The sequence below is a fragment of the Kogia breviceps genome, chromosome 2 (genome assembly GCF_026419965.1).
Source record: "Kogia breviceps isolate mKogBre1 chromosome 2, mKogBre1 haplotype 1, whole genome shotgun sequence".
NCBI lineage: Eukaryota > Metazoa > Chordata > Mammalia > Artiodactyla > Physeteridae > Kogia > Kogia breviceps.
Genome location: NC_081311.1, coordinates 5,377,869 through 5,449,957, shown reverse-complemented (window position 1 = coordinate 5,449,957; position 72,089 = coordinate 5,377,869).

Here is a 72,089-nt window from a genome sequence, read left to right as displayed (position 1 = left end):
GGCCTCCATAAGCCCTCTCAGTCTCTCCCGCTTTCTCCTTGACTCTACCTGGAAGCCCAGGTACCTTCTGTGACTTGCCTCCTCCACGAAGTCTCCCCTGACTGTAGGCTTAGCCCACTGGAAAGCAGATGGTGTCTGACCAGCTTGGCTCCAGATCGCTGCATTGTTATGATGGGCACATGACTTCAACAAGTTCCTTCATCTCTTAGAGCCAAGTCTGCTCCTCTGCATAATGCCGTTAAAGACACTTTCCTCGCAGGAGGAATAAATCGGGGTGTGGGAGATAGGGGGTGGGAGGCACACGTAAAGCACTCAAGTCTCCAGAAGCCACAGCAGCAAACACAGAGCACGCGTGCCAAGAGCGCTCCAGCCCCCAAGACAAACATCACCAGCCGGACACAGCCCTCTTGCCCTGCCAAGGAGAGGACAGATGCAGAACCACCTGGGATAGCCCAGGAACCGATACAGAAAGGAAACCGGCCAGGGCAGCTCCGGGAAGCTGAGTTTCTAACATCGGAACACACTGCAGACCCCTTCAGGTATCTCAATGCTTCCTTCCCACCTAGTGGTTCCCACACAGCTGGAATCCAAAAAAGGTTATAATGGGGCTTTATTGTCTCTGTTTCCTATGCGCTTATCTGAGTTGAGGCTGCAGAAGCTCATTAAAATATCCATTTTCAAAATTGCTCTTGGCTGGCATCATTACAGTTCATTGTGGTAGCACTGGCTATGAACGGCTATATAAGAAACGCCTTTGAAATGATGCAACTGACAAGGGCTTAATTTCCAAAATATACAAACAGCTCATACAACTCAATAACAAAAAAACAAACAACCCAATCAAAAAATGGGCAGAAGCCCTAAATAGACATTTTTCCAAGGAAGGCATACAGATGGCCAATAGGTATCTGAAAACATGCTCAATGTCGCTAATTATTAGAGAAATGCAAATCAAAACTACAATGAGGTAACATCTCCCAGTGGTCAGAATAACCATCGTTAAAAAGTCTACAAATAGTAAATGCTGGAGAGGGTATGGAGAAAAGGGAACCCTCCTACACTGTTGGTGGGAATGTAAGCTGGTATAGCCACTATGGAAAAAGTGTGGAGCTCCCTCAGAAAACTAAAAATAGAGTTGATATATGACCCAGCAATACCACTCCTGGGCATATATCCAGAGAAAACCATAATTCAAAAAGATCAATGCACCCTAGTGTTCATTGCAGCACTATTTACAATAGCCAAGATGTGGAAACAACCTAAATATCAACAGCTGAATGGAAAAAGAAGATGTGTTATGTATATATTGGGTGGGCCAAAAAGTGCCTTCTGTTTTTTTAAGTAAAAATAAAAAACACATTTTTCATTTTCACCAAGGACTTTATTGAACTACATATTCACCCTTTGGTTCCACTACCTTCTGCCATTTTTCAGGGAACTTCATAATTCCATCTTCCCCAAACTTTTTATCTTTTTGAGCAAAGAACTGTTCCAGGTGCCTTTTACAGTCTTCCAGGGAATTGAAATTTTTTCCATTAAGAGAATTTTATAAAGACCAAAATAAATGAAAATCCATAGGTGCAATACCTGGCAAATATGGCAGATGAATCAGAACTTCCCAGCCAAGCTGTAGCAGTTTTTGCCTGGTCATCAAAGAAACATGGGGTCTTGCGTTATACTGGTGGAAGATTATGTGTTTTCTGTTGACTAATTCTGCATGCTTTTCGTCGAGTGCCACTTTCAGTTGGTCTAATTGAGAGCAGTACTTGTTGGAATTAATCATTTTGTTTTCCGGAAGGAGCTCATAATAGAGGACTCCCTTCTAAACCCACCATATACACAACATCACCTTCTTTGGATGAAGACCAGTCTTCGGAGTGGTTGGTGGTGGTTCATTTCGCTTGCCCCACGATCTCTTCCATTCCACATTATTGTACAGTATCCACTTCTCATCACCCGTCCCAATTTGTTTTAAACATGGAACATTTTCATTACATTTCAGTAGAGAATCACATGTGGAAATATGGCCAAGAAGGTTTTTCTTGCTTAACTTATGTGGAACCTAAATATCAAAGCGATTCACGTTAACAAAGCTGGTGCAAATGATTTTCAGCACTCGATTTGGATATTTTGAGTATGTTAGCTATCTCCCGCGTTGTGTAATATTGATTGTTCTCAATTATCATTTCGATTTGATCGCTATCAACTTCAACTGGTCTACCCAACCGTGGAGCATGGTCCAGCGAGAAATCTCCAGCACGAAACTTCACAAACCGCTTTTGACACGTTCGATGAGTCACAGCACTTTCTCCATACACTGCACAAACCTATTTTGCTTTTCAGTTGTCTTTTTACCTTTCTTGAAATAATAAAGCATAGCACGCCTAAAATGTTGCTTTTTTACCTTCCATCTTCAATATTAAAATGGCTACACAAAAATTCACCAATTTTGATGTCTTTTTTATTTTATTTTATTTATTTATTTTTTTTTTTTGCGGTATGCGGGCCTCTCACTGTTGTGGCCTCTCCCGTTGCGGAGCACAGGCTCCGGACGCACAGGCCCAGCGGCCATGGCTCACAGGCTTAGTTGCTCCGCGGCATGTGGGATCTTCCCGGACCAGGGCACGAACCCGTGTCTCCTGCATCGGCAGGCGGACTCTCAACCACTGCGCCACCAGGGAAGCCCTGATGTCTTTTTTAAATGCACGCTGATATAATGGCTGTCACATACAATCTAACAAAATTGATTAGAATGAAGTTAAAGACAACTAAGAGCTACTAAAGCCATCTTGTGGAAAAAACTGAACGAACTTTTTGCCCCACCCAATATATATTAAAATATATATATATATAATGAAATATATATATATTTATATAATATATAAATGAAATACTACTCAGATTTTATATATATATAAAAGCTGAGTAGTATGTATATATATACATATATATGTATGTATATATGTGTGTATATATATATATAATGGAATATTACTCAGCCATAAAAAGGAATGAAATAATGCCATTTGCAACACCATGGATGGACCTAGTGATTACCATACTAAGTGAAGCAAGTCAGACAGAGGAGGGCAAATACCATATGATATTGCTTATATGTGGAATCTAAAATATGATACAAATGAACTTATTTACAAAACAGAAACAGACTCATGGAGGTAGAAAACAAACTTATGGTTACCAATGGGGGAAGGGGTGGGGGAAGAATAAATTAGAAGTTTGGGATTAGCAGATGCTAACTGTTATATATAGAATAGAGAAAGAACAAGGTCCTACTGTATAGCACAGGGAACTATATTCAATATCCTGTAATAAATCATATCGAAAAGTATATGAAAAAGAACACACACACACATATATATATAATTGGATCACTTTGCTGTATACCAGAAATTAACACAACATTGTAAATCAACTATACTTCAATACAATTTTTTAAAAAAAAATAAGACATACACTTTGTATGCAAGGTCTTTCCCAAAGTGAGCTCCATGGAGAGGAAAAGTGCTATAAAATATCCCGTGACATAAAAGGTGACCCCCTCATCCTACAGCTAAAGCCCTGAGAAGCTGGGAGTGCCAAATTTAGGTTACAATAGGCAGGTTTGCTTCTAAAGTAAGTTTTACTTGGCCAGCACATGAATCTTGGTTTTCTTTTGTTTGTTTTCCTTGGTTTTCTTTTGTTTGTTTTCTTATACATTTGAATATTTTCAGTTCCATACTGCTGACCATTCAAATGTGCACTTTCCATTTTCCCACTGTCGCCCTCACCGCTCAGTGACCCATTCCCACCAGATGCCACCGTTGTCACCTCTGCTGGGATCCGATGGACATTTGGCTCTGACTTCAGTCAGGTGTCCTGCCTCCTTGACCAGTGACTTTTCTATAGTGTCCTGTGGCCAGCTGTGAACTTCAGCCTCTTCTCAAGGAGTCTTAACCCCAAGTCAGCCTCAAAGACCAAGAGAGTCCTTTAGGTTCTCAAGGGACACATGCAAAAGTCCAAGACTCAAAAATCTCATTGATTTAACTTAGAAAGCACAATTTTTCTTTCTGACCTAGCTTTTCTACTTCTAGAAACATATCCCTAGGAAGTATGATCAAAAAAATATATGTGTAATTATAATTTATCAGAGCACTGATTGAATACTAAAAAATTGGCAATCATTTAAATGTCTAGCAATGTAGCACTAATCCACAATTTATACCCACTGAGAGATTATACAGCCATTTCAGATATACATGCTATAATCAGATATTTGTTTAATAACATATTAATGGCAGAGAGTTAAGTGGGAAAATTATGCCTTCTCTTGTAGTGAACCCAGTTTGCTTGGTGCCCTGATCCCGCCACCCCTACAGCTTTGGCTGTTTGCTCAGTGAGAATCCCACTGCTGCCACCAAGACCTATTTAGTCTCCTGACCCTGCCTGGTGTCTCAGTCTCCCCCGACAAGGGCTGGGCTCAGGTTCAAGCCCATGGCTCCAACAGGCAGGTCTAAATCAAAAACCCCATGTATGGCAGCTCCCACCACTTCCAGATCCAAATGAAGCACTTGAGCTGCTGGGTAGGACCTGCTTTCTCCAATGGCTGCCTGGAGAGGCTGGCAACAAAGTACAGAAATGCCAGGTATTTGATGTCCATGGGGCAAAATTTGACCAATGAGAGGCAAGAAATTAGAAGGAGCCCTCAGGTAAGAACCTCTCCCTTCCAGCCCCTAAGAGTGTTCTGAGACATGGGGGTCCCACACAGGCTGTTGGAAGACAGCCCACTGTGTCTTCTTGTGAGGCTCTCGCTAGCCCAATAATGTACCACATTATATTTGCTTTTTTTTAACCTCTTCTGCCTCCTGCCCCTTTTCCCTCACTGTTGCTGCCGTGGGATTGCACCTCCCAGGAGAGCCTTAGCAAATAAGCTAGGTACCTGGGCTAAAACAAGAAAATATCTAAAAGATACTCTGTGTGTGTGCGTGTGTGTGTGTGTGTGTTCACACACATGCATATGAGCCTGTGTATGAGAGAGAGAGAGAATTGTGGTTTCAGGTGATTTTCACTTTTAAATTGTAAATTTTGGTATCATTTTAATTATGATTATTATTACATTTATAATCTTTAAAGTTTATTGTTTTGAGAGTGTCAACCACTGAATATTTTAACCGTCCCTGTAAAGGTTAGAAAACTGCAAAATTAGAGGAAGAACAGTCCACAAGATCACCCTCACTGCTGACACTAATTGCTAGTCTGGAGGATTCCCGAAATCCCCTGTAGGTTTGATAACTGGCTAGAAGGACGCACAGAACTCACTGAAAACTGTTATGCTTGTGGTTATGGCTTATTACAGGGAAAGGATGAAATTAAAATCAGCCAAGCGTGGGTGGGGGGATAAATTAGGAGTTGGGGGATTAACACACACACAATATACTGTATATAAAATACTATATATAAAATACTGTATATAAAATACTATATATAAAATACTGCATATAAAATACTGTATATAAAATACTGTATATAAAATACTGCATAGAAAATACTGCATATAAAATACTGTATATAAAATACTGCATATAAAATACTGTATATAAAATACTGTATATAAAATACTATATATAAAATACTATATATAAAATACTGTATATAAAATAATATATATAAAATACTATATATAAAATACTGCATATAAAATACTGCATATAAAATACTGTATATAAAATACTGTATATAAAATACTATATATAAAATACTGTATATAAAATACTGTATATAAAATACAGTATATAAAATACTGCATATAAAATACTGCATATAAAATACTGCATATAAAATACTGTATATAAAATACTGTATATAAAATACTGTATATAAAATACTGTATATAAAATACTGTATATAAAATACTGTAATAAAATACTGTATATAAAATACTATATATAAAATACTGTATATAAAATACTGCATATAAAATACTGTATATAAAATACTGTATATAAAATACTGTATATAAAATAGATAACCCACAAAGACTTACTGTATGGCACAGGGAACTCTACTCAATGTCTTGTAATAACCTATAAGAGAAAAGAATCTGAAAAAGCATATAGATAGATAGATAGATACAGAAATAGATACAGAGATGGAGATGAGATATATATGTATGTAGGTATAACTAAATCACTTTGCTGTACACCTGAAACTAACACAACATTGTAAATCCACGATACTTCAGTTAAAATCAGCCACGGAAGGGGCTCATGGGCAGAGTCCAGGAAAAGCCCCTAGTGCAGCGCGTCCATTTTTGTCTCCCTGTGGAGTCAGGAGCAGCACTTCTTTCCCAACATCAACGTGTGACAATATGCACAGAGTATTGCCAACCAGGGGTGCTCACCCAAGTCTTGGTGTCCAGATTTGTACTGGGCCTCCATCACATAGGCATCACTGATTGCCCGTGGAGCTGGTCCGTCTCCGGCCCCTCTGCACCCCCGACCCAAAGCCCCCACCCTACGTCACATTGTTGCTATCCTGCTTGACCCAAGGCCCCAGGAAAACGAAGATGCTCCTATCAGTCAGAACACTCCACGGGCTTAGAGGTCACCTCCCAGAAGCTGAGGGCAAAGGCCAGATCTCGTTCAGGGCAGGGATAAATTCTCTGGTGCTCATTCCCTGTAAAATTTTAGCGCAGCGGTCCTCCAGTGCCTCCATGGTAAAGTCAGATCTCTGCAGACCCTTTAAGATCCAGCCACTGCCTATCTCTCCACTCGGGTGCATCCCTCCCAACCACACATGCTCTCCTGCCTTCCGGGTCTGTTGCAAGCGCTGCTCTCTCCCGCCTCCAGGCCCTTGCGTGGTCTATTTCCTCTGCCCGGAACATCTGGCTAACGCAACCTCACGCTCGGACACACTGAGGTTCTGCTTCCGAAGCCTCAGATTCTTATACCCACAAAGCCTTCTTCTTCCTTGGAGGCCATGTCTCAGGCCGTAACTCTCATGAAGGAATTCTTTCTGAAACATTATTTCTTTGGGGAAAATAATGCCAGAAAGAAAATCGGTTCCAGTGATGGAAGTCAAGCATCTAAGAGACGATGGTTCTTTTTTTTTTTTTTTGCGGTACGCGGGCCTCTCACTGCTGTGGCCTCTCCCGTTGCGGAGCACAGGATCTGGATGCGCAGACTCAGTGGCCACGGTTCACAGGCCCAGCTGCTCCGCGGCATGTGGGATCCTCCCGGACCGGGGCACGAACCTGCGTCCCCTGCATTGGCAGGCGGACTCTCAACCACTGCGCCACCAGGGAAGCCCGAAACGATGGTTCTTAACCAGAAAATGCAAGTGTAGGAGAGATTACAGAGTGAAATATCAAATGTGGCAGCCTTTCGTATCTATGCCTGTTACGTATTAGTCTCTCTCTGGAAAAGCAGTTCAGGAGTCAACTCGACAAGCAGTCCTATTGCTGCAAAAATTACACATTGAGTTAAAGATAAAACTTCAGTGATATGTAGAAGGACAGTTAACTATGGTGTGTCAATATGCAGAGAAAACATGTAACTATCAATTGATTTAAATAATTTATTTACTTAATCTCTTCTTAGAACGCACTGTGTGTCATATATTGTTCCAAACCCTTTACAGATAACTTTTAAAACAGCTTATTTAATCCTTTTAACAATCCTATGAGGTTAGTACTAATATTAACCTCCATTTACATAGGAGGAAGCTGACACACAGAGAGGTTAGGTAACTTGCCCAGGGTCACAGAGCTCATAAGTGGTAGAACCAGGATGGGTATCTGCATTCTGATTCTATGGTAATAATGTGATTCACTAGAGTATAAACTCCCAGACACCAAGAACTGAGATTAATTTGCTCACTTCTATATTCCCTGTTATTAGCACAGTTCCTGATACCAAATAGATACTCAACAAAGGTTTATTGTTAATTAATTAATTAATAGGACTAAATATTTTTAATGTCCATTAATTAATTAATCACGCTAAGGGTTTAATACATGAAACATTTAATGGACGTTTGAAGACACTGAATTATCTGCCCAGTCAAACTCACTCTATAATCTAGGGAATGTTTTGTGGCTGCACGGGAAACAAATGAGTTAGGGATTCAGGGAAGGATCCATGGAAAGGAAAAGTCTGAGAGCCCTCTCCTAGAAAATAAGAGCTGGCAGATGACTTTCTGGGGTGAATATAGCTAAGATACAGTTAAATAAATTTCTTGTTAAATTCTTTTTTGTGTGTGTGGTACGTGGGCCTCTCACTGTTGTGACCTCTCCCGTTGCGGAGCGCAGGCTCCGGACGCGCAGGCTCAGCGGCCATGGCTCACGGGCCCAGCCGCTCCGCGGCACGTGGGATCTTCCGGGACCGGGGCACGAACCCGCGTCCCCTGCATCGGCAGGCGGACTCTCAACCACTGCGCCACCAGGGAAACCCTCTTGTTAAATTCTTGAGTATGCTGTCAGGTTCATTACTCAATGCCCATAAGGCTTAGATTGAGAGAAACACAGAATTTCAAAGGTGGAAGTGACCTTAGAGGTCATCAAATTTAACTTTCTCATTTTGCCGTGTTTTCATAAAAAGAAACCAAGACGCAGAGTGTTCCGATGGCTGGCTTATGATTATCTCTCCCTCTATGTCGAAAGCCCCTCGTTCCCCTCTTCAGAACATCCTGGTGCAATGCATCCTACAAGGCTCTTCTCAACCCACGCCCCCCCATGTGGTCTTTCTTGCACCCTCAAAGCCACTGGAAGCCGTTTATCTCCTTTTAACTCCCGTAACATCCCGTTTTTATTGCTCTTTAATGCTTAGCTTTCTTCAGCAACTGAGTGTGTGTTTAATTTCCCCAGATGGGCACAGAGGTCAGCAAGCATTTGTTGAATGAATAAATCCAAGCTCCGTGTTGGCTGGCACAGCAGGACACGTCTGGCTTCACGTTCCATGATGCAATGTGCCAGCTCACTTGGGGCTGGAGCCCAGAGAACACTGGTGTGTGAACTTACACCTGTGCTCTAGGAAGTCAGTGATCATAGGGGTGAGGATCGTAAGCCTCAGAGCCTGGGCTCACGTCCTTTCTCCATCACTCACTAGCTGAGTTATTTAGGCATTTACTTATCTGCCCTCCTTGGCTGTCAAATGAGGATGAAAATAAACTATATCTGCGCAAACGCACTGTATGAGGATAAAATGGATGACGTTATGTAAAGCACTTAGAACAGTGTTTAGCACATAGCGAGTGTTCAATAGATGATACCAAAAATAGAATTATTCGTTTCTTATTATTGTGCCTTGAATAAAGCCTGACATACAGTAAGTGTCTAATAAATGGTAACTGCTATTACTTCCTTTGGCATCTAGAATCTTTGTCACTGTCTGCAACTACACTTCAGAATAGAACATTTCAAATGGTCAGAAGAACAAAGAATACAGAATAGACTAAGGAAACTGCACCCCTCGAGGGGAAGTGGTAGGAAAGCCTATCTGTGCAGGAAGAAATGTACATAACTATTACAGACTCTTAAAAATTCCATAAAGTTGCATGAGCAATTAAAACACCTTAGGGACCAATTCCAGATGTGCTCCCAGGACCAAAGAGTGTAATTATGTCACTGAACTAATATCATAATTTCCATTTAGCTGAAAGAGTTCTCAGGTCATAAACACAATGGTTTGCATTCTACCACAGCCGATTGCTATGAGTGTAATGGAGACCTAATGACCCAGCCAGTTTAATCAAAGCAAGAAATCTTCTTTCCACAAGCTTCTGTCACTTACACTGTATGATCTAAACTTAAAATTATGGCACAGCTCAAACACAAGGCAGTATTCATTCACCTTTATGAAGCTCTTAGCTCTGAAGATTTAAAATATACTGAACCAAGTACTTTGAATTCAGGGAAAAAATGTTTCATCAAGTTAAGTCACGGAAGTGATAAGAGTTATGAGGCATTATTAACCTTTCCTGCCCTAGAACCACATTTCAGAGATGATGAAAGAGGATTTTGCGTTCTACCCTCCACATAAGCTTTCTTTCCTCTGATTTTAAATATTAGTCTCAGATTCTTTTTTTTTCTTTAAGTAGAGCTGCTGTCTTTAATTTATTTATTTATTTTATTTTTGGCTGTGTTGGGTCTTCATTGCTGTGCACGGGCTTTTCTCTACCTGCGGCGAAAGGGAGCTCCTCTTCATTGCGGTGCACGGGCTTCTCATTGCGGTGACTTCTCTTGTTGTGGAGCACCGGCTCTAGGGGCACGGGCTTCAGTAGTTGTGTCTCTCGGGCTCAGTAGTTGTGACTCATGGGCTCAGTAGTTGTGGGGCATGGATTTTGTTACTCCGTGGCATATGGGATCTTCCCGGACCAGGGCTCGAACCCGTGTCCCCTGCATTAGCAGACGGATTCTTAACCACTGTGCCACCAGGGGAGTCCTAGTCTCAGATTCCTGTGGCCTGTGGGATAATGACAAGGTGCCCACATTTTATCACATTTTCTCATCTTTATTGTATTTCCTACATTTGGGCAAATAGTCTAACTACCCAGCCTTGTTCAGAGCAGCAGGGGTCTCAGCACTCAGGGGGACCTCACAGACCACCACCATCCTGCCCTTCCCTGTTCTTTGCATCAGCTTTGACAGAACAGGTAAATCCATGGCTGTAAGAAGGTCTTTGCATCCAGGATTTTAGGTGTGCTTGACACGTGAGCAGCACTTACAGTCAGAAGACAGAAACAGAAGTCCTTCTCAGACATAGCTTCTTTAGCAGGGCATTTTGTGAAAAGAAATGAGACCATTTGGGGCTTCCCTAGTGGTGCAGTGGTTAAGAATCCGCCTGCCAATGCAGGGAACACGGGTTTGAGCCCTGGTCCAGGAAGATCCCACGTGCCGTGGAGCTACTAAGCCCATGCGCCAAAACTACTGAGCCTGCACTCGAGAGCCCATGAGCCACAACTACTGAGCCCATGTGCCTAGAGCCCATGGTCCCCAACAAGAGAAGCCACCACAATGAGAAGCCCACGCACTGCAACGAAGACCCAATACAGCCAAAAATCAAAACAAATAAATTTATTTTTTAAAAAAAGAAATGAGACTGTTTGACTCCATTGTTAAGCAGCACTATAAGTGCCTATAAGAATCCCTGCCTTCTTGTTTTTGAAGAGGGAAGTTTCATTGTGAGAGACATTCTTGATGCATTTCTGTCTAAATTTTATTTGAAGATAATTCTTTTGCACTTGTAGAAAGTTTCTTTTACCTTTGTTGAAGGGAAATCAGCCTATTGCTTGGACTTTCATAGGAACCTGATATTCCTATGAATAAGATAATTAGAAGGATATAACTGAATAGCAAGTGAATTGGAACATCCTAAGGGTGCATCAGCGTGAGCTGGTTTAGTGAATGATGGCATTCACACAATGGAATATTATAAAGCAATTTCAAAGAATGAGGCAGTTCTTGTATTAATATGGGATATTCTCCAATACAACATATTATGAAAAAATCAAGGCAATGAACAGTGGGAAGAGTAGGCTAAAATGGGTGGGGCTATTTTCAAAGGAGAGATAGATCCTTATATTTACCTATACACACAACTTCACTGCAAAAATCCACTAGAAATTTATAAGTTTCTGTCTCTGGGGAGGTAACCAGAGAACTAGTGCACTGTGGAGAAAAAGAGATATACTTTTTTACTGTATATTTCATTTATTTTTACTGAGCTCTAGTATTCAATTGAGAGAGAGAGAGAGATACATTTTTTGGTATCATTTTTTTTTAGATTCCACATATAAGTGACGTCCTATGACATTTGTCTTTCTCTGTCTGGCTTATTTCACCTAGTGTGATAATCTCTAGGTCCATGTGCTGAAACTGTCAAGAAAGAGATACAATTTTAAAAAAGATTATTTCTACAAGTGATGTTAGAACAGTTGTCAGCCATACACAAAAAATAAAACTTGACCTAAAGACTAATTCAAAGTGACTCAGAGATCTAAATATAAAATATAAATGATAAAACTTTTTAGAGGAGGGGACTTCCCTGGTGGTCTAATGGTTAAGATTCCATGCTTCCAATGGAGGGGGCGCGGGTTTGACCCCTGGTCAGGGAATAAGATCCCACATGCCATGCAGGGTGGCCAAAAGATTAAAAAAGAAAAAAATTTTTAGAGGGAAACCATCAAAACCTGGTGAGATGAAGAGTCCACAGAAATGACACCAAAATCATTATGTTAAAAATAGATAGAACTTCAGCAGGTGTTGGAAGAGGAGGTATTTGGCTCTTATTCCCACTCAGCAATAATAATTTGACAGGCATCCACAGACAAAACATTTAAAAAATTGATAAATTGAATTTTACCAAGATCTAAGATTTGTCCTTATTCAAAGCTACTGTCAAGAGAATAAAGAGACAAGCTATAGACTGGAAGAAAATATGTACAAATCACATGCTCAACAAAGTACTTATATCCAGAATATAAAAGAACTCTCAAAACTCAACAATTAGAAAGCAAACGACCCAATTTTTAAAACGGGAAAAGGACTTGAACAGACACTTTACCAGGGACTATTTGTAGATGGTAAATAAGCACATAAAAGATGTTTACCATCATTAGCCATTAGAGAAATGCAAATTAAAACCATAGTGAAATACCTATACGCCTACTAGAAGGACTAAACTGTTTAAAAATAATGACAATAAGAACTGCTGGCAAGGATGTGGAGCAATGACAACGCTTATACATCGATGATAGGAATACAGAATGGTACAGTCACTCTGGAAGAGAGCTTGGCCGACAAATGAAGTTAAATATTCAAATGAAGTTAAATTTTATCATTTCACCCAACAATCCCATTCCTGAGTATTTGCCCTAGAACAAAAAGAAAACTTATGCTCACACAAAAACCTGTATTCATAGTTGCTTTATTCATGAAAGCCAGAAGCTAGAAATATTCCAAATATTGTTCACTAGGCGAATTGATAAAGTGTGGCACATCTGTACTATGGACTATCACTCAGCAGTAAAAAAGAAAAAAGAGACAAACTATTGATACATGGGACAACTTGGATGAATTGCAAAGACATATATACTGCATGAGAGCAGCAGTCTCAAAGGTCTACATATTGTACAAGCCCATTTATTTGACATCCTCAAAAAGACAAAATTATAGTTATGGAAACAGATCAGTGGTTGCCAGGAATGACAGGTAAGTGGAAAGTATTACTATAGAAGGAAAACATAAGGACATTTTGGGGGGGGGTAACGGAACTGTTCTATATCCTGATTATGGTAGCGGTTACATGAAGATATACATGTGTCAAAACTCATAGAACTGTACCAAAAGAAAACAATTTTTAATTTACTGTATATTTTTAAATTATTTTTTAATAATTTTTTTTAAAGAAAGGTGAGTTCCAGCTTCCAGTACTAGTGAAGTAGTTTGGTAAAAATAAGATACTGTTATACAATATTCCTATATTATATATAAAGTAGTGAATTGTTAAATCTAAGTTGACTGTGATAAATTAATGTAACCCCTATAGGAACTACTAAAAAAAAAAAATTAAAACAGCAAAAACGCCTAAAGAAGAAACAAAAGAAATATTGTATTAACTCACAAGATGTCAAGAAAGGAGAAACAGAGAAACAAAAAGCAAATGAGACAAATAGAGAACAAATTGAAAAATAACTCACCTATATCCAACTGTATCAATAAGTATATTAAAGGTAAATGAACTAAAAACTCTAATCATAAAATAGAGATTCTCCAGCTGGATAAAAAACTAAGACCCAAGTATATGCGGTCTACAAAGGAGTTATTTAATAGTTTTTTTAAAGACACAAATAAGTTGAAAGTAAAAACATGAAGAAAGCATATACCATGCAAACACTAATCATAACAAAACTAGAGTGGCTACATTAGTATCCAACAAAACAGATTTCACGACAAGAAGCATTACCAGAGATAAAGCAGAGCATTTTATAATGATAAAAAATGTCAACATAGCAGGGAGGCATAACTGTATTCCTAATAATGGAGCTTCAAAATACATGAAGCAAAAGCTGATAATAAAAAAAGGAGATGTCTGTCCACAGATGAATGGATAAAGAAGATATGGGAGATAGATAGATAGATAGATGTTGGAATATTACTCAGCCATAAAAAATAATGAAATTCTGCCATTTGCAGCAACATGGATAGACCTAAAGAATATTATGCTTAGTGAAATAAGTAAGTCAGACAGAGAAAGACAAATAATGCATGATATCACTTACATGTGGAATCTAAAGAAATAATATAAACAAATGTATATAGCAAAATAGAAACAGATTCACAGGTGTAGAAAACAAACTAGTGGTTACCAAAAGGGAGAGGGAAGGAGGAAAGGGCAAGTTAGGGGTATGGGATTAAGAGATACAAACTACTGTGTATAAATTACATAAGCAACAAGAATATACTGTATAGCACAAGGAATTAATTATAGCCATAATCTTATAATAGCTTTTAATGGAGTATAATAAAAGTACTGAATCACCATGCTGTGTACCTGAAACTAATATAATATTGTAAATCAACTATAGTTTAATTTAAAAAAATAAGTTAACATACATTTTTTTAAAAAAGGAGAAATAGGCAAAGCTATAATCAGAGATAGAGATTCTAATACCTCTAAGTAATTGATAGAACAATTAGAAAAATCAGCAATGATACAGAAGATCTGAATGGCACTCTAAAACCTCTGACCTAATAGACATTTACAGAAAACATATTTAAGAAGTGTGTGCTGCAAAGTTTGTACATTTTACCAAAAAAATAAAGTAAGTGTGGAGGAGAATGGGTATAATTACTAATGAAAAAAATTATGGATGAATGTTCATAATTGTTGAAATTAGGTGATGGATACATTGGTGCATATGTATGTATGGTGTGTATGTATGATTGGTACATTGGTGCATATGTATGATTCTGTTTACTCTGTGTATGACTGAAATTTTGTGTAGTATAAGCTAAAAATTACGTTTAGGTCAGAATACATGGCCTTTAGCAGATGATTTTTTTCTTTTCCATTATGGTTTATCATAGGATATTGAATATAGTTCTCTGTGCTATACCCTAGAGCCTTGTTGTTTATCCATTCTGTATATAATAGTTTGCATCTTAGCAGAAGACTTTTAAACTTTGTACACACATAAAGGCATGCTGACTCTGATGGTAGAATCTCAGGGGCCAAATGTGGCATGAACAGTGCCACAAGCCTGCTCCCTTGCCTGTTCCCTTTATCTCCTTAGGTCTCCCCACCCTCCAGGCACACCACATGCTCTCAGCATCCATAAGATTATTCATACCATTCCCCCAAACTCCTCCTCCTCCTCTCCACAGGGCTAAAGTCCGCCTCATCACACTCAACCCCACTTCCCCTGAGGACTTCTCTACCCACTCATCCTACTTCACCATGTGAAGATGTTGCCCAGAACTTTCCATGACACTCACCTGGCATTCAACACTTATCGTCCAGTATGGCGAACTTTCCTTCATTAAACCTCATAGTTCCAAAAATGGACACAAACTATAAAAATTGTCAGAATCTCCACATTCTGGGTAGAGAGCAGCCATTTTGTTTTGGCAAACACATTGGTGAACTCTTCCCTTAGACAAAGATGGTTCCCTAAACCTAGGCCGGAGAGAGTAGGTCATGAAATAGGAAGTTAACTAGGAACAGAAATCTCCTGTCTACCCCTAGGTTAGCCTTAACACTGTAGTAAAAAACTTCCACCCCAGCTAGGGAGTGGAGGAGCCAGGTCTGTGTCCACCCTCATGGCACAGGTTTGGGGGAGAGAAGAGCAGGAAAAGGGACCCACATGGCAAGAGGCGAGCAAGACGCATCTCTGAACTCTGCTCCTTCTTGCCTTCCCATCTCAGAGTTTCTCCCTTTTTCTTTTCTGTTGCAACGAAGCTTTGGTTAAAGCAGTTTAAAGTCTCCATTTCTATTTTGATAATATGAAATCTTCCACATTGGACCATAAAATATTGATCATGCTCTCTTCTGAAACAGACTCACACATCAACCCTTTCCAAACAAGCTTGGAGAACACCCTGACCTCACGGGTCATCTTCAGCCTATGCTTAGCTTTAGGAAACAACAAAAATCATACCAAGAGAAAGAAAGAAACATTTGTATCGTGCACCCCTTCAAACCTCAAAAAAGATGGTTATACACATTTATGAAAATATGAAGGAAAAATATGAAATACATGACCATTTCATTTTTTAAAACTTCCTGGAACAGTACGAGTGTAGATGGTCCTCACCTTGCATGGTGGTGCACGTTGGGACCATGCAAAATCAAGGACTGCCTGTACCCTTACTTAGTAATTTATGACCCCTTAAAATTGGGAGCAAAGGGAACTTTTTGATTAAAGACAGGCGAGTAAACCTACTTCTCCCACCCCTTTCAAGGTCACCCCAAACAACCTGAAAATGAAGGGAAAGCCTCATCCTAAAATGGACAGGGAAAGAGCCACAACTCCAAATCACAAAAGGATGCATGCCTGCAGGGTACTGTAAAACACGGTCAAAAATCGGGAAGACGCCAAGAGATAAGGCACATCTTCAGATTTTAAGCTACTCACCAATGCCCATAAAAGTTCATCACAGTCCTGAAAGGCTACTCTCTTCATCAGCCTTTGATTAGATCTGTGAATAGGGTAAATCATGCTAGAAGCAAACCAATTAACTGATAGTCAGAAGGGGTCAATGTAAAGGAGAAACCACAAAGAGACACCACTTTCATTTATGAGGAACACGGCATCTGACCCGAGGGAGAGACTGCCTGAGAAAAAGAGGAAGGTGAGGCAGTCTGACCAGATTATGAAACAGAGAGGCTATGGCTAAGGACTTTATAAAAGTCCACTGACTTTATGGTTGCTGCAAATCGAGAGTATTTCTCTTTCATCTCAAAGATCACAGGTGCAATGGACTGAATGTTTATGGGCCCCCAAAATTCATGTGCTGAAATCTCATCCCCAGGATGATGGTATTAGGTGATGGAGTCTTTGGCAACTGCTTAGGTCATGAGGGTGAGGCCCTCATGAATGGGATTAGTGTCCTTATGAAAGATCCCCTGCCTCTTCCACCCTGTGAGGACACAGGGAGAAGCACCATCTCTGAGCCAGAAGGTGGGCTGTCACCAGACGTCGCATCTGCAGGCACTGTGACCTTGGATTCCCAGCCTCCAGAATTGTGAGAGATCAATGTTTGTTGTTTATAAGCCACCCCGTTTATGGTATTTTTATTGCAGCAGCCAAAGTGGACTAAGACAAAGGCAACCTGATTCTCTGGTAAGAGATCAAAGAAGAGAGAAAGAGTCAAACAGATGTTATAAAGCACCAGAAGAAGATAAGCAGGTTGGAAGATCTAAGAAAAATAAAAACATTTACAAATTCAAATCACTGCATTAACTATACTTTAATTTTTAAAAATCTTAAAAATAAGTAGTTTGGGGGGAGGGATAAATTAGGAGTTTGGGATTAACATATGCATATGACTATTTATAAAATAGATAATCAACAAGGACCTACTGTATAGCATAGGGAACTCTACTCAATCCTCTGTAATAACCTATATAGGAAAAGAATCTGAAAAAGAATGGATATACGTATATGTCCATATATATATGTATATGGATATACGTATATATCAAAGTGAATTGATTCGCTTTGCTGTACACCTGAAACTAACACAGCATTTGTAAATCAATTCTACCCCAATATAAAATAAAAGCTAAATTTAAAAAGAAGGCACTACTTCTTTCACAATTCATAAAATGCTCACAAAACCTCATAACATAAATAAAACATCTAAAAAGTTTCCAATGTAAAAAAGTTTTTAAGTAGTTTGGGAGCCCAGTGTTATAGAGTCGGAAGTTATTCAGCCCCCCACATGGGGAAAAAGAAGAATTTAAATCATATTAGAAACAACCAAAATTAGTGTTCAGAAATATAGCTGGGGCAAACCAAATGTGAAAAATAAAGCTATAAACTTATCAGAGTTCTGCCTTCTGGTCATACAGACTAAGCCTCATGTTGGTTATAATAATTATAAACTCTGGACAAAAATCTTTAAACTATAATTTTTGGAGGCACTGGAGAGCAACCAAAATTAGGCAGAAACTGGAGGTCGTTCAACCCGTGAAAGAAAGGAGTCACGGGGGGTGTGATCCGCGTTTAATTGCTTTTCCTTCCAGAACACTCTGCCCGGCATGGTGGGGGTCCCTTAGCTCTCAAAGAAAGTCACAACCTGTTGGCGAGAGAAATAGGGAGAAATTCGGGGCTGCCAGGATGTAAGAAATTAAGGAGGAAATCCAATAAAGGAGGGAGGCAGAGAAAGGGGAGCTCCATGACTGAATCATCTCACCTCCAAATCACTGGGTGGCCCTGAACTGTATATGTGACCAATGGGACTCCAAGTAGAGGGGGTACAGCAGGAAAGCTGAGTGCTGAGCAGGGATTTCTGTTCCCACCAGGAAACAGCTTGGAATTTCAGTGACCAAGTTAAAGGCACTGGGTAATCACCCAGGTTTCTAGTGAAGCCCCAGAAAGGCCAACCCAAAGTCAAGTCCACATCCCAGCCAATGGCACTGGGCGGCTGGACCAGAGGGGCTCATGGTCCAGGTCATTGTATTCCAGCTGCCAGGGTCAAAGGACAAAGCCGAGACCAGGCCAGAAGATGGACATACAGCCAGGGTCCCTGTGAGTGTCCACCTGCCGAGGCTTGTGTCACAGGAGGGTCCAGGTGCACTGGGGAGCCCCCCCTCATTCCAGAACCTTCTTTCCCCTGATGTTTTTCCTGGGCTCTGCTTCTCTTGGATGCTGTCTTGCTCTCCATTCTCTGTAACTCAGCCCCTTGGCTTATCCTCCTTCCAGGATTTATTGAGTAGCCCTGGTGCCGGGCCCTGTGTTGGCTGCTGGGTTTCTTCCAGCTGGCTCTCTTCAGCCCCAAGCTTTCATCTGGATCTTCCCTTCTGACAAGACACCACCCCCCTTTGGCACCTCAGTGCCAGATCCTTAGATGCAGCCTGAATCCTTGGCAAGGCCAGAGCCAGAGATGACTTTACACGCGTTTAAGGTGCACGAGACATCGTTTCCTGCTGACATGTGTGAACCCCAGTCATGACAAATGCGTTGCATAATGGCTGGGTCCACTCCTCCGCGGGAGGTTTGCCAAGATTCTTTTTTTCTTCCACACATACATCCTTCCCATCACATACCAATCAACTGGGGGTCTTTCCACGAATTGTAACACTCTATCTTAAAGGCCTTTTTCCACGATGAGTGTACAAACTGGAGAAAGGCGTTTTCGAGCTTTTCTGAAATCCAGCATCTCTGATGACTTTTCAATGTGTCTACATGGCTTCACTCTTAAGAATCAGAAAAATACATTTTTCTGGGACAAACTTCACTCATTCATTAATTCAAATGTCTGTGCTCTGTTCACAGGAGATTGATTCAAAATGCTACAAGACAAATGTTAATTATGAACTTAGCTCTGTGACCCTGGACCAGCAATATACATACCTGCTGTAAGTATCTATTTCTCCTATAAAATGGGAATAATAATGTCACATACTTGATAGAGGTGTTTGACAAATAAAGAATGTATGGGAGTATTTAGCCCATGGCTGGCTTAAAGGAATCAGTAAAAGCTAGCTGTCGTTTCAGGTTTATCTCTATTCACAGGATTAGTGCAGGAGAGAGCAGGGATTTGAACCTGCGACCAGTGCTCAGAACCTTGTTACACTTTCTGTAGACGTAAAGCCCTCTGCCCTACACCTAGCACTTGGGAAACACAATAAATCAGAGTAACTGTGGTTCTGAACCAGGTTCTACACTAGTAGAGGTTTACAACTGTACCTAAATAAATATACAGATGCACAAAGACTGCAAAATGAAAAAAAAAAAAAGTTTTAGAATGATGAATTATGGCTCTTTCCTTCTCTTTTCCCTTAATTTTATGAAACTAGGACTTCCCTGGTGGCGCAGCGGTTGAGAGTCCGCCTGCCGATGCAGGGAACACAGGTTCGTGCCCAGGTCCGGGAAGATCGCACGTGCCGCGGAGCGGCTGGGCCTGTGAGCCGTGGCCGCTGCGCCTGCGCGTCCGGAGCCTGTGCTCCGCAACGGGAGAGGCCCCAACAGTGAGAGGCCCGCGTACCACAAAAAAAAAAAAAAAAAAAAAAAAAAAAAAAATTTATGAAACTAAACAAATGAACATTTTGGAGGAAAAAAAACCTTTGTGGTTACAGGTTATAAACAGTGTAAGTGGAATGAGACGCAGGGATTGTGGGAGGAGCCAGGAGCATCCCCCGAGACAGTGACAGAACCATGACACCCAATATATCTGGACAGAACTAAAACTCAAACTGATACCTGCACCCCTATGTTCATAGCAGCCTAAATATCCATTGATAGAGGAATGGATAAAGATGTGGTACATATATACCAAGGAATGAAATACTGCCATTTGCAGCAACATGGGTGGACCTAGAGATTATCATATTAAGTGAAGTAAGTCAGGCAGAGAAAGACAGATACCATACAATATGACTTATATGTGGAATCTAAAATATGACACAACTGAATTTATCTACGAAACAGAAACAGCCTCACAGACATAGAGCACAGACTTGTGGTTGTGTGGGGTGGGGGGAGGGAGGGATGGATTAGGAGTTTGGGATTAGCAGGTGCAAACTATTATATAGAGAATGGATAAACAACAAGGTCCTACTGTAGAGCACAGGGAACTATATTCAATATCCTGTGATAAACCATCATGGAAAAGAAGATGAAAAAGAATATATATATATATATGTATAATGGAGTCATTTTGCTGTACAGCAGAAATTAATACAACATTGTAAATCAAGTATACTTCAATAAAATTAAAAAAAAAAAAAAGCAAGCACTGTGATGCCTAAAAGAAAGCTAAGGGGAAGTACAGGTATTTGGTTCAAGTCCACAATCATCACGATTCTAACAGGTGACCCCACTCTAGGTAAGTTAACATACAAAGCATTTAAAACAACAACAATCTCTGCCCACTTTTTTTTTTTGAAAGTTTGAGAAATGTGCCAGTTTGGAGACAGGCAACAATAATAAAGAATTAAACATCGTTTCCCATTTTTTCACTGAGTTGCTATGGCCAGCTCTCATTAGCGGCAAACAAGAATGAAGCCTTGTGAGAAAAAAAAAAAATGGATTAATAATTTAAAAAAAAAAGTTTAGCTCTCTTAAGGGTCAGAACCGATAGATCCTGAGACCTAGGAACCCAACGGCACAGACCACATCCTTTTGTGTCCCCAAGACCCTGAAATGCTTCCCATTTCTTGACAAGCGTGTGGCACCACAGTCCCCTGCTCACGAAGCATCTCCTCTGCGCTGGGCAGGCACTGCGCTAAGTTCTGCTCTGACAGGTTTCTTATCACACAGTCGCAGTGATAACGAATGTTGGGGCCAGTACTCAGACTCACGCTGGTCTGATTCCAACACGGGTGTCCTTCCCTGCCCCCCAGAGCTACACCTGCCCTTTAGCCTCACTTCTGTCCTTACAACAGATCAGTCCCCAGCAGCATCTGTGCCTGCCTTCCTCTTTTGTTTTGCTTCTCTTGTTCTCTCTGCAAAAATGCCCCCCGCCCGGTGGGATGATAGATGTTTACTCAACTTACCGTGATGATCATTTCATGATGTGTAAAAGTCAAATCGTTATGCCTATACAGTGCTGTATGTCAGCTGTAGCTCAATAAACTGGAAGAAAATCAACGCTACCCCACCAAGTCTGCTGAAAGCCATTCTTCCTTCAAACTAACCCTCACAGGCTACTTATCCCCTCCGGACAGAGATTTCTGCACTCCCATCCCACCTCCCCCGACCTGTTCTCCCTGACCCTGCCCGCATCTGTTTTTCTACACCTGGTACACCTGCCACCTCTCTTAAGGAAACCAGAAGGGTATATGGGGGTTTCATGGGGTCCTGGAAAATGCTTGGGCTTTCCCACCAGAGCTGGAAGCCAGTTCTGCTTCTCGTTCACTATGGGATGTTGAGTAAACTCTTCAGAATCCCGTCTGTAAAATAGATGCAGACACTCCCGCTCAGAAGGGCTCCCATGAGGGCTCAGTGGGATAAACCAATCAGCCTAGAGGCTCCAGGAGCCCTACTTCCTTCCGCCTTCCCACGGACAGCCCTCCTACATCTGCCTCGTCTGGTGGTGAGCTGGTATCTCTCTTGCTACCTGGTTAAGGTGCATGACACACGTGGACACATCATAGGTTACTCACCATGCCTTTCCTGCTGAGCCCAATACATATTAGGGCCTCTATAGCTACCTGTCAAACTGGATGAGATGCACATCTCCCCCAGGACATGGAAAACCAGTCACATCACCCTCGTTTATTCAGTCTGGATGTCATAACATACATTTTTAATACAATACGAATTATTCGGAGTTGTTAACATTTAGAAACAGTCTTTGCAATGAACTTCTAAATCTTTAGTAAGAGCTATGTTTACATAAATATTTATTGAGTTTAAGGCTTTCAGTGTATCTTGTAAACAACACTGCCAGGCATAGTTCTTATTATTGCTCAGGAGAGACCGAATTTAATCTTTCATATGCTCTTCTTAGTTATTAAGGGTACATCACCCTGAAAGGATATCTCTGGAGCCACCAGCAAATAGAAGCAAGTTAAGAAAGAAGAAGAGCATGATTCCAGGATCCTTGGTCAACATTATCACTCACCAGCCATGGACAAGTCCATCAATCCATCTAAGCATTTATTTCCCATCTGTAAAATGGGGATGATTTGGGCATTGCCCTCAAGCAATGTTGTAAGAATCCAATTAAAAACCATATGCAAACGTGTTTGCCAACAGGTAAGAAATGCAATGTTACTAAGAATTACTGACAATGCGCTACTGGGGCTGTTCACCAAACATAGCTCTGAGCTTCCTGGCTATCAAGTCTCAAGGGATGACCATAGTTTACATGGTTTTTCGATGTTTAGTAAAAGGAAGCTTAACAGTTCTTTCAAAAAGAAACTCTAAGGCTCTGCTGAGGGGAATTTGGCATCTTGACACACACAGGAGACCAGCAATTTCCTAATGAATAATGTGTTTGGAGCTGTTTTGGAATGAACAGAGACCTTCTTCCTGGCAATATTTATCCCAGGAAGATCTGATGACAGCTTAGAACATCAGGCTGGATTGTCACTCAGGGGAGGGGTTCCCAGGCAGCCAGATTTACTGCTCCTTCTGAAGCCTTATTTTGGGAGCTTGAGAATGTCTCAAAATGATAAAATGACTTCATTTTCTATAGACCCTCCACAAGGCAGGAAAGAGAGAGAGAGAGAGAGAGAGAAAGCAAGAGAGGAAGAGAGAAAGAGAAAGGACCATTAAGATATCAGCTTCACCTACTCAAAGATCAAAGAATCCCAGATCCTTGATTTCCCAAAACTGTCTCATCTTACAAGCTAGAAAGAGATGAAAATCTTTACTAGAGTACAGTAGCTCACCAAGAGAAAAATGCTGAACTGAAAATATTGGGGTGGCCAAAAAGTTCGTTCGGGTTTTGTAAGCTGTTATGGAAAAACCTGAATGAACTTTTTGGCTAACCCAATACTTCCTTGTTCCAAAGTTAATTATTAAGCCACAATTTTTTATCAGTTAGAACAACCCTCATTTATCTGATGCTCAATATTCAGCGAATATTTATTGGGCATCTACTGTAGGCCTAAGGATATTATTACTGATAAAAGCATATAATAAAAACAATAGCAGGCATTTACTTAGTGCTTTCTATGAACCAAGGGAAAATTCTGGATAGTCATGGTCAAAACAATACAGTCTCGGCCACCGCCCTGGAGAAGCGAAGCTTTTCCTCTTCCCCCTACCAGGATTTAGGGAGCAGGGGTCCTGGTGTCCCCCCTGGGGAGAGAGCCAGGAGAGCACTGAAGGCTAGGAAGATATGAAAGTGCATCTCTTATCAAAGGGTAGTATGGCCCCGTCTGCAAGATCAAAAATCACCCCAGGAGAGGTGAAGACATTCGAGAAGGGAAGGTGAGGATGGCTTGCCCTGGGAAAGTGGAGATTCCAGTACCGACCCCACATGTTTGCAAAGAGCAGGTCCACAGCTGAGTGTTTCTCATTCAAGTCAACTGTTGCAAACATGCACCTGCATGTCTGGAATCTTCTACCTGACCTGCCGCTACTGGGTCCAAATCGTCATGTGCTTCCTAAATGCCCCTCCCCTTGTGCTCCGCAAGCAGCCAGAGAGGGTCCTGGATTGCAGGTCTGACTGTCACTGCCCCCACTTGAAATAAACCCATGGTGTGTCCCCAGTGCCCTCAGGATAGAGATGGACTCTTCACAAGTCTGTTCCCACCAACCTCCCCAGGTTCTGCTTCCTTCATCACCCTCAGACCCACTCAGTCCTCAGAGGTTCCCTCTGGACCCTCACCTCCTGGCCCGGCATGAGCCTCACCCAGTCCCCTCCTCCCGCTTCACCCGGCTCACCTCTCATCCCTTTAGCCTCTGGGTCACATTCATGGAGGAGCTCCATCCCTATGGGGTTCCCCCACCAGGAACTGGCCACACTAACTATCGTTACTCAACTGCTGTCTCACGCCCGGCCCGGCTGATGCTGACATCAACAGCCCCATGGTGGGCTCCTAATGGATGCTCGGGGCTGTTGGCAGGAAGATGAGAGGTAGAGGGCCACCTAAGAAGCCGCTCCTGACCCAGTCTAGACCCAACACCAGAGCAGGTGGAGAGCCAGCCCAGGTCCACCAGTTCGTCACCTCTGCCTGGGGGCCAGCCAACTACAGACACGGCTCCAGTGAACGTGCAAGATGGGAAAGCCCTGGCCAGTTCTCTTGGGGCCACTCACCGTGATGTTCCTCTCTGATCGAGTCAACAAGAAACAAACATCAGTCTCCTCTGTGGTACCATCGCTTTCTTCGAGTTGAGTACTGTCACCGTATTTCAATTGTCAGTGGACTATTTCAAAGTATCTTCCCTCGTGAGCTCTGAGATAATCATCCGCAGAATAACAGAATATAAATTCTAGGTCCACAGGGTTTGAGGGGGGTTTGGGGGCCACATTTCTGAAATCAAGTGATTTTTCCTTCAGTGACATATAGCTCAGTACAATCTTTCACTTACATTGCAAAATACTGCGAATTTTGACGTTGTGGGTGCACACGTGAAAATCATGGAACTGAAAGGCCTTAGCTTGACATGCAATCACCGGAATCCACCTCTCCCTCACACACGCCCACCACACACTCCAGGGATCTGAAGCCTCCAGCACAAGACTTGATGCCCGATTTGGTGAACCTGGCAAGTTTCACTGGAGATCTCAAGGAAAATGGATAGACTCACTCTCTGAATGGGATCAAAACATCTAAGCAGAAAATACCAACAATGCTTTGTTTCCACCAAACTTAGCCCCTGGGGAAATTACACTTGGATGATTTACGGAATGTGGGTCTTTAGCTGCCGTGCTCTTTGCGGTGCCAACAAAGACAACAATAACGTATAATTGATTCCACTTGGATCTCAGCAGTCAATAAAGAACTTTGTTTATACATAATTTTGTTGGGCAAATCTCCCAGATGGTACTGAAATGTTGCATTTTTAAGATGTTGAGTTTGTTCCAGGAGGATCATAAATTATGAAGATAATGTGTCTTTTGTATCGTTACAGTCCTCTAATTGTAATCACAATTATAGTCACTGTGAAATCTAGCTTCCTTCTATTTTAGTATTACGCCCGACATTTTTTTAAAGCTTCATTTATTTAAGAGCCAAAAGTCAAAATAAGGGCTCCAGAATCCCAGAGCCCCACCTGCTAACACAAGGGCAATTTTATAGCTTAAAACCTATCATGAAAATAAAAATTTTAAATTTTCATAATAGGAGTTAACAGCAGTACAAACATAAACTCTCCAATAGGTTTTAGGTTAATTTTCTCACTCTCTAGAAAGGCTTTAGCTAGGTTCCTAGGAAACTAACTCTTCATCTCTGCAATAATTTTCTACTCTCTGAAACATGTAATTTATGCTTTTATTAAAGATAAAATTATGGTTCTCTGTCTTATTGCAGCACCACACAAAAATGCTTGAACTGATTAACACAACACTGGGAGGGTAGGTTTGGGATGTCGTGATTTACAATATAAGGTGTCAGCTTAGGAAATGCCTGGGCGGGGGGCGGGGGGGCGGCCCTGGTGGGTGCATTTCACAGAGCCTGGCAGGCGTCCCAGAACAGCTGACACTGGCACCCTTGCCCACTCCACGTGACTCCCTTCCAAGAGAGCGACAGTGCCTGCATATACTAAGACACTGTGGACAGAGGAAGCAAGCAGTAGGTTCAGAGACAAGCCCCCAAATGGAAAATTACCCAGGCCGAGGCTAACAGCTGCCGGCATTGGCTTATAATTGAGCTGCTTCTCCCGAGGGCGGCGCTGCATCACCTGCTCCAGGTGACAGGCCTACGGGGTTTAGGTATCAGAGGACGGTTAATGATTCTCTCAGTTCATGGCAGGAAGCCCGGCTGGCTCCAGAACAAATGGTAGGACATTCAGGGCAGAGGAGGGGGACCTGGAATAAGGGACTAGAGAGGCAGTTCTCAGACCTGAGTAAGTGTCCCAATCATGGTAGGACACGTTAATCACAGAGGGCCAGGCTAGACCCCGAAATTCTTATCTGAGGGCTTGGGATAGGGTCTGAGTAACTGTGGTTCTAGCAGGTCTCCAGATCCTGTTGCTTACTGGTCCAGAAACCGCACAGGGAAAACCACAGCACGAGAGCCTCGTGTTCCAGGGCGGTCCTTACCTGGACCCAGAGCAGCACCTGGCACCTGTTACAAACACAGAATCTCAGACCCGCCCTGGACCTATTGATTCAGAGCCCACAGCTTAACGAGATTCTCCACGTGTTTCGTGCACACGTTAAAATTTGAAAAGCGCCACAGTACGTGCTATTTAAGGCCCTTTCGGCCCCTGGGGTTCAACTGCTTCTGTGTCCACATGGTTCCAGTAATGGATGCGTGGTGGGGGCATAGGGGTGCACGAGCACACGTGCGTTTGCGGTGGGAAAAGAGGGTGTGGTTCGCTTTTAACCCTCGACTGACTTACTCTCTCCCACTCCCTCTCCCCTCAAAAACATACTGAGTAAAGTAAGGTTCTGCCTCTACCCTCCTGGATAACCAGCCCGTACGAGCGCAAAGCACATAAATGCGCCCTGAACCGGCTTCGCCCATCATAACACTATAATGACTGCTGCCCAACCTTGAGGGTCACCCTGAGGGCAAGGTGGCACTGTCCTGAGAGCCCCCATTCTCGCCACAGCACGGTCTGGGCCAATAGATGTCTGCGGGCTGACCGAGGGCTGCCGGGTGAGGACACGTGGGGAGACACACAGCACCTGATTGTGCTGTAGCACCCCTGAGGCCCTCCCCAGCCCCCTCCACACCTCGAACCTCCCCTCACCCCCAGGACCCGTGCTGTTCGCAGCACCGCTCACCCGCATTCAACATGCTCACGGCTCCTCTCCAGAAACGTCTGGGTCCTGAGCATCAGCCCCCAGAAGCTGGGTGCTGGGTCTCAGCCTAGAGCGGGAACGGGCAAGCTTTTCCTGCAGAGGTCCAGACGGTTAACACCTTAGACTCTGTGAGTCACACAAGCTCAGTTGGGCAGCCACTCAGCTCAGCTGACGCTGCTTGAAATCAGCCAGAGACAATACCTAAGCCATAGGCTACGTTCAGACAAAACTCTATGGACACTGACATCTGAATTTCATATAATTTTTATGTATTACAAAATATGATTCCTCTATCGCTTTTTTTTTAACCACTTAAAAATGTAAAATTTCTTATCTCAAGAACCACACAAAAAACAGGAAATGGGCAGCGGCTGGATCAGGCCCATGGGCCATAGTCGGACCTCATCTAGAGGTCAGGTGCAAGGTTAAGGTCAAGTCCTGGCAGTGTGTCTGACTAGACGTGTGGCCTTAACCAACGGAGGACTGCTGTCCCAGTGACATGAGATGACACACAGTCTGTGGCCTGCAGGGAGTGAGCAGTAAGTAGTGGCCGCTGTTACTGTTGTCACGGTTGAGCTCTAGAAAAAGCCAGTGGAGGCAGGCGGGAAAGACCAAGACACTTCGGTCAGGGCTAGGCCTTGTTTGATAAACATCCGTGGAAATATGGACTCTTTAGAGGAAAGGGGGCATCTCTCCATGGAGCCCCAACCTGAAAGGGCTCTGTGGACACGGAGGTGCCTAGCCAGTGGTCACCAGGAAGATGCAATTAAGCATCTGGCAGCTACGAGAGCAAAGGCAGTGCCAGGACAGGCAGGGGTGAGGTGAGTGCAGAGAGAGGAGCTATGGTGGCCAGAACAAGCCCCAACCAACCTGGCCCAGAGGTGGGAGGGAGCCGAGGGCTCCCTAAGCACGGTGGGGTCAGGCTCTGGCTCCCCGATCTGTGAGCCCCCAGGGCAAGCTGCTACTGCAGCCTGTGTGAGCCTTGGCTTCATCAACTATAACATATCTGTCAATTTGTTTGGCAGATATTTACCGAATGCCTACTGTGTGCCAGGCACCGCGCTAAGTGCTGCAGATGCACTGGTAATAGAGTCAAAAAAGACAAATGATGGACTTCCGCGGTGGCGCCGTGGTGGGGAATCCGCCTGTCAATGCAGGGGACACGGGTTCGAGCCCTGGTCCGGGAAGATCCCACATGCCGCGGAGCAACTAAGCCGGTGCGCCACAGCTACTGAGCCTGCGCTCTAGAGCCCACGAGCCACAACAAGAGAAGCCACCGCAGTGAGAAGCCCGCGTGCCACAAAGAAGAGCAGCCCCCGCTCGCCGCAACTAGAGAAAGTCTGCGCACAGCAACCAAGACCCAACGTAGCCAAAAATAAATAAATAAGACAAATGATCAATAGATAAATGATAGATGGATAGATGATAGATGGATGAATGGATAGATAGACAGACCAATATTAACAGCTGCCACCCGCACCTGCCTTGGCTTAGGAGACTAATTTGATCGGCCTTTTCTGTTGTGCACAGAGAGACCGAAGGCCACAGGTCAGCCCGCGGGAGGGTCCCCAGCTGCCTGCTGTCGGGTGGCGGGAGTGGCAGGTCTCTGGCCAAATGGACAACACGGACCCCCTTCAAGGGACAGACTGACATCTGAAGGGGTGCTGGTTTTGCCAGATTGTCCAAATTTTCCAAAGAAACTCAAACTTGGGCTGCGCACCCAACATTCAATATTGGTCTCTAGCTCAAAAACTCCCAAAGGCTATGGAACAAACAAAGCACACCCGTGAGCTGACAGTATTGGCCCGTAGGCCACCGGTTTGCGATCTCTGACTTCGAAAAAGAGGCAGCTAAACAAATCGCTAAGTCACACTGCAGGAGAGGAGCGCAAAGCAGAACAGACTGTGGGGGACATGGGGGTGGGAGGCTAACGGGCCGTGTCCGGGGCACTGTGCCCAGTGGGCTCTGAAGGACAAGGATGTCTCATGTCAACATTGCATTGTTGCGACGCCAACTCCCTCATCCCCGGCCAGACTCGGGTCTGTCTGCCTTGAGCGAGTGGTGCAGGAGAGATGAGGAGGCAGACGGGGAGGGGCTGAGCACCACCTCTGGGGCAGGGTGGCAGTGGAAGGGTGGTGGCCAGCCAGGGCAGGACCCCAGAAGCTGCAGGACCTACCGCGAGAAGTAAAGCCCCCCGGGATCACAAAAACAGCCTGGGAGTGAAAGAGGAGCCTGGGGTCCACTGAAGTCTGAAAGGCCAGGGTCCCCCAGCCTATGGCAGGTTAGACAGAGGAGGGCAAAGCCCGGCCCCTCAAGGGGTCTGCTGGGGAAATGGACAAACTGACAGCACTGGGAGCGGGGGACAGAGGACTCTCATTTACCCACAGAGAAAGCAAGGGGCAGACCGTGGGATAATATGTCCAAAATCACACAGAAAAGAGTACATCCAAATCCTGCCCAGCTCTGTCTGATGACCCTGCAGAGTGTGATTTTGTTGTGTTGATGTGTTGTCACAGCCCAACCCTGTCTGGAGAGGAGAGGCCCCATGCCTTGTCCCCCAAGCGACCTAAAGATGGAAAAAGACAGCCCAACCGCTGCTGTATGAAAGAGCACGTCCCACACATTCTCCATCCTTCCTCATCCCACTGTTTGCCGAAGGGATGCTGGGGACACAGGGACGGTGCACCTGGACTCTGACCGTGAGGCTGAAGCCCACTCTCCCACCTTCGTCTGCTGTGTCTTCGGTCTTTTAACCTCTCAGTTTCCTCATCTGTGAAATGGGAATAGTGATAGCAGTTCCTGCCTTGCAAGTTTCCTCATGAAAGGCTGTGTGATTGACGATATGGAAGGCCTCCTTCAAAGACGTTCCGTGTGTCTGCCGGGCTGGGTTTTCCTGTCATTGTTGGGGCGGTAAGCTGTGCAGTTTCCCACCTGCGCCGTCACCGGGGAAGGAAGCCCTGAGCCCCGGCCGCAGTCGTCACCACCTCCCGGGGCCGGGCTCTGAGCCTACGGTGTGAGCCGACATCGCACCGGGGGATGCCCCCTGCCCCTGCGGACTCATCATCAGACCCACCTGGGTTGCCTGGGCTGCAGTGATCCCACGGTGGGGCGGGGCCCTTGGGGTCGAGAGAGCTGGAGCCCGTCGGGGGTTCCGGCACCGACCACCCGGGCCACTCGAGGTTTCTGCTTCTGTGGAGCTCTCCGTCTTGGTCCAGCTCTCCTCCAGGTGCGCCTCCACTCTCTCCGGGCCAAATGACCCGTACCCTCCCCATCACGTCCTTCCTGTCTGTGTGCCAATGCTTCATGGCCTGTTGGAGCCCAAATATGACTATGTGAAGCCCTGCGTTTATTGCGACAGCCTCCCGGGGGCTCATGATCTGGGGGGAGAGGGGGCCTTGGAGTCTTAATTCAAACAGCAGCTATCAGTGGAATTTTATTTTATTTATTTATTTATTTTTGTGGCACGCGGGCCTGTCACTGCTGTGGTCCCTCCCGTTGCGGAGCACAGGCTCCAGACGCACAGGCTCAGCGGCCATGGCTCACTGGCCCAGCCGCTCCGCGGCACGTGGGATCTTCCCGGACCGGGGCCAGAACCCGTGTCTCCTGCATCGGCAGGCGGACTCTCAACCACTGCGCCACCAGGGAAGCCCCATCAGTGGAATTTTAGACCGAGGCATGAGGGTCACCAGGCTTGTTCTTTGCTGGGGGTCTGCTTACAGATGGCGTTCTGCCCATGACCATGGTTTCTCAGTCTGTCTTTGAGCAGGAGTCCCACCTGCATACGTAGACACCATTACAATGGCACATATACTGATGGTAAACCTACCTATTTTTTTAACTTCTCGCTTTGTGTTCGCTTAAGTAGGCTCACTGGTCTACACTGCATGGCACGCTGCAGTCCCGTCCCTACCACGCCATGTCCTGACAGCAGAGGGGTGGTCTGTGCCAAGCCCAGTGACCCTCATCTTGGAAATGTCCCTCAAGTCCAAATCGGTGGATGCAGGAGGCAAAGGAGCATGGTTTCCTGGGCCCCATCCTCACCCGCCCCCGGTCTGCCACACCAGGGCCAGCCAGCTGCGAGCACACACAGGCTGCAGCCACAGACATGAAAATAAAAGGCCTTTGCCTTCACGGCACTGAAAGCAGCACGCTTTTAGTCCATGAAGTACAGGTGCCATGCTTTGGGAATCACTGGCCTATACCAAAGAGTATATAAATAAGTTCATCAAGTATACTTCCTTCTTCCACTAATTTTGTAATTTAATAAAAAAACAACTTTGCTAGGGCTTCCCTGGTGGCGCAGTGGTTGAGAGTTCGCCTGCCGATGCAGGGGATGCGGGTTCGTGCCCCGGTCCAGGAGGATCCCACGTGCCACGGAGCGGCTGGGCCCGTGAGCCATGGCCGCCGAGCCTGCGCGTCCAGAGCCTGTGCTCCGCAACGGGAGAGGCCACAACAGTGAGAGGCCCGCCTCCCACAAAAAAAAAAAAAAAAAAAAAAAAAAAAAAAAAAAAAAAAACAACTTCGCTTGATATGGTGCATCTGTTATACACCGAGGGCATATGGGTATTTTACTGCTTTAGGTTAAATATAATTTTGAAATGTGTCACCTGGATGCCACCATCCCCTGAGCCCTTTAAACTATATTCTCTTGGAAAGAATGTGACATGTAAGGTGAACATGGGGTCTTTTTTTTCCCATTGTAAATGAGCGTTTTCTGTCCTCTAAAAATCGGAAGGATATTTTTACTATTATGATTTTATTATGCTTCTTTATGGTGTCGTTTGCTTTCGTGAAGTTAAAGGAAGCAGTGAAGTGGAAACCAGTAACAAATAGGGCATGTTGAAATCGAGCTCCAGAGTTTAAAGTTTCCATTCATTTAACTGGGGAGAAAAGCATGTGTTTGTTTGGATACCTAATTATTGGGAAAGGAGAGGTTCATCTGTCTAAGTTAATATCCCCTAACCGAGTTGGAAATTAGCATACATCTCTTTAATTACACCTGCTGCTACAGCCTCATGGACCAGACACACACACGATGGGAGGGGGTGTCCTGACCACCTGCCCCCCCGACACTACCTGTTGCTGGAAGGACGTCGGGCCCCCCAGGAAGCTCCAGGCGCCTCTTCCCCATCACCGGCTTGAAACCCACAGGGCCCTAAGTGACCAGCCTCCATCCGGGTGCTCAGCCGGTGTATCCTCAGAGCTGTACGATGCTTGGCGTATGGATGTGCACAATAATTGTTGAATGAGTGAATGAATGACAATTTAGCAAGTGCTTGTGAGCCCCCCTCTGTGGCATCACATGGCATGTGGACTAACATTTGATCTCCAAAGCCAAGCATTAACAGGCCCCATGGAAACCACTGTGGCTCCCGTAACTGCTCCCCCTGGAGGCTGGGAGGGGAAGGGCCCCTCCTGCTGTGGGGTTTATACGTTAATTCCTAAGCCCATCAACTCGAGGTTCCATTTATTCACTTGCTTATCATTGCCGAAAACAAATGATCTGGAGCTTAAATGTCTGACAGTCAAGAAACGGTTGAGGAAATAACAGAATTGCAATGCACTAAGTTTCTATTTTAAATGATGTTTATCCAGCACTTATAATAACGTTAGAAATGCTTCTGATCTAATATCAATGGGAAACAAAATCGTCTGTGCCATGTAAAGTCATATGAAGACTATTATGGTAAAGGCATTTTTTAAAAATCAAAGAATTCGAATACAAGACCAGAAGAAGACAGCAAGAATGTTAACTGTCTTTGGGTGATGAGTTTATGTTACTTGATTCTCCTTTCTGCTTCTCGGTGCTTTGCCAGATTTTCTATAGCTAGCATCTACTACCGGTTCTATATAAAAAAATTATAAAGCTTTTTTTTTTTTCTAAGAGGGGGTGATCTATAGTCACCTCTCTGCCCATAGCCAGCTGAGATTGCTGTTTCTGATTTTCCTGAAGAGGGGGTTCTGGTGATACCTGCGTGTCCAGGAGGTTTTCCCACCCCCGGAGGGCTTTGGGCTGAGCCTTTCTAGTGATCCAGGACTGAGTTAGTTTCCAGATACCAGGGGTCAGTGCAAGAATGGGGCCAGAGCCCCTCCCTCTACGTTTCCTGTTAATGATTCAGGCCCGGACGCTGCACTGCCTCCCCCGTTACGTTTCCAAGGCGTCTTACAATCAAGAACTAGTTTATTCGCGATCCTCTAAGAAAAAGTTAGGTGTCATTTTCCATCTCATCAAAATGCAGCTTGAGCTCCACCCATGACTGACGTGGGGATTCAGCTCTGGTTGGGGCTCCTGGGATGAGAAGGTCAGGGCGGGAGGATGAGGGGGATGCATAGATGCCCCTGGTGCAGAGGGGAAAGGAAGGCGGTGGCACGGGAACTCCTAAATGCTGCCCCCGGAGCAAAGCTGCTGTGGTTGGAAGGGAGGGGCCATTCGGAGTTCCCACAAGGAGATTTCTCAGCGTACATGGTGTGAATTCTCTCTAGGGATTCTAGTAACCGGTGTGTGTAGGAAGGATTTTCCAAGGGTCCTTGGAAGTCGTGTGATGGCCAGAAAGCCCCAAGGGTTGCGATTATTACTGCCAGCGTGCCCCCCACATGGACATACCTTCTGGATGGCATGCCCAAGGAAGCCGACCTATTCATATATTTCTTATAATGTTTCATTTCTAAAGAAAAATCTTGAAGGTTTTATTTAACAATGTCTAAAACATTGCTGTCGTGGGGACCAAAGTCGCTTTTAAAATCACTTATTGAAGCGTTAGTCATTTGAGTTCACGAAGATAGGGTAAAACATTTTATCACAATACCATTTAGTTATAAAAGCACTGGAATCCATCTCCGCCAGAACTTCCAGTGCACGTTTCCTTTGATTTGTTAGCATTTCTGAAATCCAGCAATTAAACTTGCTTAGAAAGGTAGCCAGGCCAATGGTGTTCTCAGCCTGGGTCCCCATTTAGGGTCTCCTTAATTCCCACCAGTCCTGCACACGAGACTCCAACGGTGCCTACTTTCAGGCCCCAGATGGCGCCAGGTGCCGTGCCCTCTGAATGTCTTGGTCTCTCTCTTCCCCAACTCTCTGGCTCTCCCCAGGCTTCCAGGCAAACCCACCACATCATCACCCCTCTCCTGGCGCTATGGGGTGGGGGGAAGGGGGCATCCCCATGCCAGTTTCAGGGAAGAGGAGAGGAAGGGAAGGACAACCGAAATAGACTGTGAGATCATCAGGTCGGGGCATGAAAGATAGGAGGGAGAGAATGTGAGATCGTTCCAGAAACGTAGAAGGGGGTCACTTTGGAACACCCTTGAATGCAATGCCAGAGCAGTTGTCATTCATTCTGCAGGTAAAAGGGAACCACTGATGGTTTCCAAGCACACAGGAGTGAGGTGATCAGAGATGTGGTCTTGGAAGGTCCTGCAAGAAAATTATAGCTGGATAAAAGCAATCCACCCTCCAGCTGGAAGTCAAACCGCCCCATTTGAGACCCCTCCTCGTTCCTTCCATTCTCTTTCTATTCATGAAGATGTTTTTCTACCCTTTGATGTGGCTTCTCTGTCCTCACGCGTCTCACTTTCCCGCTGGTCTGGCAGCATCTCGCGGGCAGCTTTGTGTCCGATGTACCTCCCCGACCAGTGGCAGAGTAATCCGTGCCACCCGTGCCGCCTGTCTCGCTGCCTGATTTCAAATCTGCCTTATTTCGAGAGAGATTTCGGGCAAATTGCGGGTGATTAAGAAATCAGGTGGATGTGTGGATGAATGAAGGAACAGATGAGTGCTTGAGGGAATGCCAGCTTTCATAGGCCCAGAGGCCCCTGCCTCTCCTGCAGCCCCACTCTACCCAGAGCTGGCAGTGCCTCTGGAAACCTCTGGGCATGAAAGCCTGAATGAGGGGGAGACTCCCAGACTCCTGTTCACTTGTCACCTGGCACCAAGCGACCCTGCCTCACATATCCAGGTTCCAGGTACCCCCGCTGATCCCTGGACGCCCTCTTCACCCTTCTCACCACATTCCTAAAGGATAGAGACTTTCTTCATTGCTAGCTTTGCGAAGGTCATTAGAGAAGGAGGGTTATGCCCTGGTCACGCCAAACCACACGTCCTCGGCCTCTCCTCTAGAAAAGTAGAAACCCTCCTTGTTTAGGGTGATTAAACTGTGGTCTGCTGAGATGCACGGTTCTCTCCCAGTTAAACCTCCATATCATGACCTACCCCAGATCCAGTACCCGGGGAGTTTTGTTCTACCTACTGTACCTTTTGCAATTGTACTGGACCCCTGGGCAAGAGAGCATTTTTTTTTTTTTTTTTTTTTTTTTGCGGTATGCGGGCCTCTCACTGTTGTGGCCTCTCCCGTTGCGGAGCACAGGCTCCGGACGCGCAGGCCCAGCGGCCATGGCTCACGGGCTTAGTTGCTCCGCAGCATGTGGGATCTTCCCGGACCAGGGCACGAACCCGCGTCCCCTGCATCGGCAGGCGGACTCTCAACCACTGCGCCACCAGGGAAGCCCAGGAGAGCATTTTTAAAGATTCCACCTCTGTACTAATATCATTGAAGAAACTGGGCTGAGAAGACATATGATGTGTTTTAGAAAGATAAGTAAATACTGGGCCTCCAGGTTATGTATATATTTTAAAATAGCCTGTACCCCAGGATCTTTATGTACTGTTTGGAAAGCTGTAGTAACTTTAACTACAGCATAAAGGAAGGTTAGATGTAGCATGATTAGCTTGCCATTATGTTATTTGTGCTGTATAGATACAAAAGTTCAGAAACAGAGATTTTATGGGAAATCATTACTGTTCTGAAAACGTGACTGAACTTTTCCTAAATATATCAAAAAAGGAACAGCTTGTGAGCATATATAATTGAAAACAAAGTTTATGAGGCGGTAGATGTCTACACACATCAACAGAAAGTTAACAGAACTACGTAAAATTTTGTGTTTTGTCTGTTACGCTCAGACGCTCCCCTGCGCGTATCCACTGTTCCTGACGCGGGTGGTGCTCAGCCATTCTCGGATGGGTATAGTCATTTGATGAGCAGGTCTATGGGGTTTGAGACTGATGGGGTGGCCATGTACAGCCACGCAGGCTGTGCACTGCACAACTGCAGGGCACCCCTTTGCCCTAGAGAATGATGTGAAAGGCCCCTGCTGGCGTTCACAGTACAAGACCTGCACAGCAGTAAGGAGTTCTCCTTGAGCCATCGCCTTGATGGGGAAGAAGAATCCACCTGGCAGGTCTATGGGGTTTGAGACTGATGGGGTGGCCATGTACAGCCACGCAGGCTGTGCACTGCACAACTGCAGGGCACCCCTTTGCCCTAGAGAATGATGTGAAAGGCCCCTGCTGGCGTTCACAGTACAAGACCTGCACAGCAGTAAGGAGTTCTCCGTGAGCCATCGCCTTGATGGGGAAGAAGGATCCACCTGTTATCCCCCAAATACTACAGCTGAGAAGGAAAACCTAAAGCCTTGTGCACTGTTGATGGGAATGCAGATTGGTGCAGCCACTATATAAAACAGTATGGAGGTTCCTCAAAAACTTAGAAACAGAACCACCACATGATCCAGCAATATCACTCAGGGTCCTTATCCAAAGGGAAAAAAATTACTATCTTGAAGAAATATCTGCCATTGCAGCATTAGTTTCAATAGCCGAGACACAGAAACAGCCTACGTGTCCATCAACGGGTGAATGGATAAAGAAAATGTGGTGTATATACACAATGAAATATTATTCCTCCATAAAAAAGAATAAAATCTTGCCATTTGTGAAAAAATAGATGGGCCTTGAAGGCATTATTTTAAGTGAAATAAGTCAGATAAAGATAAATACCATATGATCTCATTTATATGTGGAATCTTTAAAAAAAAACAGCTTATAGATACAGAGAAAAGATGCGTGGTTGCCAGAAGTAGGGGGGGGAGGGGTGAAATGGGTAAAGGGAATCAAAAGGTACAAACTTTCAGGTATTTAAAAAAAAAAACTTTCCTAGCAATCATAACTACCTTCAATTCATTCATTCACTCATTCATTCATTCAGCTCTTGAAGTTGTGAATTCCCCCTTAGAACCATCACAGGGGCTGCCAGTGGATTCCTACATCAGGGAGAGAACTCAGCTGCTGGGTGTGCTCTCACCTGGGATCCATGACCTCACCAGCCAGCCAGATGCTTTGCCTCCCATATTCCTGCTCCTGGGTGCATCTTTCTTTGACCCCAGTGTATGCGGGTTGGAACGCGTGCTGTCTTCTGACTAACAACTGGGATGGCTGCTTTTGCCATTTTGGGATTTGCATCTGAGAAAAGGCTCAGCCACATCCTCCTCTGTCTTACATGATGGGTTCCTAATGCTACCGGGCAGGACGTTAAATGGTTTCTCAAAAGCTGCTCGTGCTAATGACCTACAACTACTCCATGAAGTGTGCTCTCATTTTAGGTCCAGCAAAAACAATTCCACGCCAACAAGTGATTTAGAACTGACAAAAGATGTCTCACAAATAAAATAGACACAAAAAAGCAGTGAGTTGACATCTGTTATGATTTTTGAAAATGTCCACATGGGTATGGATAGATTGAGGGGCTACCAACCTTTGCTGTAGTTAAAGCCTCCTCAAGGGATCCCCACTCTGGGGCTGGAATTTTCTTTGCTGATTCTTCCCTGCCTAACTAGTATTTAACGCCATCACACACATCAACACACATTGAATAGTTACAAGAACTTGAGTTTCTTCTAGAGAAAAGAAAATCAGATAATTTAGGAGGTAGAAAACAAGACCTAAGAGAGAAAAAAAAAAATTGTTGGAATTAGGACTGTTTAACCCAGAGGGAAAAACGACTGTCTGATGGGTCACTAATTCCGGCAAGTTGATTGAATACTTTTACATAGGATACTGACCATCTGGTTTCCCCTTCCTGAGCACAGAAAGGGAAATGATTTTCAATTGCATCAGGAAGGGTTTAGGTTGGAAAATAAAGAAGAGTTTCCAGAAGCTTAAGTTCATTAAATACTGACCTCTGAGAGGCCACAGCATCACTTTTTGGAAATGATTCCGGGTATGACAAATTCTGTCCATCCAGGCTGTTTTAGGAGCAGTCTGAAAGGAGGACATAGGATGAGTGAAATGATCTCTTTGAAAAGGCTTCCTGCCCTATTTGTTGTACTAAAAGCACTTCTTAGAGAAGCATACATAATTTCTAGGCTTTCAAAATACTCTTACGGTCTCGCTTACATAGACCCTTCCTAGAGGCAGAAAAGGTGAGTTACCTGGTTCTGGCCTCGCCTCTCCTGTGGGTGAGTCATGAGATCTGCAACGTGTTGGGATATCCAGCCCTAGTTTCCTCGTCTGGAGCTGCTCTCGTGGAGGTAAATATGTTGATAAACAGCTTGCTATGCGCACCAGCTGTTGTTTTTATCCTGCTGGCTTCCCGTCCCCTGGATCTGGATCTGGATCTGGAATCTACTTCCCTAATTGCAGGGGAGGGAACTCAACCAGGGTGGCAATCCCCTGTCCTCTGTCCACTGTGACTGGTCCAGGGGTGGGTGTGTGTAACCCAAGGTGGGCCAATCAGTGTTTTACCTGTAGGTTTTACCTTCAGTGTTTTACCTTCAAGTGTTTCAGTGTTTTACCTGAAGGTACTGGGGAAAGGTCTTGGTTTCCTTGCTGGAGGCAAGCCGGCCAAATGGGAGTCCATGACTGCCTGAAGCCATGTCTCCACTACCTGGAGAAAGCTGTTTGTATAAAAATCCCCCAAACTGTGAGAGGCTGAAAGGACAGCGAGAAAATACTTCAGGCCCTCAAGTCAGCCCGGAAGATGGCCCGCACCCCGCTATTTCCCCTTGGGCTTTCTGAGTTGATGGAATACTTTTTTCCCCCGCTTAAGCTAATTTGAGTTCTCGGTTTCTGTCATTTGTAACCCAATCGCTCTGGTGAACATGGAATGGAAATGAGGTCCCGAGGACGTGGGAGCTAGCAAGAGCCAAGGGCACAGAAGCCAGGGCACAGGCTGTTCTGCATTAGGCATATCTTTTAGCAAGATCTATTCACACCTCAGGAGAGAGAAGAGAGAAAGGGGCAGAGAGAGGGCGCAGAAGATTGGAGCCAGGAAGCTGGCAGAAGGCAGGCACCGCCTGGCTGAATCTGCGGAGGCTCTAACATGCCCTTAAGAACAGCAGTGCATAATGTGGCGTTTTCAAGCGCTTGCTGCACCGAGGAACTCCTCCTATGACCGTAAATTTCAGGAAAAGTTCTTCCACGTGGAAGCAGCCTATATTCATGGCAGTTGGAAGGGAGGTGTAGGGTCAGAGTTGGGCTCACCATAATATAGACACGAGGGGTGGTCACAAGAGGCAGGGCACAGACGGAGAATCTTTCGAGCAGGAAATCAAGAATTCTGGTCCGATCCGCTCCTGGGAAGCTAAGCCATGGGCTGTTTGCAGTCACTGACAGATATAGTCCTTTTGATTTCCAGAGGCCCAGAATGGGTAGTTGAGTTCCCTGTTATCCTAGATGGCATGGGACCTGGAGATCCCAGAAGACACCTGGTCACAAAGGAACAGGCCTTGTTATCAGAGGAGACATTAAAATGCGGACCAGGTAACCTCTTTAAGTGTTAACGGTTTATTCTGCTCTAAGGAAGTGTGTGTGTACGCAAGTCACCAAAATGTTCTCCTTTGATGGAATCACGTTGCACGGCTGATCCAGGACCCACACGTGAGCATCCCTTCACAACAGTTAAGCCGGGTCCTTTCCCGTTTTGCATGGGGCGTTTTGTAAACAAAGGACACTCAGCAACAGAGGAAGGTTTCCCCACGTCTTCAGGGGAGCCAAGCAGGATCCAGAATCAAACAGAAATTGTGGACAGGGCAGCATCAGCACGCCAACACAATTATTGCACCTAAACTGCTGAATGGAAAAAAAGCAGCTTTCAGAATGAAATTGATCTGGGCAAACGTTGCCGAGAACACTGTTTTAAAGAACAAACTACCTTTATTTTATTTTATTTTTTTAACCATCTAAGCTTATTCTGAAATGACTTTACCATTAGATTTTTTTTTTTTTTTTTTTTGGTGGTACGCGGGCCTCTCACTGTTGTGGCCTCTCCCGTTGCGGAGCACAGGCTCCCGACGCACAGGCTCAGCGGCCACGGCTCACGGGCCCAGCCGCTCCGCGGCATGTGGGACCTTCCTGGACCCGGGCACGAACCCGTGTCTCCTGCATCGGCAGGCGGATTCTCAACCACTGCGCCACCAGGGAAGCCCTACCATTAGATTTTAACAAGAAGATTTAACGGGCGAGAAGCTAAACTTCCATTAAGTCGTTTCAAACACCCCTGATTCATATTTACTAATAATGATGATTTCCAAACGCTCATTCCTGCAGCCCAGAACGGGCGGCCCAGCAGGCAGGTGCCGTGCATGGAGTAATCTCCATGAGTAATTGCCTGTCAGCATGGCATAGTAAAGGGAAACAGCAAGGTTACAAGATAATGCTTTGGTCTGCTGTCTAACTTGAAGACACAAAGCGGAAAACTAGACTTGAGGAAAAAGCTTTTAGACTTTTCGAGTTTACATGAAATTTGGGAATCTTAACCCTTAGGGTGGGGCTTGGAGGGATCAGCAGATGCCCTGAAAATGTGCACCGGATTTTTTTTGCATGTCCGTATTATGTGCCTTTTTTCTAGGAAGGGGACCCATAGAGGGGATACGACCTTCCAAACTTTTAAGAATCACTGAATACATGTACTTTTACCAGGGCTGCCCAATAGAACTTTCTGGAATGGTGGAACTATTTTATATCTGCATTATCCAACATGTTAGCCATTAGCCACTCATGGCTCCTGAGTGCACGAAACGTGGCTAGTGCAACTGACAAACTGACTTTTTAACTTTATTTAATTTTAATTAATTTAAATTTAAATTTGAAAGAGCAAAATTGTAGGGATTAAAAAAACAGATCAGTGGTTACCAGGGGCTAGGGGTTGGGAGAAGGTTGACCACAAAGGAGCAGGCTGATGGAATAATTCGGAGAGATGGAACTCTTCTGCACTTTGATTGGGGTGCCAGTACTTGACTCTATGCATTTGTCAAAGCTCATGGAACCCGACATCAAAAATAATGATTTATTGGGAATCCCCTGGCGGTTAGGACTTCGTGCTTCCACTGCAAGGGGCACGGGTTTGATCCCTGTTCGGGGAACTAAGATCCCACAAGCCGTGTGGTAACAGCATATACATATATAGTGGTTTATTCTATGCAGATTGAAAATAAAATTTTAAAAGATGTAATTGCCTACATGTGGCTACCATATTGGTTGTGCAGCTCTAGACCATCACTTTAAAAGACCTACGTGTGTAGGCATCACCAATGATGTAACTGGACTTTCCTGACTGACAGAACAGCCACGGTGACCTGAACGTACAGCCTTAGCCTTGGTAAGTTCCACTGACAATGGACATCTTACTCAGAAGCAATCTCAAACTCACGTGCTCATGGAAACCCTTTTAAACACAACTCCATTTTTTTTTCCCTTGTGACCATTTATCAGTTTCCTAAGGCTGCCCTAACAAAGTACAGCAAACTGGTAGCTTAGAACAGTAGAAATTGATTCTCTCCGGCAGACCAGAAGTCTGAAATCCAGGTGTTGGCAAGACTGGTGTCTTCTTGACTGCTCAGAGGGGGAATCTAGTCTATGTCTCCCTTCTAGCTTCTGGGGGCTTCTGGACATCCTCACACTCCCTGGCTTGTGGCAGCATCACTCCCATCTCCATCTCCACCTTCCGCCTTCACAGAGCATTCTCCCACCTGTGTCTCTCTGAGTCTCTGTGCACAAATTTCCCTCTTCTCATACGGACACTAGAAATTGGATTTGGCCCACCCCTGACTCACTATGACCTCATCTTAATGTAATCACATCTGCACAGATCCTATTTCCCAGGAAGGTCATATTTACAGGTACCAGGACTTGAATGTATCTTTCCAGGGGACACAATTCGACCCATAAAAGACTACAGTCATTGTTGGGACGGAATCCCTCTCCCAATATAGAGCATTCCAGACCAAGTATGGCTTCACCTTGGACTTATGTTTAATTTCATTTGTGTGTATGCATCTGCGTGTGTGTGTGTGTTTTCCATTTCAGCATTTTTACCATGACATGAGTGTCCTGTCCGTGTCAAAGGGAGTGGTGCCTGGCCAGTGCCCTCCTTTACCGGGCCCTTTGCCATTCAGGAAAAACTTCCCTTCGTTAACTGAAGGGCAGGCCCTGCAGCAGAGATGTGGCCTCTCCCAGATCAGTGGCCCTCGAGCTGTTGGCGGAACTCTGGAGGCCATAGGACAAGAGGAACTGGATTTGACGCTAAAGCCTCTTATTACAGGTGACACAGAAGGACTTACTTTACTTTTTTTTTTTTTTTTTTTTTTGGTGGCACAACGTGATGTGAGGGATATTAATCCCCCGGCCAGGGATCGAACCCACAACCTCAGCAGCGAAGGCACGAAGTCTTAACCGCTGGACCACCAGGGAAATCCCAGTTACTTCACTTTTTGAGCCTTCATTTCCCCACTAGTCACGTGTGACTGTCGTGCTTACTCCTTGGGTTGTTCTGATCATGAAATAATAGATCTATTGAGTATTTAGCTAATCGATAAGTGTTGTTTTCCAAGTCCTTCCCTTTTTGACTATTTTCCTTTCATTTCTCCACACACATAGAGCCTTATACTATAAAAATAATTTCTATTTAATAGAAAAATGCAGAAAAATGTAAAAGGTAAATGAAAATATTTGTAATTCCCTCACCTAGGGATAATCGTTATTTAAATTTTATGTATTTCCTGATCATCTTTTTTAATGCATATATTTAATACACTATCTCTGCAAAACTGGTTTCATTCTGTGCATATTTGTTTGGAACTGCTCTCACTTAACAAGATAGTACATTTTCATATTTAATTAAATGGTCCCCTAAAACACGGTTTATAATGGCTGCAGAGTAATCCATCATGGATGTAACTATTTCTTCAATTAATAACCTTTCGTCAGCCCTTTTGGCTGTTCCCAGTTTTTTACTTTTTTAAACAATATTGCTAGAAACGTTCTTATGTATAAAACATTGTGCATCTCTCCAATTATTCCCTTTAGAAAAGTTATCAGGGGAGAATTTCCTGGCAGTCCCGTGGTTAGGACTCAGCGCTTTCACCGCCATGGGCCCAGGTTCAACCCCTGGTCAAGGAACTAAGATCCCACACGCTACACAGCGTGGCAAATCCACTCTGTAAAGGACCATTTCCTAACTTCTCCTTCTTGCTTCCATCTTTCCTTCTTCCTCTTCATCTCAGCTGATAACCTTCCCTCTTGATTTCACTGAGAAGACAGAAGCCATCAAAGAGAACTTTCTTATCTTCCCTTGACCAAGTCCAGCCACCTACCTTCTTCTGGACCATCACACTATCTGGCCTCCCTCGTGTACAGATGAAGTTCAGCCCCTCCACCCACTTGGGTCCTGGGTCCCGGCCTCTCTTGCTGACTCAAGGATGATGCTCCTAGAACCCCCCCCTTCCTCTCCTGCATCTTCAGAGAGCTTTACCACATCTGGGCCATCCCCAACGCTTTGCAGACACACGTGGATTTACCTCCTGTATTTGGTTTCTATGACTACTGTCACAAAGAAAGCCGGGGGCAGGGCCCGGGGTGTCCCAAAGACAGTGGGGAGGCTGCTAAAGACATTATCCTGCGAGTAAGTCAAATAGGATGTTAGGACCTGAGGAAAACCAGGAACTTTGGAGAAAAGAGCTGGGAAGGATTATGTGCATTCAGTGTGGAGGTCTGAGAGGTGGAGAAAATTACCTGATGATAAATTGTTAAGCTGTTAAAGACACAGCAACATCTTACCCTAAATGCTTTCTTTTATAAGTTCCATATGGGTACATGCAGTGACCTGCAGGAAAAAATGGGAAGGCGTCATATCTAACATCCCTTTTCAGAGATGATGATTCAGACAAAGACATGGAGCGAGGTTAAGCAATTTGTCTAAGGTCAACCATTTGTAGATTTATATTCCTGCAGGGCAAGAGGGGCGTATCGCAGCATATTTAACAGTTAACATTGATAGAATTCTTAAGTACATAAGAGGATTTTTTACGAATTTTTTTAAGTTATCCAAATCCTTCATGTAACAAGCAAAAGTCTGAGATTCAGAAGGGTTAAGTAGCTCACCCAAGATCACAGAGCAGACGGGGTTCCAATTCTCAGGACCAAGCAGCTATGTGGAAAGTTCTGTCAGCAACATAGCGGGATTTGGTATTGAATCCTCCTCTGGGTTTAGACCAGTTCTATAAGCAGCCCAACAGACCATGCGCTGGCTCGGCCCCCCACGACTGGTGAGTGGGAAACGTAGCAATTGTTTTCTTTAGCGTGTGCGCTCCACTGAGATCCAGAAAATGTGTCACGTGGTCCACTCTTGAGTGATAGGCTGCATCAAATTACAACCTCCACATCATGATGTCGTGTGACTTGGAGCCGCTCTATAGCGCAAAGGCCCACCACAATCCCAGATCACTGAGCTGTCCGGGCTCATCTCCCCCTGTTCTCTGCCACCTGTGTAGGCCCCAGCAACATAGAGCCCTGAGCCATCCCCAGGCCACCATGCTGTCATGATGCAGTGCCTTTGCACTGTGTGTGTTTCCTGGCCCCTGGTTTCCTCTGCTCTGCCAGGGAAATCCTTTGTGTTCAAGACTCAACTTAAAAAAAAAAAAAAATCTACACCTATATTTATAGCAGCAGTATTCACAATAGCCAAGAGGTGGAAACAACCCAAATGCCCATCAAAGGATGAAAGGATAAACGGCATTCGGCATATACGCACAATGGAATATTATTCAGCCTTGAAAAGAAAGGAAATTCTGATGCATGCTTACAACAGGGATGAACCTTGCAGACACTATGCAAAGTGAAATAAGCCCGACCCCAAAAACCAATACTGTACGATTCCACTTATCTGAGGTCCCTAGAGCAGCCAGATTCACAGAGACGGAAGGGAGAATGGTGGCTGCCAGGGGGTGGGGGGCGGAGAGAAGCTGGGGGGAGTGATTGTGTAATGGGTACAAAGTTTCAGTGAGGGAAGATGGAAGAGTTCTGGAAACCGATCGCACAACAGGGTGAATACACTTCACACTGCTGAACTGTCCACCTAGAAATGGTTAAAATGGTAAATTTTGTTATGTGCATTTTACCACAATTTGGAAAAAAACATTTTTTAGAAGTCCGCCCTCTGCAAAGGCTTTCCTGCGTCCCCACGTGGGGTGACCCACTCCCCACCCCCACGTCTGCTTCAGGTCTTCTGGACACACTTGTATTGACACACTGACCACGGCCACCATGGAACTACTAACCAAGGTGTTTCCTTCAACGAATGAGGGGCCTCTCGAGTGGAGAATGGCATGATTCCTGTCGGTCTCCGGAGCCACAGCCCCTACACAGCTGCTGGCACACGCTGGACAATAACTGCTGCTCAGTTAGGACCCTAAGTAGGATGTTATCATGAGGCGTCAAGCCTTCCCTAGCTCTTTGGTAGAATCATAGGTCCATGATGCCTCTACAACTGACAAGCCGTTTGTAAAGAACTGGCTTGACAGATTGAACACTTTCCCCTTGAAAAATGGAGATGAAAAAGAAAATATTGAGCCTCCTGAAGGCATGGGAAGATTTATGGAGACATTAACGAGAGCCGAGCCCTGCCCAGCTCAACTCTGCACGGTGGGCGTCTCATTCACCTCCGCAGCCTGCCTCCCCTTACGGGGGTCTGCAATCCACAAGCCTATGAACATCACAGCAACACATGATCAGGGGTGTCAGGGATGTCAGACAAGGTGGTAAAAGTGTCTGTCGAAGAAGCTTGAGGGTGCATCACGGTGAAGGATGGACTGGAGACGGGAGAGGCAAGTGTTAATTACAAGGCTGGGGTTTGGGATCCAGGCACAAAGGCAGCCTTGGAGAGTGGAAGGAAGGACAGGGCAGAAGAGCTCCCGAGGCCAGGAGCCATTCCTGGGCCTCTCTTGCTCCTGAGCTGTTTCCTGCTCTCAGCGCTTGTGCTTTGGGCCCAGCGATGAGATGTTAATTGGGTCCTAACACAAGTCCCCGCAAGCTTTCATAGCCTCCCTCCCCACCCCCGTACGGTCAGCCTCCGACCTTGGCTTCAGATGTGAAGAAGAAACAGCTAGATGGGGCAAGTGTCCCAAAGAGGGTGAGTAGTCAACCCAGAAGTGTGAGAGGAGAGGGTTCATCAGTGGGAACTGGGTGAAGGGGTCACAGTTGATGTAAATGATCATCTCAGAGCCAAGGTCACGGGAGCGGGGGGGGGGGGCGGGGGGGGGGCGGCTAGCAGACGCATACGAGACCTTCAGGGCAAACGAGGCTTTCAAAGGGATCCGAAAGCACAGCGATGCATGCACCCAGCTAACTGGCTTGGCTAAGAACAACACTTGCTCAATGCCATGCACTGTGCCCAGCATTTTTAAGTGGACTATCTCATTTCATCCTTCGAGAACTCTATAGGAGACATGCCATTATCCCCACTTTCTATCAAGAAAATTGAGGCACTGAGAAGTCAAGTGACCTGCTCAAGGATCTGTGTGATATCAGAACAAATGTGGAGAGGCAGGAAGGGAACCATGATAAGTCAAGATAAAGAGCTGCAACCTCGGGGCAGCCGAGGAAACACACGCTGGAGATGTGACAGCAATTGGAGTCATCACCAACAGGCAGAGGGGTCAGGAGCTGGGAATAAAATACCACCTAGGGGGCTTCCCTGGAGGCGCAGCGGGGGAGAGTCCGCCTGACGGTGCAGGGGACACGGGTTCGTGCTCCGGTCCGGGAAGATCCCACATACCGCGGAGCAGCTGGGCCCGTGAGCCACGGCCGCTGAGCCTGCGCGTCCGGAGCCTGTGCTCCGCAACGGGAGAGGCCACAGCGGTGAGAGGCCCGCGTACCACACAAAAAAAATAAAAAAATAAAATACCACCTAGGTATTAAACATTCACATTAATCAGAGGGTAGACGGGTACCTCAATAAAGGGGGCAGTAGAGGAAGTGGGGGTGAGATGTACGGCCTGCTCCTACCTGGGGACGGCAGGGAGCCCATGCGGGCTGCACACTGGAAGCCGAGTGACACAGAGCAGCTGCTGCCCTCAAGGGAAGGCAGGCTGCCACCCCAGTGTCTCCTCCCACATACGCCAGCAAGACCTCGGCCACAGGCAGGGGGTGTCCGGGCCTGGCAGTTCACAGACACGCACGCCCTCGGGGGAAAGGAGAGGGCAGTCCCTTGGCAAAAATCTTCTGGGGACTCTGCACTATATTTCAAGAATCTTCAACCTGCCCCTTCTCCAGAATCTGTAATGAAGTCTGCCTGAAATTACAGGCTTAATTTTTAAGGATCACTCAGTAGAACATGCAATGAAAATGACGAAGTGCATTCCCCAGCAGACACTGGGGGAAATACACTAACTCAGATTATCTTAGCCCTGGAGCTGTGCTGCACGAGAGAAGCTCACACCACATCTCACACTCAGCACGCATTCAGTGGGGTCCTCTGTGTGCCATGGGCTGTGCTGGGTCCTGGGCCTATAAGGTCAAAGAAGACCTGGGTTCAGCCCTCAAGATGCTCACATATGGGGGTCAGGAATGATGTGGACTCTGCAGGAACACAGTGGCGGGTCACTGTCTGGGTTTGGGGACACCCAGACCTTGAGGCGAGAATTGGAACGCAGGGAGCTACTCAGCAGGTGCCAGCGTTGCTAGCAGGGGGAGGAGAATAAGACCAGGGAGGAGAGCAGCCAATAAAGGATGCATCCCGTGGGGTGAAGGAGCTTCATCCTGCTGGGGAAGCTGGGAGCCAGCGTAGGACACCTGCCTCTGAGCTACCCCACCGGAGGACGACGAAGCTGAGGCATTTATGCACCGACTCCCACCAGTCACGGGCTAAGCCTACGCCAGAAGCCTCTAATTCTGACCTGCCACACAGGTGACAGCCGGCTCCACGGCAAGCAGAATCCCTCAGGGGCGAGGGGGGGAGGCGATGCTGGTGCTGGGACTCTGGCCTATCTGCACCGGAATGGTAAAGGCGAGAGGACGCGGCCGAGACCCTCCTAGTGTCCCCTCAAGGGTCACAACCTCCGAGGGGTTATTTTTAAGGGGTTTGTCTTGCCTCGCACGCTGGAATATTAACCCGTCCGAGGACAGAGGCCCCTCCTACACCTCCCGGCATCCGGTCACACGTATTGCCACGTACTTGACCAAATACCCTGTGGCCAGTGTCAGACCGGGAGGGGCTTCCATGCACCATGCTCCCCAAGGGCTCTGTGCTAGGAAATCATCAAGCGTATTTCGCAGAGAAGGAAACAGACTCAGAGGGTCAGGGCTGGGGCGTGTGGGCTGCGGGTGCTGCTCACAGCACACCCATGCGGGAGCCACTCCTGCAGACTTCTACATGAATGGAGCCTCCTAGTGTTGTTCAGTGCGAAGCCTGGGCAACTGTGTCCGGGGGCCCTAGGTGAGAAAGGGTGATACCTTGCCAAGCATCCCTCTGCTAGGAAGTGGCCGTGTGGGCACCTGTCGGCTCCAAAGCCCTGACTCCTAGGCCCCGCTTCTTTCCCTCCACAGCCCTGGAAGGCACTTCATAAACAAAACCCATCTTAACTCTTTCAGTCCCTCGGGCTGCTGCTGAGTCATGCGCCTTCATGGCTTAAAGGATTTGCGCAAGTAATCAGCCCAGGCCACGGGGTGGCATGAGTCATGATAGGCAGCAGGCAAGAAACAGAAACAAGAAGCTGAGAGGCGGAAGTGAGCAGAAAAAGCAGAGGTCTTTGTCCACTAACCTATTATTTTTTGTTTGTTTGGGGTTTTGCGGTACGCGGGCCTCTCACCGTTGTGGTCGCTCCCGTTGCGGAGCACAGGCTCAGCGGCCACGGCTCACGGGCCCAGCCGCTCCGCGGCACGTGGGCTCCTCCCGGACCGGGGCTCGAACCCGCGTCCCCCGCATCAGCAGGCGGACTCTCAACCACTGCGCCGCCAGGGAAGCCCAAGCAGAGGTCTTTGGACGACGACAATGAAGCAGGTTTAAGAGGCAAATGGGCAGCAGGAGAAATGAGGGAGGCTTAGACTAAGCAACCGCACAGCATTTCCAAAGAACTCAGAACGTTTCTTATAAATGTATTTATTTATTTTTGGCTGCGTTGGGTCTTCGTGGCTGCGCGCGGGCTTTCTCTAGTTGCGGCGAGCGGGGGCTGCTCTTCGCTGCGGCGCGCGGGCTTCTTACTGCGGTGGCTTCTCTTGTTGCGGCGCGCGGGCTCCAGGCACGCGTGTCAAGGTCATGCACGCGCTCCACCTGGCCAGTCAGGTGATCCCCCCTCTGTCCTCATCCCAGCCTCTCAGCGGCCTTCACAGCGGCCTCTCCTTCCTGCTGAAACGGCGCCTTCCCCTGCCTGCCGGACCCCACATTTCCTGGGGTCCCCTCCTGGTCTTTGAGGCTCCTTCCCAGCTCCTCCTCTGGCTTCCGACCCTCACTGAGGGCATATCCAGGGTCTGCTCCGGGTCCCCTCCTCTTTCTCTCTGCACACTCTTCCCGGTATCTCATCCTGTCTCCAGACTCTAAATGCCTTGTGTTTGACCCCTGAATCCATATCTCCTGCTCTCATCTCCTCCTGGAATTCCAGATTTCTAGATCCAACTGCTTATCGACATGGTTCCTCACATGTCTAAGAGTGATCTCAGACTCAAGAGGCCGAACAGAATTCTTTATTTCCCTCCCTTGCCTGCAGCCTGCGTCCTTCCTGCAACCCCTCCATCTCTGTAATCACCACCCCATCACTCACCCAGATTTCCAAGCCAAAAATCTTGGAGTCTTTCTGGCACCCCCTCTTTTCCTCACTCCCCACTTGCAGCCCCCTACTGGGTCCTGTCATAGCCCCCACCTGAGGGTGGACCCCTACGCCTTGATCTCCAGAACCTCGTAATGGGTATCCTGCCTCGACTCTTAGAGGCAGAACTTTAAAAACATTAGATGTGTTCCTTCTCTCAGCCTAAAATCCAAAGGTTACCACCACATCTAGAATAAAACCCAGCCCTTATCATGGCCTGCCAGGCCTCTAGGCTGTCTACTTCTTAACCCTGACCTGTGCCTCTCTCACATAGTTCATGCTTTGCCAGCCACGCGGCTGCGTCGGTTCCTTAAACACGCCAAGTTCTTCCTTCATGTCGGGCCTTGGCCACCCCTAGTTCCTCTCCTCAAAATGTACACCCCTCACCGGGGCATCATGGAGTCCCATCTTAAAGGTCCTCTCCCCGTCTCTGCCCTCTGTAACCCCCTCCCACTTTCATTCTCGGCAGAGCCCACCTCCTTCGTTCTCCTGTTTAGAGATTTGTTTGTTTACTGTCTGTCTTCCTAGAGTCACTCGCCATATGGTCACACGAGCTCTTGGAGGAGTGGCTGAACATCGTTGCCACCGAGAAGCACGTGAATGAACTCAGAATGGACAAATGTTTAAATTGGCCCAAACCAAGAGCAATCAAGCTTTGAAGTCTCTTTCAAAAACGGGCATCCCCGAGAGTCTTCTGAGTACTAAGCTGCCTACAAGAATGGTGAGATTATCGTTCTTCTGTCCCCAAAGACCAATGATAAAAGAGAAAGCATGCCTGGAAGTCCCGTCTCAAGGACCATTGCCTTCTGATTCCTCTTCTAAGTCAATCTCATCATTGCAATTAGCTCCTTTCACATTACAGAGTCAGCCTGAGCTCGATGGTAAATCAATGACACCAGGAACGACGGAGAGTAAGTGGGCCCATCTTACAATCCTCAGGCTCAAACTTCAAAGAAATGTATGTGCGTTTCCTCTCTAACCCTTAACTGTCGTGCTGGCCACTCAATGACGTACAATGAGTGATAACTTTACAGTTGTGTCATTGATCAAGTGCCTTTAGGTTTTCTTTCACTGAGATTTGGATTTTGCTCTGTCATTTTTCTATAATTCTATGTCAGGATGATATTTCAGTAAGAAAACCTATCTGAAAGCAGAAGTATAGGTCTTAAATTTAGACTCTAAAAAAAATATGCACCGAACAAGCAAGGTTTTGTGAACCTCTATCATTTAATAATCCAGAGGTCAGAGTGGTCCACAGCTGTGCAAAGTCAAAACTTAGTGTTGTTGTTGTTCAAAGAGGGAAACTCTTTGGATGTGTAAAGAGCACAGTGTAATAAGCAAGATGGGCTGGGCTTGTTACATGAAAAATAAGCAGGACTTCTCCCTAGAGATAGGATTTGCTCTTTGATACCAGTTGGAACTCTCAGAACCCGTTTGACCTAGAGCCAGAGCCTTTCTCCTTAAAATTCGTATTTTAAAACCTGAATTCAGTTTATAGTATGTGTTGGCTTAAAGCCTGATGAAGATAGCGTTATTCGTGTTGTACTAAACACTAATAATCAACTTCCCAATATCACTGTATTCCAGATGTGGATTCTGTGACTTAAGGAAGTGGGTTTAATGGAACCACCATCCCATTACTGCCATGTGACCTCTTCGTTGAGGACATGTCCCTCCTGGATTACTGAGGATGAGGTCATTCCTTGTGCCAACAACCAGAGACCTATTGAGAGGAGCTTAGCTCTTTGTGGTCCCTTATCTTATCTCCCATCTTTTCTGTCAACTCCTATCCTAACTCCCTACCCAGGGCCAGGCCCGCATCACTTCTCCCAGGCAACACTGTTTCACTGCCCACACGCTTCACCCTCTGGACAGACATCTGGAGCCCAGCCTTCGGCAGGCAGCCCCTGCGTCTGGTCTGCAGGACACATGCAATCACCAGGTTGAGACTCACTGGACATGGAGGGGCGCCTACAGGAGAAGTCTTTGAACCCCAGCAGCCATGACCCCCACCCTCACCACCTTTCCAGTTGCCCTGCCTTGTTCCTCACCCTTCTGTCTGGACTCTACTAGACCACAGGTGACTTCACGTCTTCTCAGCTTTACTCACACCCCTGTTGCCTCTTCTTCTTTTTTGAGGTACACGGGCCTCTCACTGTCGTGGCCTCTCCCGTTGTGCAGCACAGGCTCCGGACGCGCAGGCTCAGCGGCCACGGCTCACGGGCCCAGCCGCTCCGCGGCACGTGGGATCCTCCCGGACCGGGACACGAACCCGCGTCCCCTGCATCGGCAGGCGGACTCTCAACCACTGCGCCGCCAGGGAAGCCCTGTTGCCTCTTCTTGGAGGGTTTTTCTCCCCTGCCCGCCTCCCTGCCCAGCGCCCGTCTACTCGTCTCCTGAAGCACAGCATCACCGCCGCTGGCGAGTCTTCGGGGCCCTCAGACCTGCCTCCAAGCCTCTCCCCTGAGCGCCCATCGTCCCCAGTGCACACAGTGCGTTCCCAGTCGACTCTTCTGGTCCACTTACCCCGCTGGACAGTGGTCTCCTTGAGGGCAGGGGCAGGGTGCTTTCTGGCACAGAGCAGACACTCCACAAAGGTTAACCAAATGAAGGTGGAGTGGATGGGCCTGTTTCTACAGTGGCGCTACAAGCTTCTGTAGAAAACTGCTAGCTCCTGTCACCCGGACCAACAGGAGCCAGGCAAGCAGCCAGCGTCCGCACTGGGGCAGAGCCTTCGCGGGAAGGTAAGTTCACTTGTCGGGCCGCCATGGAGTTGGCCCAGGAATCGAAGGGAGAAGCTGTCTCTGTGGTGCCAACCATGGGGGCTCTAAGTAGCATTTCAGTGAAAAAGACAACTGTCCTGACCTATGTACGTTGGCTCGAAGGGGCCGTGGACAGAAACAAAAGAAGAAAGAGATTGGGAAAGGAGTCTGAAAGCAGAGATGTAAAGAAAGATCGTATTTAAAAATAATAACTGGGCTTCCCTGGTGGCGCAGGGGTTGGGAGTCCGCCTGCCGAGGCGGGGGACGTGGGTTCGGGCCCCGGTCCGGGAAGATCCCACGTGCCGCGGAGCGGCTGGGCCCGTGAGCCGTGGCCGCTGAGCCTGCGCGTCCGGAGCCTGTGCTCCGCAACGGGAGAGGCCACAACAGAGAGGCCCGCGTACCGCAAAAAAAATAAAAAATAAAAGAATAAAAATAATAACTGAATTAAAGGAGAGGCCGTGAGGTATACGAACAACTCACTCATGCAGCACAGAACTGATGGGAGGACACCCAGAGGCAACCACGCGAGAGCTGGGAGATGGGGCTTCCCTCTGGAGGAGCCCCGGCAGGAATCTCCACCCATCGAGTTTGCTTCAGTGCCTGTCCTGGGATCAACAGACGACTGACCTCTGAGGGTTCCGGCTACAATAGGAAAAGCAGCCAATGACTGTCCCCTAGGAGGCCTCTCAGTGTGCCCGCTGGGCCTCGCAGGGGGCACAGCTAGATGTGTCCTAGTTGATGTCCCCAGGTGCCAGGTGCAGGACATCAACAGTGCAGCAGCCGAAACTGAATCTAGGGTTGACCAGACATAGGAACAAATTCAGGTTAACAGAATTTCCAAGAGGTGAATGTATAAAAGAATACAGGCCACATGTTCACTGATATCCAAAAATAAAATGCTGAGCTGCCTGCAAGACTCATGTCTGTGGATCTGTCCTGCTCTCTTGGAGGGAGACCTCAAGGGAAGTCCCACCGTCAACTGAAGGGCAGTGGAAGCACAGAGTCCAGCAAAGGCTGCTGCTTGGAGGACCTGAAGGCTAAGGCCAAGGGACTCTGCCAGCCAGTGCCCCATCTTTATGGTAAGGTGGGCTCTAAGCTACCACCAGAAACTTGGATTTGAACTGACAAATTCTTGCTTTCTGTCTGCACCTTTTCTAGGCCTTCTCCCTTCCTCAGACTGGATATGGGGGACTAGGTTGAAGACTTTGGGGAAATAATACCCAAATTAGTTATAGTGTCATAGTTTGGTCGCTCCCCAAAGGAGATACTGTGACAAAGATTGACATGAAGATAGCTTTTTGGAAGGTGATCCCAGGAAACACAAGGAAAGAAGTGAGGAAAGTGAACCAGGAAGGGAGAAAAGTCGATGAGGTTCACGGATGACCGGGATGCTCCTTGGTCACCACTGGGGGTCATCAGAGATACCAGGTGGAAAATGCCCAGTAGAGCATTTACCCACCAATCCCCCTCCCACTGGCTGAAGTTTAACCCTGCAGGCAATCACTCTCCACTCACTTCCAAGCTGCACCTCTGCGTGTCTAGGCATAGGCTTCAAGCGCCAAAGAAAGCCCTTCGAGCAGACGGGAAGAGAGAGAAACCAGAGTTCATGGTGGGGCACTGTCAGGGTGCTGGGAGGTGTCTGCAGGTGCAGAAAAATTCACATGGGCCCATCGATGATGCTACAGCTTGTTATTCTCAGATCCCACGGGTCCTACATTTACAGTCAGCTAAACTGCTCCATAAATGGATAATTGGCTGATACTCAATTCTTTTTTCTTCCCCTTGAAGTGTAATCTTCCAAAAAGCTCTGTTCAAGCCACCACCCTGGTTTCATGGTCCCACCCCACTCCACCAAGGCATTCAATCCCAAGAATAAAAGTGATACTCCATGAAAAGATTATTCCTCTCTTCATAATATTTTTATTCACTATAGACTATAAATGATTCATAACTTGATTTTCCCCACTTGTCACAAAATACGAATTTTCGTTTCATTTTCAAGATTAAATTTTAAACTTAAACTAGCCCCTTAAAAAGTAGAGTGATATTTAAAATAACCTTGCAGTTCCTTTCTATTTTAATACAGAGACTAACAGACCTACCCAAGATTTACGATGTTATCTTTTTATTCAATTAATAACTTAGAATTAAGTGTTTATTATTGATATTAATGAAAACTTTAAAAATTATTAATTGGGCCTAAATTACAATCACATCAAAATTTTCCAAATTAAGATGTGAGACTAAAACAAACACTTATCACTCCTTTCAGCTATGATATAATTAGGAAGTCAGTCAACCTACTATTTACTTAACGTATCCATTCAACCACCTTATACGCCATTGATTTTTAGGAAAAGTTCAGTTGCCAAGCTCAAGCTTCTAGAGTATATTCTTTGTTCTTCCTCCCACTATAATAGCAAATGACGGTGACAAAATTTCTCACATCTGCTACCTCTAGCTGGAGTGCAATTATAGAAAGAGGGGACCATAATTAAAAGCCATCTGAAAGCAAAGATGTAGGTGGATTCTGAGAACAGAAGTTGAAACCAGGAGGGGTTTTGCCCCTTCCAATAGCAAGTGACTGCCACGGGCCCATGGGAAGAAGGACAAAGGGACTGGGGCAGCTCAGGGCCTGCCAGGGATTTCTTCTAGAACAGGGCACACACAGAGGAGAAACTTCAGGGAATGGAATAAATTTGATCAGGACAGGGACAATAGAGATGAAGGTAAGATCCAGGTCACAGTGGTTAAAGGGAATGGATCCCAGAAACCTTGCTTGGAAAGCAAGTTGCCGTATCTTTTAACAAGACACAAAAGCAACAGAAGAGGAGTTAGACGAACTCTGGGGAGTTAGACAAACCTTCCTGAACACTCTGCCTTAATTGGAAAGTTAAGGAGAACTCATTCCACTTCAAAATGAGCAATGGACAAGGAATGAAGTTAAATTCCATACAAAGTGACTATAAGATAAAGAACAGAAGAGGCAGAATGAACATCCCAATAGATGATCAAAGCATATGCCAGAGAGATGAGATGACAGATCAAAAGTAACCTATTATTTCAAGATAAGCTAAAATATATGAGTAAACAACATTTAGGAAAATTCAGGAATGAGATAACAGAACTTACAAAAGAATTAGAAGACAAAAAAGTTTATATAGAAATGGAAGACTTGGGACTTCCCTGGTGGTCCAGTGGTTAAGACTCCATGCTTCCAATTCAAGAGCGGGAGTTCAATCCCTGGTCAGGGAAATAAGTTCCCACATGCCGTGCCAAAAAAAAAAAGAAAAAAAAATTGAAGACTAATTTAGAAGGAACACAGTGGTGAATAGGTAGAAATAATGCCTGAAGAGTAATAGCAGAATTTTTTAAAAGCATTTTAAATCAAAAAGAAATTTAAAAAAAGATTTGAGAAAAAGTAGCCAATATTGAAGTAGGCAAAGAAGATTAAACATGCAGATAATAGGAGTCCCTTAAGAATGTAATGAAGGCAAGGGAAGAAAACAAATATTAAAAACATAATTCAAGAAAGATTCCCTGAAATTAAAAAAAGGTTATGAAACTACATATTGAAAGAGCATAGTACACACCTGAGACCACTGACCTGGAAAACCAACACCAAGACATGGTCTAGTAAAATTACTGAGTTTAAAAAATAAAAAAAGCCCAAAAAACTTTGGGCATCTTGAAAAAAAGAACATGGGAATTGTAAGGGAAAGATAATTAGACCATCTTTAGACTTTTTTAACTTCAATACTTCCTGCCAGAAGAAAGTGGAGCACCTATTTAAGAAACTCAAGGAAAGGGATGGTAAGCCAAGGATTTTATATCCAGCAAAACTGACTCTCCAACATAAACACAAATCACTATGAACTTTCAAGAAAGCAAGGAATAGTGTTCCAATCAGCTATTCCTGAGAAATTTAATAGAGAATGACTTTCAGAACCCCAAATAATCAGACAGTCATCGGCATAAGGACAGATGATGAACACTAAATATATCATTATTTGTAGAACTAAGAGCAAGTGAGGGTTGAAATGTAGAGGTCATAGTAGGTCATGAGGATGTGCCCTGACAATGTAGGTAGAGACAACTGGTTTTTTTTTAATGGGGGGTTAGATATTGTGGAGAACATATGCTCAAAAATATTTAAATATGTTCATGGTGGTATTAGCACTATTATTCTGTGGCTGCTGTGTGCTTGATAGGGGATAAAAGAAATGCAAAATTTGGGGCCATATTAATTCTATCATTCCCTGTGTCCTTAAAAACTAGGAGTTATGGGCTTCCCTGGTGGCGCAGTGGCTAAGAATCCGCCTGCCAATGCAGGGGACACAGGTTTGAGCCCTGGTCCAGGTAGATCTCACACGCCACAGAGCATCTAAGCCCACGTGCCACAACTACTGAGCCTGTGCTCTAGAGCCTGTGAGCCACAACTACTGAAGCCCACATGCCTGGAGCCCGTGCTCCACAACAAGAGAAGCCATCACAGTGAGAAGCCCACGCACCACAACGAAGAGTAGCTCCCGCTCGCCGCAACTGGAGAAAGCCCGTGTGCAGCAGTGGAACCAATGCAGCCAAAAATAAATAAATAAGTAAATAAATTTATTAAAGAAAAACAAACAAACAAAAACTAGGAGTTACAGATATAGTAGGAGAAACCTGGAGAAGAGTTTATGTCAAAGCTCTAGAATCTTAAGTTTGAACTGGAAGATCAATATGAACTCAGGAAAAATTTTGTCATATACATATGATTTATATATATATATATATTTTTTCATATGTGTATATAAAGTTGCTGAAAAGGCTGAGAATAATTAATCCAGTAACAATGAGCATTCCTAGAGCATTCTTTCTCACTGAAAGAAACCAGCACTTTTTGGAGAAATGACTGATTATAGTCCTGGGGCAGAAAACATATAAATGGCCTGAAATATCTTTTAATACCATATAGCACAAAAGCTATCAACAACTCCTAGGGTCATGTCAAAAGGACCCAGGAGCCAATGTGAAATGCCACCATCAGACCAAAGGTGGGGCCATACCTTCAATAATGAAAATAACTGCAATGGATTGAAACCCACCCAATGTGTTTAAATCCATAACTTCATAAAGTTAAGGCCAAAAAAAGGGGGACTGCATTTGGAAGATTACAGAAAAGGAGTTCATCATCCTGAAAACTGGTAACTAAAGAAGAATTAAACATTATCTTAAGAGCCCCCTGTGGAACCAAGTAGTAGATGAGGAGTGTCTCTTTAAAAATGTATTTCAATTAGTAAATGAAAAGAGAAACGGTGGTATTAGAATACCACCACTTAGCAATCTCTAATAACTTACCAGATAAAGGCATTGAGCACCAAAGCCCGCCAACATTACAAAGGGAGAGACAACTAGTTATTAAGTGCATCCTATAGTCTGGGCAAAGGGACCTGACCTGAATCTGATCCAGTTTTGGGATCCAGCTGTAAATTTTCAGGAAATACAGGGACAGAGGAACATGTTAAACTGTACCATAGGCACTTCCCTGGTGGCACAGTGGTGAAGACTCCAACCTTCCAATGCAGGGGCCCGGGGTTCGATCCCTGGTCAGGGAACTAGATCCCACATGCATGCCGCAACTAAGAGTTCGCATGCCGCAACTAAGACCCAGCACAACCAAATAAATAAATAAATATATTTTTTAAAAAACCAAAAACCTGCACCATAAATGTGCAATCTGCAAAGCCCAGACTATGAGAAATTTTACTGATCCATGGTCCTCCAACAGATACTATATGGAAACACAAGGGAGCAAAGAGAAACCTAGAGGTTAAAAGAGACTTGAAAGATAAACCAAAAATGTTTTTAATGTAAGACTATAATTGTGATATAATAAGAAATATATATCCAGTCTCTACCCACACCCCTACCCCACCAATTCCTGGCACAGAGCTTAGAAATCTCCTAAGTGCTCTGAGTGTCTTTGGCATGCTAATGAAATGATTCTTTTAAAAAAATTTTTATTGAAATGTAGTTGATTTACAATGTTGTGTTATTTTCAGGTGTACAGGAAAGTGATTCAGTGATACGTATGTATTTATATATATATATATATTCTTTTTTAGATTCTTTTCCATTGTAGGTTATTACAACATATTGAGTATAATTCCCTGTGCTGTACAGTAGGTCCTTGTTGGTTCTCTATTTTATATATAGTAGTGTGTTTATTTTAATCCCAAACTCCTAATGTATGCCTCCCCTGCCTTTCCCCTTTGATAACCATAGTTTGTTTTCTATGTCTGTGAGTCTATTTCTGTCTTGAAAATAAGTTTGTTTGCATCATATTTTTTTTAGATTCCACATACAACTGATATCATATGATATTTGTCTTTGCCTGACTTACTTTACTTAGTATGATAATCTCTAGGACCATCCAGGTTGCTGCAAATGGCATTATTTCATTCTTTTTTATGGCTCAGTAATACTCCACTGTGTATATATACCACATCTTCTTTATCCATTCATCCATCAGTGCACACTTAGGTGGCTTCCAGGTCTTGGCTACTGTAAATAGTGCTGCTGTGAACATTGGTATATGCACGTATGTTTTCGAATCATGATTTTCTCTGGATATATGCCCAGGAGTGGGATTGCTGGATCATATGGTAACTCTACTTTTCGTTTTTTAAGGAACCTCCATACTGTTCTCCACAGTGCTAATGAGATGACTCTTAGCTGAGGGGTCTCTAGGTAGGGTGTAAGTTGTCAGGATCTGGGCTGGTCCCTCTGGCATGGAGGGCTGGGCAATTGGGGCTGGTTCCAGGCCAGAGGAACCTGGCCTGTGATTAGAGGGTTGGGACTTTCAGCACCACCCCAAAACCTTGGTGATTACCGGTGGCCCAAGATTTAATCAATTGTGGCTCCATAATGGACCGTCCATAAAAACCCCAAATGAAGGGGTTTGGAGAGAGGCCCGGTTGGTGAACACATCCACGTGCCAGGAGGGTAGTGCACCCCAAACTCCTGTGCTTGGGATGCCTCTGGACCTCAGCTTCTGCATCTCATCATCTGGCTGTTCATTTGTATCCTTTATAATAAACAAGTAATAGAAAATAAAGTGTGTCCCTGAGTTCTGTGAGTCAGTATAGCAAATTATTAAATGTGAGAAGGGGGTTGTAGGAACCCCTAAATTGTAGCCAAGTCGTACAGAAGGGTGGGTAACCTGGGCACCCACTACTGGCAATTGGCATCTGAATTTAGGGGGCAGTCTTGGGGGACTGAGCCCCTAACCTGTGAGGTCTGGCGTTAACTACTGTGGTTAGTGTCAGAACTGAATTAAACTTTAGGACGCCCAGGTGGTGTGGGAGAATTGGAGAATTGCTTGTTGTGGAAAATCCATACAGTTGCTTCCAGAAGTGTTATGAGTGGCAAAAAAAAAAAAAAAAATCAGTTTCAAAAAGCACAAGAAATTAAAAGTCAGGATAACTTTGCATCTAGGGCAAAAGAAGGGGTTGTGATCGGGAACAGGCATCGGAAGGAGCTATCAGGGTGGTTGGCAAAGTTTTATTTCTCAACCTGGTAGTGTTTGCCTTGAAAGAATTCCCTGGCGGTCCAGTGGTTAGGGTTCCACAGTGCTACTGCAGGGGGCACAGGTTCGATCCCTGGTAGGGGAACTAAGGTCCCACATGCCACAGGGCACAGCCACCCCCCCAAGAAAAAGGGGGAAAAAGAATTCGCTAAGCCATATATTTGATCTGGGAACTTTTCTAAATTTCTGATTTATTTTGTAATAAAAATTTTTGTTTTTGCGGTACGCGGGCCTCTCACTGCTGTAGTCTCTCCCGTTGCGGAGCGCAGGCTCCAGACGCGCAGGCTCAGCGGCCATGGCTCACGGGCCTAGCTGCTCCGCGGCATGTGGGATGTTCCCGGACCGGGGCACGAACCCGCGTCCTCTGCATCGGCAGGCGGACTCTCAACCCCTGCGCCACCAGGGAAGCCCAAAGAGTTTTTTTTTTAAGTGAAAGCAAAGGTCTGTCCCATGAAGACAATTTTCCTTTTGAAAGCTGCAACCTCATTTGTCTCCTGTTCTTTTCTATATATTATAAAATAACTACATCTATGAGCAAAGACATGTTTAAAACCTCTCTAGGAATCAGAATGCACAAAAAAGTTGTCCTCTTGCTTTGTTTCACGAGGCTCCGTATGGCTCTTCTGGTCTGCAGAAAAATGCAAGTAATTCCAAGGCATGGCTTTTCCTCCGCCATTTACCCCTGCACTTCCTCCCCTCTCCCAGCCATCTCAGACTCCGGGGTCTTCTTTCTGATCCCAGCATCCAGCAGGTGCATTCCTGCCTCAGGACCATTGCACTTGCTGTTCCCTCAATTCTAGACACTCTGCCCTCAGATTTTTGCAAACCTCCTCCTTCCCTTCATTCAGGTCAGCTCAGATGTGATCCTCTCCCATTATCTACCTGATTTACTTGTTTGCCTGTTTATTTCCTGACCCTTGCTGGACTAAAATCCCCATCAGAGACGGAACCTTGTCATTTTCATATCCTGAACCTCTAGGACACCCCCAGACTCCACACGTGTCTAAGGAACTGGAAGTCGAGGGCTGGCCCCTGGCCTTCACTGTCACCAACAGGATCCCTGCCCACCAGGTGTTGAGTTCAACACATGTCACCTGGGCCTGGGCTGTGTGCTGAAGCAGGCAGCCTAGGTGCTGGGGGTCCCGAGTCCCTAGGTCCCCTTCTCAATCTGGGGGACACCCTTTCTCTCCATGACTCTACAGACGTCCTCCTTTCTCCCTCCTATCCAGAACACCAGCCTCCTTCTTTTTTAAAAAAATAAATTTACTTAGTTATTTATTTTGGGCTGCATTGGGTCTTCGCTGCTGCACACGGGCTTTCTCTAGTTGCGGTGAGCGGGGGCTACTCTTTGTTGTGGTGCGCAGGCTTCTCATTGCGGTGGCTTCTCTTGTTGCAGAGCTCGGGGTCTAGGTACACGGGCTTCACTAGTTGTGGCTCGCAGGCTTGAGTGCCGGCTCAGTAGTTGTGGCGTGCGGACTTAGTTGTTCTGTGGCATGTGGCGTCTTCCCGGACCAGGGCTCGAACTCGTGTCCCTTGCATTGACAGGCGGATGCTTAACCCCTGTGCCACCAGGGAAGTCCCAGCCTCTTTCTTTAACACACCTTTTTAGGGCAGTTTCTCTAGAATTAGGCCCAAGCTGGGAAGTCTTGTTCCTTGATGCTCTGCTAAGGCGGTACTCTCGGGAAAAGGCAAGAGGGAGCCCGAGAGGGAGGAACTCAGCCGAAGACTAGCTTCAGCCTGACCCTGAGGCAGGAGGTGCGGGGCAGGGCAGGAGCTGTCCCACTTGGAGGTATGAAGTCCTGTTTTGTGCCTCTGGCCAATCAGTCACTGGCCTCAGTCTGGGTGACTGTGGCCTCCTGAGCTCTCATCCAGCCCAGGGGGGCGATGCTCCCAAGGGAACAGGCAACACTCACCAGGACTGCAGGTCAAGTTCCCCGGACGGGGCTCTTGACTCCACGCAGCCTCAGCTTCCTGCCTGCAAGAGCCCTGCCTGCAGGAGGGAGAGACCACAGCCTGCAGGGCCTCTGCCCCAACAGGAGAGGAAGAGGAACAGTCAGGGAGGAACCCAAATCCATATCTCAAATGTCCTGCCATCCAAGCAAGCGCTCAGTAATGTTAGCTCTCAGCTACAGGTGTGCCAGGGGCAGCGGGGAATAAAGGAGGCCTGGCCACCCTCCTGCCCTCCCGAGGAGCCCTGCAGCCCCCGAGGTGGCCAGCCACGCAGACTCCGAAGGCTTGTCCACTGGCAGCAGGGAAAGCAGGATGGCGGGGATCCCCTTTCCCTGCAGCTTCCCTGACCCGAGTCCTCTCGTCACTCATTTCCTTTACAAGCGGCGGGAGAACCTCAAGCTATAGATTTTATAGCCTTAGGAAATCCCATTCAAGAGTTGCTGTTTTTGCAGAATTCCTCTACTACTATTTTTACTGGGAGAAAGAAAAGAAGAAAATCAAGGATGCCTAGAATACAGCAAGAGAACCTGTTTCTTTCTTTTTTAAAATTTAATTTTATTTAATTTTTTATACAGTAGGTTCTTATTAGTTATCCATTTTATACATATGAGTGTATACATGTCAATCCCAATCTCCCAATTCATCACACCGCCACCCCAACCCCCGCCACTTTCGCCCCTTGGTGTCCATACATTTGGAGAACCTGTTTCTTAAAACTGTTTTAGTCCACTGATTAAAAAAAAAAAATTGTGGGAGTTCCCTGGCGGTCCAGTGGTTAGGACTCAGCGCTTTCACTGCTGCGGCCTGGGTTTAATCCCTAGTTGGGGAACTAAGATCCTGCAAGCCACACAGTGTGGCCAAAAAAAAAAAAAAAAAAATGGAACTTCAGAGAACAAAGATCTCCTAGAAATCTGCATTCATCTAAAATAGTGATTCAATGCATATTGCAATTATGACACACTCAAAATGTTTGCAGTTTTATTTTTTTTATAACATGATAAAAACCATTCAGGTCAACTCTGGAAGTCATTCATGTGTCTACCTGGGGTTGGGTGGGGGTGGGGTCTTTTGTGTCTCAGAGTTAAAGTGGAGTGTGGTTGATGCAGAAAGAATTCTTCCCAAATGCCTCCCAAGCATGCCTTTACCTGGTCTCTCACCAGCAGTCTGGTCAGAGGGGAAGAGAGGGGCCAGGAGGGCCCAGACAGCCTACTTCTTCAGGGTTTTATCTTCCCGTATCCAGAGTTCTGAAATCGCCCTGAAGGGCCAGACCCAGACAGCCCAGCAGCTGCAGCCCCACAGCCTCTGCTTCTCCAGCTACAGGGTCCTGTCCCCTCCAACCCAGCAGAATGGGTTTCTAACTCATGTCTTATCACCTATGTTGCTCCCTGCAGAAAACTCTCCATGCTGGTAAGACAGAATCCCCATGTCTGATTGTTTATGTCCCCCCAGAATTCATATGTTAAATCCTAACCCTGAATGTGATGGGATTAGGGGGTGTGACCTTGAAGAGGTGATTAGGTCATGAGGGTGGAGTCCTCATAAATGGGATTAGTGCCCTTATAAAAGGGACCCTGCAGAGCTCCTGAGCCCCTTCTGCCCTGTGAGGACACAGCAAGATGGTGCTGTGAACCATCAGGAAGTAGGGCCTCACCCGACAGGTCTGCTGGGGCCTGGATCTTGGGCTTCCAGCCTCCAGAACTGTGACAAACAGATGTCTGTTGTTTGTGAGCCCCCTACTCTATCATATTCTGTTACAGCCACCTGGAGAGACCGAGTCAGTTTCCCCTCTAGGGACGCGCACGCGCGCGTGCGCACACACACACACACACACACACACACATCCCTGGCCCCAAGCGGTTCTGCACTGTGCCCTTGCTGGTGGAGCCCTTCTTCCTCACCCACTCGTGCCCTCATTTACTCCTCTCCACCTCCCCGCAGCCCCGTGACTGCTGCAGGGCCCCTCCTACAGAGCCACCCTCTCCTGGAAACCCTGCCCAGGCCCCCCCACCCCTCAGCCCTATCTCCCCTCGGGAGTAAGGGGCCCTGCAGAGAGCAGAGTGTCCTCGGGGGTGGGACAGGAGAGGGTCTGAAGTAGGCAGGTGAATGAACACTTCCTTCTTCAGGTAGTCAGGCCTTTATTTTTAGTTCCTTTCTATTTACGGCAAGTAATACTGGTTCTCCTTTTTAAAATCAACTTACTTTTTTTGATTCTTAAGAAAAATATTAAGCAAATCGTAGCACAAGTGGTGCTGGGCAAACAGAAGTCCCTCAGGGTGAAAGAGAGGGATGGGTTTTTAGAACCCGCGGCTCTTGCTGTTTCTGTCCTCACCTGCACTTACAACCTTCTCAGCTGTTCCTTAGTTTGTGGTCCTCCAGACTGGGAGCTCCTGGCGGGTGGTCATCACTGTGTCTCCAGGACCCCCGTGGTGCCCTCGTACAGTGGGCGTGCTGTGCACACTTCCTGCCCTGAGCTGAGCCCCACATATGCCTGAGTTCCTCCACTGGGCCTGGGTGTGTGTCTGGCTCGGGCCAGAAGCCACTTCCTCGTTGTCTGTGGTCCTGGTCCTTGGGTGACAGCCAAGAAGGCACAGGGTGTGTGTGTCTGCCTGCCTCTGGCTGTGGCCCTGCCTTGGGGCCCAGGAGTGGAGAGGGCTTGCTGGTGAGCATGTTGGCAAGGCCAGGCTTGTCCTCTTCTGGGGAAAAGGCCTGGGAGCGGGCCTTCCATGCCGCTGAGTCACAGGAGTTTTGTGCAGGTTCAAGAAAAGGTTAACCGGGGTGAGCTCTGTCGCCACTGCCACTCAGCTGCACCCTTGCGCAGGTGGATCAGTTGGTCCACAGGCCAAGAACGTGAGCTTGTACCACTGATAGCCCATGCTGAGCGGGGTCCCTGCAGCACCCAGAAGGGAGGCCGTCACCCCAGGTACTCACTCATTCACTCAACAAACATCTGCTGAGCTCCTACTCTACTGCCAGCTGTAGCTGACATGTATTACACGCTGGCTGTGCTCCAGGCAGTGCATGAAATGCTCCCACATGCTTGTCTGCAAATGATAGGCTGTAATTAAGTGAGATAATACATGAGCTGGGTAAAGCCTGCCTCTTTGTGTTATTACTTCTTTCATCTCGCTATTATAAGTCCCAAGTGCCAGGCTCTGCAGGTAAGATGCATAAAGCCTCCCTCCCAGCCTGTGGAGCCGTCACAGATAATTACAGAACCAGATAAGTCAGTCCAGGTAGATGCCCTCTGAGGGGGAAGGGCTTCTGTGAGTGCTACAGAGGGAGGGTGAAAAAACGTCACCTGGCTGACCCAGGCTGGGATAGCATTAGCCTTGGCCAGAGGGAGGGAGGAGGGGCAGGTACTGTACTGGTCTAGGAGGGCTTTGGTTTAGGTGCCCTCTAGAGCCTGAGCAAGTGGTGTACGTCCAGGGCCTGGCAGGAATTTGTATGGATGGAGGCTGGCGGGGAGGGGCGCAGGCCCCTGGGGCACCTGGCTAGTAGGGCTTGAGCACAACAGTTTAAGCTGGCGGGCTGAGTGCGTGCGTGTGGAGCTCGAGGTGAGCTGGCTGGAAGGCGTCGTCTTGGTGTGGAGGCCGCTCCAGGCAGGGCTGCCCTGGGCTCAGGCCACACCTAGGGAGGAGCCACCTGGCTGCCCTGCTGGGCCTGGATCTCCAACCAGTCACGGTATTGGGACACTAGTGGTTAAGGTGGCCGTCGTGTGGTCTGGATGATGAGAATTATTCAGCTTTGGCACGTGCCTTTGGACTGCCAAGTCCCAGAGCCAGGGAGATCCAAGGAGCGTTGGTCACTGAAGATGAGAAGTCTGGAGTCCTGGGCTTCAGCCCCAGCAACCCTGTCAGCCTCCTCATGTGCAAAGTGGGCATAAGGACAGCCCCCATCATATCCACCCCATAGATCTGCCGTCAAGACCAGATTCATGTAGGTGGTTGCAGAGTGTGGGGTCGGACGTTTACAGTGATTGGGTTCAATCTGGATTCTACTGCTTTTTAGCTGTGAACTCTGAGCAAGTTACAGAGAACCTTTAGGAGCCTCAGTTTCCTCATCTGTAGGATGGGGCTAAGCATAGCTCCTAACTCCCAGGTTATTGCGAGGATGACACGCTGCTAGCGCATTAGTGGGTGTGTTCACAGTCAATTAGCTGGTATTGTGCACCTGTTGAACTTGTGAGTGTCAAAACTCTAAACAAAGCACTTCCCAAATTCATCCCCCCTTTCCCCTGAACTCACTTTCTAGATCCAGTTTCTCTTTTCTCAGTCCGTCTTCCCTTCCGCCACCAGGGTGAGCTTCGTAAAGCACAGATTTGCCTTGTGCCGTCCCTTGGGCCTGGTGGTCACAGCCCTTCTCCTCCGGCTGCATACGCACCTCTGCTCTTCATGCCACACCTGCGCTCCACCTCAGGCGCTGAGAGCTTTCCGGACCTCAGCCATTCCTCACTTGCCCAGGCCCTAGAGGGCACCTCACGCCATTCCTCGGCCATTGCTCCTTCTTTCTTCCTGGAATGACACCTCACGTCTCACCTTCTCCCCAGCATGGCCACCACATCGTCTGCTTTCCCTGATTCCTCCAGGGGGTATGAACTTCTCTTTCCTCCAAACACCCCTAAGCCTCTAGAGGCAGGGGTGTGGGTTTGCATGTGTATCTGGGCCCCGTGACCGACAGACCCGGGGCCTGCCCACCGTTGGCCTTTCGTAAGTTCGCGCTCACCCGGACTCCTCTGTGGTGGCTGAGAAGGAGCCTCTGGCCAAGGGTCAGGCTGCGAGGCTCGGGAGAGGAAGTGCTGCCTCTGCTGTCTGAACCATCAGAAGGCAACGGCCAGGCCCTGGAGCTGTGCCAGCGTCCCACGCTGCGGCCCACATCCTGTCCCTGGCTTTCGAGGTGGCCTGGGTGAGGAAGCATGACAGCGGGAAGCCTGGGTGGCTCCTGTGCAGGAGGCCGCAAGGAGCCAGGGAGGAGAAGTGTACTTCTTACAGATCTGGAGCTTGCAATCTGAGATCAAGGTGTCAGCAGGTTGGTTTCTCCTTGAAGCCTCTCTCCGTGGTCACTTTCAGGCAGTGTCCTCACACGGCCTTTCTTCTCTGTGGGTGCACCCCTGATGTCTCTTTGTGTGTCCACATTTCTTCCTTTTATAAGGACACCAGTCAGATTGGATCAGGACCCACCCTAATGGCCTCGTTTTAACTTACTCATCTCTTTAAAGGCCACAGCCACATTCTGAGGTACTGGGATTAGGACTTCAACATATGACAAAATTCAGTGCGTAACAGTGGGTCCCCAAAGGACAGCCAGAATGGCATTGTCCAAAGATGGAGGAGTTGGGGGGGGTACAGGTACTCACCATAATTCCTGACTCCCTCTTCACTCAGGCCCCATGCCGAAAGCAGTGAGCATTTTCAGAACCAGAGACAGGAAGGGTCTCATCTAGATAAGTTTAAAAGGAAGAGGCTGGGAGAATCCCAGAATTTTCCAGATAGAATAAGGTACCCCAGGGACTTCCCTGGCGGTCCAGTGGTTAAGACTCTGCGCTTCCACTGCAGGGGGCACGGGTGCGATCCTTGGTCGGGAAACTCAGATCCTGCATTGCATGCCATGTGGTGCAGCCAAAAAAAAAAAAAAAAAAAAAAGAATAAGGTACCTTATTGTTATTCTTAAAGGTATCTACCACCAATCCCACCATGATGATAACAGCTCCCATTTATGAGCACTGACTCTGACTCTACGGTCGCCACTGCTTTCACACCATTTTTATGTTTTCCTCTACATTTTTGGGGACTTGGAACATGTTGATAACTCTGTTTTAAGGTCTTTGTCTGCTAATTACATCATCCCTGTCATTTCTGTGTTTGTTTCTATGATGTGTTTTTTTCCCTGGTTACGGGCCATGTTTTCCTGCATCTTTGCATGTCTGGTCATTTTTGGTTGGATGCCAGACATTGTGCGTTTGGTATTGTTGGGTGCTGGATTTTACTGTATTCTTTTAAATGGCACTGGATTTTGTTCTGGCATGCTGTTATGTTACTTGGGCTCAGTTTCATTCTCTTGATCTTGCTTCTAGGCTTTGTTATTTACTAGAGCAGCCTTTAGTTTAGGGCTAATGTCATCCCACTATGAAGGTGTGATCCTTTGGAGGACTCTACTCCACTCTATATCATGAGGTCTTTCCACCCTGGTTGGAGGGAATACTAACTCCTGTGTGAGCTCTGGAAATTATTCAGGGCCTGCTACTTCCTGGTGTTCTTTCCAAAGCCGGCTTCCTAGCATTTCGATCCACCCATGCAGAGTACTCAGAGTCTCAGTGCAGCGCCTCTGCAGATCTCAGGAATTCTCTCTCTGTGTGGACAGTTCCCTCCTCTTGGGTCCTCTGACCCGTGACTCCTAGCAGCCTAGGGTCTCCCGAACTCAGGTCTGTCTTCTGTGAGTGAGCCCCCGGGCTTGTTTTAGTTCCCCTTCCTGTGCTGTGGCCCAGAAACTGCCTCCAGGAAGCCACCTGGGCAGCCATAGAACTCACCTCATTCATTTCCCTTCTTCAGGGCTCACAGCCCTGCGTTACCTAGAGTCTGATACCTGAAAACCACTGTTTCATCTGGAGGGCCCACGAGTGAAAGCTGTGCTATCATCATCTCATTAAGTCTTCAAGACGCTCTAGAAGTCAGACTATTTTAAAAACAAGAGGGGGCTTCCCTGGTGGCGCAGTGGTTAAGAATCTGCCTGCCAACGCAGAGGACACGGGGTCAAGCCCTGGTCCGGGAAGATCCCACATGCCGCAGAGCAATAAGCCTGTGCACCACAGCTACTGAGCCTGCGCTCTAGAGCCCGTGAGCCACGGCTACTGAGCCCATGCGTCACAACTACTGAAGCCTGCACGCCTAGAGCCCAAGCTCCGCAACAAGAGAAGTCACTGCAGTGAGAAGCCTGTGCACCACAACGAAGAGTAGCCCCTGGTCGCCGCAACTTGAGAAAGCCCGCTCACAGCAATGAAGACCCAATGCAGCCAAAAATAAATACATAAAAGAAATAAATTTATTTTAAAAAATAAATAAATAATAAAAACGAGGAAACTTAGAGCACCCAGGTAACTTTCCCTGAGTCGGACAGCTGCCAAGGTGTTGGTCACGTGCCTACCTGACTCTGAGAATGCTACCATGCACTGCCTGGACCCCGAGGGAATCCAGCTTCCAGGGGCAAGGCCTTGACCGTCTCAGGCCTTGCCACCTGGATCCAGGCTCCTTCCGTTTCAGGACACTCCCCCTCCTGCAGGAGTCCTGGCCCCCAGCCCCAGGGCTCATTTCTGCGTGTACTCAGTGTGGGAAGGACTGCTTGGTCTGCATTCATATTCACAATCACATCTGCCCGCAAGGCACATTGGGTCAGCAGGCAGCATCCTCTACTGAACAACATATTAGCTCCATGGAGCTGGTTGAAGTTTAACATCAAGGGTCTGCCTTAATGATCTTCACGGAGAATGCAGAGCGGTGCACCTGGGAAATGAAGCAGAGCCCAGTGATTGGAGTGAGGCCAGCCCAGGCTACTGTTTCACAAGCGGCTTTTCAAGCCTCAAGCACTTCCCTTCCCTCACTTTATTTATTAAAAACTTTCAGGGACTTCCCTGGTGGTCCAGTGGTTAAGATTCCACGCTTCCACTGCAGGGTGCATGGGTTCCATCCCTGGTTGGGGAACTAAGATCCCACATGCTGTGTGGCATGGCCAAAAAAAAAAAAAATTCAAACATATAAAAAAAGTAGAGGGATGAAACACTCATAAACCTGTCACCTAGACTGAAGGATTTTGTTTCACCTTTCTTTGTTTTTGCTGCAGTATTTTAAAGTAAATGACAAACTTCTAAACACTGCAGCATGTATCTCTAAAATGTAAGGACTTTTTTGATATAACCACAATAATTCTACTATTACACTTAGCAAAATAAATAGTTTTAAAATATTATCTATTGGGCTTCCCTGGTGGCACAGTGGTTGAGCGTCCGCCTGCCGATGCAGGGGACATGGGTTCGTGCCCCGGTCCGGGAGGATCCCACGTGCCGCAGAGCGGCTGGGCCCGTAAGCCATGGCCGCTGAGCCTGCACGTCCGGAGCCTGCGCTCCGCAATGGGAGAGGCCGCAACAGTGAGAGGCCTGCGTACAGAGAGAAAAAAAAATTATCTACTATTGGTTCATCAATAAAATCCTCTCTTGTCCTTAACAACTTTCAGAGTTGGTTTGTTAAAAGCAGTACCCAGTCAAGGACTGAATTTCTTATATTTCTTTCTTTTTTAAAAATTTATTTATTTTTGGCTGCACTGGGTCTTGGTTGCTGTGTGCCGGCTTTCTCTAGTTGTGGCGACCAGGGGCTACTCTTTGTTGCGGTGTGAGGGCTTCTCACTGCAGTAGCTTCTCTCATTGTGGAGCATGGGCTCTAGGCACGCGGGCTTCAGTAGTTGTGGCACGCGGGCTCAGTAGTTGTGGCTCGTGGGATCTAGAGCACCAGCACAGTAGTTGTGGTGCACGGGCTTAGTTGCTCTGCGGCATGTGGGATCTTCCTGGACCAGGGCTCAAACCTGTGTCCCCTGCATTGGCAGGCGGATTCTTAACCACTGTACCACCAGGGAAGTCCTCTTATATTTATTGTTTTTTAAAATCTAGAACAGTTCTTTCCCATCCACCCATTTTTTTTCCAATAATACTGATTTGTTGATGACGCCAGACCAGTGTCCTACAGAAGAGACTACCTCCTATCTTCATCTGACTGTACAGATATTCCTCAACTTACAGTGCAGTTAGGTCCCAATAAATCCATTGTAAGTTGAAAATATTGTAAGTTGAAGATGTATTTAACACACCTAACTTAACAAAACTTATCGCTTAGCCGAGCCTACCTTAAACATGCTTAGAATACTTGTTAGCCTACAGTGGGGCAAAATCATCTAACACAGAGCCTGTTTTATAAGAATGTATTGAATATTTCATGTCATTGATTGGATACTGTACTGAAAGTGAAAAGTAGAATGGTTGGTTGTCTGGATACAGAATGATTGTACGTGTATTGGTTATTTCTCCTCCTGACTGCAGGGCTGACTGGGAGCTGTAGCTCCCAGCTGCTGCCCTGCATCACGAGATAGAATTGGACTGTGTATCATTAGCCCAGGAAAAGATCAAAATTCAGAATTCGAGGTAAGTTTTATACTGAATGTACATCACCTTTGCACCATCCTGAAGTTGAAAAATCTTAAGTCGAACCATCCTAAGTCAAGGACTGTCGGGGGTTCTTGTGATGTCATTTAACCTTTTGCTCAATCTCCTCTATTTTCT